The following is a 72,089-nucleotide window of genomic DNA, read 5'->3' on the forward strand; positions in this document are numbered from 1 at the left end:
TTCTGTTACCCAGAATCCTTTTCAAACCTCAGAACTTGGCCAAAAAACAACCTTTCCTCACATTTCGGTAACAGAAAGTTCTGGAATCTGAGAGGAGCCACAAATGTCCTTCCACCCAGCGTTCCCCCAGGTCTCCAGAGAAAAATGGTACCTCACTTGTATGGGTAGGCCATGTACCTCGACAGCAAATGCCCCACAACACAAGATGGACACATCATTTTTTCCCAAAGAAAACAGACCTGTTTTTGGAAAGTGCCTAGTTGTGGATTTTAGCCTCTTATCTCCGCTGGCACCTAGGGAAACCTAACAAACCTGTGCTTGTTTGAAAACTAGACACCTAGGGGAATCCAAGATGTGGTGACTTGTGGGGCTGTCACCAGGTTCTCTTATCCAGAATCCTTTGCAAACCTCAAAATTTTGCCAAAAAAACAACCTTTCTTCACATTTCGGTAATAGAAAGTTCTGGAATCTGATATGAGAGACAAATTTCCTTCCACAAAGTGTTGCCCCAAGTCTACCGATAAAAATGGTACCTCACTTGTGTGGGTAGGCCTAGTGCCCGCCACAGGAAATACCCCAAAACACAACTAGAACACATCACATTTTCCCATAGAAAACAGACCTGTTCTTTGCAAAGTGCATAGCTGTGGTTCTGGCCTCTAGCTCAGCCGGCACCTAGTGAAACCTACCAAACCTGTGTATATTTGAAAACTAGACACCTAGGGGAATCCAGGATGTGGTGACTTGTGGGGCTCTCACCAGGTTCTGTTACCCAGAATCCTTTGCAAACCTCAGAACTTGGCCAAAAAACAACCTTTCCTTACATTTCGGTAACAGAAAGTTCTAGAATCTGAGAGGAGCCACAAATGTCCTTCCACTCAGCGTTCCCCCAGGTCTCCAGAAAAAAATGGTACCTCACTTGTATGGTTAGGCCATGTACCCGCGACAGGAAATGCCCCACAACACAAGATGGACACATAATTTTTTCCCAAAGAAAACAGACCTGTTTTTTCGAAAGTGCCTAGCTGTGGATTTTGGCCTCTTATCTCAGCTGGCACCAGGGAAACCTACCAAACCTCCGCATGTTTGAAAACTAGACACCTGGGGGAATCCAAGATGTGGTGACTTGTGGGGCTCTCACCAGGTTCTGTTATTCAGAATCCTTTCCAAACCTTAAAATTCGGCCAAAAAAACAACCTTTCTTCACATTTCGGTAACAGAAAGTTCTGGAATCTGAGAGGAGACACAAATTTCCTTCTACAAAGCGTTCCCCCAAGTCTGCCGATAAAAATGGTACCTCACTTGTGTGGGTATAACTAGTGCCCGCCACAGGAAATACCCCAAAATGCAACAAGAACACATCACATTTAGCCAAAGAAATCAGACCTGTTCTTTGCAAAGTGCATAGCTGTGGTTTTGGCCTCTAGCTCAGCCGGCACCTAGGGAAACCTACCTAACCTATGAATTATTTAAAGCTAGACACCTAGGGGAATCCAAGATGGGGTGAGTTGTGGGGCTTTCACCAGGTTCTGTTAACCAGACTCCTTTCCAAACCTCAGAATTTGGCAATAAAATACTTTTTCATCACATTTCAGTGATAGAAAGTTCTGGAATCTAAGAGGAGCCACAAATTTCCTTCCACTCAGCATTCCCCCGAGTATCCTGATTAAAAAGGTACCTCACTTGTGTGGGTAGGCCTTGTGGCCGCGAACAGGAAATACCCCAAAACACAACAAGGACACATCACATTTTCCCAAAGAAAACAGAACTGTTCTTTGCAAAGTGCATAGCTGTAAATGTTGGCCTCTAGCTCAGCCGGCACCTAGGGAAACATACCAAACCTATGAATTTTTTTAAACTACACACCGAGGGGAATCCAGGATGGGGTGACTTGTGGAGCTCTCACCAGGTTCTTTTACCCAGAATCCTTTGAAAACCTTAAAATTTGGCCAAAAAACACACTTTTTCCTCACATTTCGGTGATGGAAAGTTCTGAGGGGAGCCAAAAACTTTCTTCCACCCAACACTCCCCCAAGTCTCCCGATAAAAATTGTACCTCACTTGTGTGGATAGGCCTAGTTACTGTGACAGGAAATGACCCAAAACACAACGTGAATACATCAAATTTTTCCAAGGAAACCTGACCTGTTATTTGCAAAGTGCCTAGCTGTAGATTTTGGCTTCAACCTCAACTGGGACCTAGGGAAAGCTAGCAAACCTGCTCATTTTCATAAACTAGACACCTAGGGAAACACAGGATGGAATGAGTTGTAGGGCTCTCACCAGGTTCTGTTACCCAGAATCGTTTGCAAACCTCAAAATTTGCCCAAAAAACACTTTCCCCTCAACTTTCGGTGTCAGAAAGTCCTGGAATCTGAGAGGAGCTGCAAATTTTCATCCACCCAGCATTCCCCCAAATCTGTCGATAAAAATGGTACCTCTCTTGTGTGGGTAGGCCTAGTACCCGCGACAGGAAATGCCCCACAACACAACATGGACACATCATTTTTTCCGAAAGAAAACAGACCTGTTTTTTGGAAATTGTCAAGGTGTGGATTTTGGCCTCATATCTCCGCTGGCACCTAGGGAAACCTAAAAAACCTGTGCACGTTTGAAAACTAGACACCTAGGGGAATCCAAGATGTGGTGACTTGTGGGGCTCTCACCAGGGTCTCTTATCCAGAATCCTTTGCAAACCTCAAAATTTGGCCAAAAAAACAACCTTTCTTCACATTTCGGTAACAGAAAGTTCTGGAATCTGAGAGGAGACAAAATTTCCTTCCACAAAGCGTTCCCCCAAGTCTGCCGATAAAAATGGTACCTCACTTGTGTGGGAAGGCCTAGTGCCCGCGACAGGAAATACCCCAAAACACAACTAGAACACATCACATTTTCCCATAGAAAACAGACCTGTTCTTTGCAAAGTGCATAGCTGTGGTTTTGGCTTCTAGCTCAGCCGGCACCTAGGGAAAACTACCAAACCTGTGTATATTTGAAAACTAGACACCTAGGGGAATCCAAGATGGGGTGAGTTGTGGGGCTTTCACCAGGTTCTGTTACCCAGAATCCTTTTCAAACCTCAGAACTTGGCCAAAAAACAACCTTTCCTCACATTTCGGTAACAGAAAGTTCTGGAATCTGAGAGGAGCCACAAATTTCCTTCCACTCAGCGTTCCAACAGGTCTCCAGAGAAAAATGGTACCTCACTTGTATGGGTAGGCCATGTACCCGCGGCAGGAAATGCCCCACAACACAAGATGGACACATCATTTTTTCCCAAACAAAACAGACCTGTTTTTTCGAAAGTGCCTAGCTGTGGATTTTGGCCTCTTATCTCAGCTGCACCCAGGGAAACCTACCAAACCTCTGCATGTTTGAAAACTAGACACCTAGGGGAATCCAAGATGTGGTGACTTGTGGGGCTCTCACCAGGTTCTGTTATTCAGAATCCTTTGCAAACCTCAAAATTTGGCTCAAAAAACAACCTTTCTTCACATTTCGGTAACAGAAAGTTCTGGAATCTGAGAGAAGACACAAATTTCCTTCCACAAAGCGTTCCCCCAAGTCTGCCGATAAAAATGGTACCTCACTTGTGTGGGTATTCCCAGTGCCCGCCACAGGAAATACCCCACAATACAACAAGAACACATCACATTTTCCCAAAGAAAACAGACCTGTTCTTTGCAAAGTGCATAGCTGTGGTTTTGGCCTCTAGCTCAGTCGGCACCTAGGGAAACCTACCAAACCTATGATTTTTTTAAAAGCTAGACACCTAGGGGAATCCAAGATGGGGTGAGTTGTGGGGCTTTCACCAGCCAGGTTCTGTTACCCAGACTCCTTTCCAAACCTCAGAATTTGGCAAAAAAATACTTTTTAATCACATTTCAGTGATAGAAAGTTCTGGAATCTAAGAGGAGCCACAAATTTCCTTCCACTCAGCATTCCCCCGAGTCTCCCGATTAAAAAGGTACCTCACTTGTGTGGGTAGGCCTTGTGGGCGCGAACAGGAAATACCCCAAAACACAACATGGACACATCATTTTTTCCCAAAGAAAACAGACCTGTTTTTTGGAAAGTGCCAAGGTGTGGATTTTGGCCTCTTATCTCCGCTGGCACCTAGGGAAACCTAACAAACCTGTGCATGTTTGAAAACTAGACACCTAGGGGAATCCAAGATGTGGTGACTTGTGGGGCTCTCACCAGGTTCTCTTATCCAGAATCCTTTGCAAACCTCAAAATTTGGCCAAAAAAACAACCTTTATTCACATTTCGGTAATAGAAAGTTCTGGAATCTGAGAGGAGACACAAATTTCTTCCACAAAGCGTTCCCCCAAGTCTGCCGATAAAAATTGCACCTCACTTGTGTGGGTAGGCCTAGTGCCCGCGACAGGAAATACCCCAAAACACAACAGGAACACATCACATTTTCCCATAGAAAACAGACTTGTTCTTTGCAAAGTGCAAAGCTGTGGTTTTGGCCTCTAGCTCAGCCGGCACCTAGGGAAACCTACCAAACCTGTGTATTTTTGAAAACTAGACACCTAGGGGAATCCAGGATGTGGTGTCTTGTGGGGCTCTCACCAGGTTCTGTTACCCAGAATCCTTTTCAAACTTCAGAACTTGGCCAAAAAACAACCTTCCCTCACATTTCGGTAACAGAAAGTTCTGGAATCTGAGAGGAGCCACAAATGTCCTTCCACTCAGTGTTCCCCCAGGTCTCCAGAGAAAAATGATACCTCACTTGTATGGGTAGGCCATGTACCCGCGACAGGAAATGCCCCACAACACAAGATGGACACATCATTTTTTCCCAAAGAAAACAGACCTGTTTTTTCGAAAGTGCCAAGGTGTGGATTTTGGCCTCTTATCTCCGCTGGCACCTTGGGAAACCTAACAAACCTGTGCATGTTTGAAAACTAGACACCTAGGGGAATCCAAGATGTGGTGACTTGTGGGGCTCTCACCAGGTTCTGTTACCCAGATTCCTTTGCAAACCTCACAATTTGGCAAAAAAAACACTTTTTCTTCACATTTCGGTGTTATAAAGTTCTGGAATCTGGGAGGAGCCACACATTTCCTTCCACAAAGCGTTCCCCTAAGTCTGCCGATAGAAATGGTACATCACTTGTGTGGGTATGCTTATTGCTCGCGACAGGAAATGCCTCAAAACACAACATTGACAGAGCACATTTTCCTAGAGAAAACTCACCTGTTTTTTGCAAAGTGCCTACCTGTGGATTTTGGCCTCTGGCTCAGCCGGCACCTAGGGAAACCTACCAAACCTGTACATTTTTGAAAACTAGACACCAGGGGAATCCAGGATGGGGGGACTTGTGAGGCTCTTACCAGGTTCTGTTATCCAGAATCCTTTGCAAACCTCAGAATTTGGCCAAAAAAGCAACCTTTCCTCACATAGCGGTAACAGAAAGTTCTGGAATCTGAGAGGAGCCACAAATGTCCTTCCAATCAGTGTTCCCCCAGGCCTCCCGAGAAAAATGGTACCTCACTTGTATGGGTAGGCCATGTACCCACGACAGGAAATGCCCCACAACACAACATGGACACATCATTTTTTCCCAAAGAAAACAGACCTGTTTTTGGAAAGTGCCTAGGTGTGGATTTTGTCCTCTTATCTCAGCTGGCATCTAGGGAAACCTAACAAACCTGTGCATGTTTGAAAACTAGACACCTAGGGGAATCCAAGATGTGGTGACTTGTAGTGCTCTCGCCAGATTCTGTTATCCAGAATCCTTTGCAAGCCTTAAAATTTGACAAAAAAACAACCGTTCTTCACATTTCGGTAACAGAAAGTTCTGGAATCTGAGAGGAGCCACAAATTTCTTTCCACAAAGCGTTTCCCCAGGTCTGCCGATAAACATGGTACCTCACTTGTGTGGGTAGGCTTAGTGCCCGCCACAGGAAATACCCCAAAATACAACAAGAACACGTCACATTTTTCCAAAGAAAACAGACCTGTTCTTTGCAAAGTGCATTGCTGTGGTTTTGGCCTCTAGCTCAGCCGGCACCTAGGGAAACCTACCAAACCTATGAATTTTTTAAAGCTAGACACCTAGGGGAATCCAAGATGGGGTGAGTTGTGGGGCTTTCACCAGGTTCTGTTACCCAGACTCCTTTCCAAACCTCAGAATTTGGCAAAAAAATACTTTTTCATCACATTTCAGTGATAGAAAGTTCTGGAATCTAAGAGGAGCCACAAATTGCCTTCCACTCAGCATTCCCCCGAGTCTCCCGATTAAAAAGGTACCTCACTTGTGTGGGTAGGCCTTGTGGGCGCGAACAGGAAATACCCCAAAACACAACATGGACACATCATTTTTTCCCAAAGAAAACAGACCTGTTTTTGGAAAGTGCCTAGGTTTAGATTTTAGCCTCTTATCTCCGCTGGCACCTAGGGAAACCTAACAAACCTGTGCATATTTGAAGACTAGACACCTAGGGGAATCCAATATGTGGTGACTTGTGGGGCTCTCACCAGGTTCTCTTATCCAGAATCCTTTGCAAACCTCAAAATTTGGCCAAAAAAACAACCTTTCTTCACATTTCGGTAACAGAAAGTTCTGGAATCTGAGAGGATACACAAATTTCCTTCCACAAAGCGTTCACCAGTGTTACCCAGAATCCTTTTCAAACCTCAGAACTTGGCCAAAAAACAACCTTTCCTCACATTTCGGTAACAGAAAGTTCTGGAATCTGAGAGGAGCCACACATGTCATTCCACTCAGCGTTCCCCCAGGTCTCCAGAGAAAAATGGTACCTCACTTGTATGGGTAGGCCATGTACCCGCGACAGGAAATGCCCCACAACACAAGATGGACACATCATTTTTTCCCAAAGAAAACAGACCTGTTTTTTCGAAAGTGCCTAGCTGTGGATTTTGGCCTCTTATCTCAGCTGGAAACCCAGGGAAACCTACCAAAACTCTGCATGTTTGAAAACTAGACACCTAGAGGAATCCAAGATGTGGTGACTTGTGGGGCTCTCGCCAGGTTCTGTTATTCAGAATCCTTTGCAAACCTCAAAATTTGGCCAAAAAAACAACCTTTCTTCACATTTCGGTAACAGAAAGTTCTGGAATCTGAGAGGAGACACAAATTTCCTTCCACAAAGTGTTCCCCCAAGTCTGCCGATAAAAATGGTACCTCACTTGTGTGGGTATTCCCAGTGCCCGCCACAGGAAATACCCCAAAATACAACAAGAACACATCACATTTTTCCAAAGAAAACAGACCTGTTCTTTGCAAAGTGCATAGCTGTGGTTTTGGCCTCTAGCTCAGCCGGCACCTAGGGAAACCTACCAAACCTATGAATTTTTTAAAGCTAGACACCTAGGGGAATCCAAGATTGGGTGAGTTGTGGGGCTCTCAACATGTTCTGTTACCCAGAATCCTTTTCAAACCTCAGAACTTGTCCAAAAAACAACCTTTCCTCACATTTCGGTAACAGAAAGTTCTGGAATCTGAGAGGAGACACAAATTTCCTTCCACAAAGCGTTCCCCAGTGTTACCCAGAATCCTATTCAAACCTCAGAACTTGGCCAAAAAACAACCTTTCCTCACATTTCGGTAACAGAAAGTTCTGGAATCTGAGAGGAGCCACACATGTCATTCCACTCAGTGTTCCCCCAGGTCTCCAGAGAAAAATGGTACCTCACTTGTATGGGTAGGCCATGTACCCACGACAGGAAATGCCCCACAACACAAGATGGACACATCATTTTTTCCCAAAGAAAACAGACCTGTTTTTTCGAAAGTGCCTAGCTGTGGATTTTGGCCTCTTATCTCAGCTGGCACCCAGGGAAACCTAACAAAACTCTGCATGTTTGAAAACTAGACACCTAGAGGAATCCAAGATGTGGTGACTTGTGGGGCTCTCGCCAGGTTCTGTTATTCAGAATCCTTTGCAAACCTCAAAATTTGGCCAAAAAAACAACCTTTCTTCACATTTCGGTAACAGAAAGTTCTGGAATCTGAGAGGAGACACAAATTTCCTTCCACAAAGCGTTCCCCCAAGTCTGCCGATAAAAATGGTACCTCACTTGTGTGGGTATTCCAAGTGCCCGCCACAGGAAATACCCCAAAATACAACAAGAACACATCACATTTTTCCAAAGAAAACAGACCTGTTCTTTGCAAAGTGCATAGCTGTGGTTTTGGCCTCTAGCTCAGCCGGCACCTAGGGAAACCTACCAGACCTATGAATTTTTTAAAGCTAGACACCTAGGGGAATCCAAGATTGGGTGAGTTGTGGGGATCTCAACATGTTCTGTTACCCAGAATCCTTTTCAAACCTCATAACTTGTCCAAAAAAACAACCTTTCCTGACATTTTAGTAACAGAAAGTTCTGGAATCTGAGAGAAGCCACAAATGTCCTTCCACTCAGCGTTCCCCCAGGTCTTCAGAGAAAAATGGTACCTCACTTGTATGGGTAGGCCATGTACCCGCAACAGAAAATGCCCCACAACACAAGATGGACACATCATTTTTTCCCAAAGAAAACAAACCTGTTTTTTCAAAAGTGCCTAGCTGTGGATTTTGGCCTCTTATCTCAGCTGGCACCCAGGGAAACCTACCAAACCACTGCATGTTTGAAAACTAGACACCTAGGGGAATCCAAGATGTGGTGACTTGTGGGGCTCTCACCAGGTTCTGTTATTCAGGATCCTTTGCAAACCTCAAAATTTGGCCAAAAAAACAAACTTTCTTCATATTTCGGTAACAGAAAGTTCTGGAATCTGAGAGGAGACACAAATTTCCTTCCACAAAGCGTTCCCCCAAGTCTGCCGATAAAAATGGTACCTCACTTGTGTGGGTATTCCTAGTGCCCGCCACAGGAAATACCCCAAAATACAACAAGAACACATCACATTTTCCAAAGAAAACAGACCTGTTCTTTGCAAAGTGCATAGCTGTGGTTTTGGCCTCTAGCTCAGCCGGCACCTAGGGAAACCTACCAAACCTATGAATTTTTTAAAGCTAGACACCTAGGGGAATCCAAGATGGGGTGAGTTGTGGGGCTTTCACCAGGTTCTGTTACCCAGACTCCTTTCCAAACCTCAGAATTTGGCAAAAAAATACTTTTTCATCACATTTTAGTGATAGAAAGTTCTGGAATCTAAGAGGAGCCACAATTTTCCTTCCACTCAGCATTCCCCTGAGTCTCCCGTTTAAAAAGGTACCTCACTTGTGTTGGTAGGCCTTGTGGCCGCGAACAGGAAATACCCCAAAACACAACATGGACACATCATTTTTTCCCAAAGAAAACAGACCTGTTTTTTAGAAAGTACCAAGGTGTGGATTTTGGCCTCTTATCTCCGCTGGCACCTAGGGAAACCTAACAAACCTGTGCATGTTTGAAAACTAGACACCTAGGGGAATCCAAGATGTGGTGACTTGTGGGGCTCTCACCAGGTTCTGTTACCCAGATTCCTTTGCAAACCTCACAATTTGGCAAAAAAAACACTTTTTCTTCACATTTCGGTGCTATAAAGTTCTGGAATCTGGGAGGAGCCACACATTTCCTTCCACAAAGCGTTCCCCTAAGTCTGCCAATAGAAATGGTACATCACTTGTGTGGGTATGCTTATTGCTCGCGACAGGAAATGTCTCAAAACACAACATTGACACAGCACATTTTCCTAGAGAAAACTCACCTGTTTTTTGCAAAGTGCCTACCTGTGGATTTTGGCCTCTGGCTCAGCCGGCACCTAGGGAAACCTACCAAACCTGTACATTTTTTAAAACTAGACACCAGGGGAATCCAGGATGGGGGGACTTGTGAGGCTCTTACCAGGTTCTGTTATCCAGAATCCTTTGCAAACCTCAGAATTTGGCCAAAAAAGCAACCTTTCCTCACATAGCGGTAACAGAAAGTTCTGGAATCTGAGAGGAGCCACAAATGTCCTTCCAATCAGTGTTCCCCCAGGCCTCCCGAGAAAAATGGTACCTCACTTGTATGGGTAGGCCATGTACCCACGACAGGAAATGCCCCACAACACAACATGGACACATCATTTTTTCCCAAAGAAAACAGACCTGTTTTTGGAAAGTGCCTAGGTGTGGATTTTGTCCTCTTATCTCAGCTGGCATCTAGGGAAACCTAACAAACCTGTGCATGTTTGAAAACTAGACACCTAGGGGAATCCAAGATGTGGTGACTTGTAGTGCTCTCGCCAGATTCTGTTATTCAGAATCCTTTGCAAGCCTTAAAATTTGACAAAAAAACAACCGTTCTTCACATTTCGGTAACAGAAAGTTCTGGAATCTGAGAGGAGCCACAAATTTCTTTCCACAAAGCGTTTCCCCAGGTCTGCCGATAAACATGGTACCTCACTTGTGTGGGTAGGCCTAGTGCCCGCCACAGGAAATACCCCAAAATACAACAAGAACACGTCACATTTTTCCAAAGAAAACAGACCTGTTCTTTGCAAAGTGCATTGCTGTGGTTTTGGCCTCTAGCTCAGCCGGCACCTAGGGAAACCTACCAAACCTATGAATTTTTTAAAGCTAGACACCTAGGGGAATCCAAGATGGGGTGAGTTGTGGGGCTTTCACCAGGTTCTGTTACCCAGACTCCTTTCCAAACCTCAGAATTTGGCAAAAAAATACTTTTTCATCACATTTCAGTGATAGAAAGTTCTGGAATCTAAGAGGAGCCACAAATTGCCTTCCACTCAGCATTCCCCCGAGTCTCCCGATTAAAATGGTACCTCACTTGTGTGGGTAGGCCTTGTGGGCGCGAACAGGAAATACCCCAAAACACAACATGGACACATCATTTTTTCCCAAAGAAAACAGACCTGTTTTTGGAAAGTGCCTAGGTTTAGATTTTAGCCTCTTATCTCCGCTGGCACCTAGGGAAACCTAACAAACCTGTGCATATTTGAAGACTAGACACCTAGGGGAATCCAAGATGTGGTGACTTGTGGGGCTCTCACCAGGTTCTCTTATCCAGAATCCTTTGCAAACCTCAAAATTTGGCCAAAAAAACAACCTTTCTTCACATTTCGGTAACAGAAAGTTCTGGAATCTGAGAGGAGACACAAATTTCCTTCCACAAAGCGTTCACCAGTGTTACCCAGAATCCTTTTCAAACCTCAGAACTTGGCCAAAAAACAACCTTTCCTCACATTTCGGTAACAGAAAGTTCTGGAATCTGAGAGGAGCCACACATGCCATTCCACTCAGCGTTCCCCCAGGTCTCCAGAGAAAAATGGTACCTCACTTGTATGCGTAGGCCATGTACCCGCGACAGGAAATGCCCCACAACACAAGATGGACACATCATTTTTTCCCAAAGAAAACAGACCTGTTTTTTCGAAAGTGCCTAGCTGTGGATTTTGGCCTCTTATCTCAGCTGGCACCCAGGGAAACCTACCAAAACTCTGCATGTTTGAAAACTAGACACCTAGAGGAATCCAAGATGTGGTGACTTGTGGGGCTCTCGCCAGGTTCTGTTATTCAGAATCCTTTGCAAACCTCAAAATTTGGCCAAAAAAACAACCTTTCTTCACATTTCGGTAACAGAAAGTTCTGGAATCTGAGAGGAGACACAAATTTCCTTCCACAAAGTGTTCCCCCAAGTCTGCCGATAAAAATGGTACCTCACTTGTGTGGGTATTCCCAGTGCCCGCCACAGAAAATACCCCAAAATACAACAAGAACACATCACATTTTTCCAAAGAAAACAGACCTGTTCTTTGCAAAGTGCATAGCTGTGGTTTTGGCCTCTAGCTCAGCCGGCACCTAGGGAAACCTACCAAACCTATGAATTTTTTAAAGCTAGACACCTAGGGGAATCCAAGATTGGGTGAGTTATGGGGCTCTCAACATGTTCTGTTACCCAGAATCCTTTTCAAACCTCAGAACTTGGCCAAAAAACAACCTTTCCTCACATTTCGGTAACAGAAAGTTCTGGAATCTGAGAGGAGCCACACATGTCATTCCACTCAGCGTTCCCCCAGGTCTCCAGAGAAAAATGGTACCTCACTTGTATGGGTAGGCCATGAACCCGCGACAGGAAATGCCCCACAACACAAGAAGGACACATCATTTTTTCCCAAAGAAAACAGACCTGTTTTTTCGAAAGTGCCTAGCTGTGGATTTTGGCCTCTTATCTCAGCTGGCACCCAGGGAAACCTACCAAAACTCTGCATGTTTGAAAACTAGACACCTAGGGGAATCCAAGATGTGGTGACTTGTGAGGCTCTCACCAGGTTCTGTTATTCAGGATCCTTTGCAAACCTCAAAATTTGGCCAAAAAAACAAACTTTCTTCATATTTCGGTAACAGAAAGTTCTGGAATCTGAGAGGAGACACAAATTTCCTTCCACAAAGCGTTCCCCAGTGTTACCCAGAATCCTATTCAAACCTCAGAACTTGGCCAAAAAACAACCTTTCCTCACATTTCGGTAACAGAAAGTTCTGGAATCTGAGAGGAGCCACACATGTCATTCCACTCAGTGTTCCCCCAGGTCTCCAGAGAAAAATGGTACCTCACTTGTATGGGTAGGCCATGTACCCACGACAGGAAATGCCCCACAACACAAGATGGACACATCATTTTTTCCCAAAGAAAACAGACCTGTTTTTTCGAAAGTGCCTAGCTGTGGATTTTGGCCTCTTATCTCAGCTGGCACCCAGGGAAACCTAACAAAACTCTGCATGTTTGAAAACTAGACACCTAGAGGAATCCAAGATGTGGTGACTTGTGGGGCTCTCGCCAGGTTCTGTTATTCAGAATCCTTTGCAAACCTCAAAATTTGGCCAAAAAAACAACCTTTCTTCACATTTCGGTAACAGAAAGTTCTGGAATCTGAGAGGAGACACAAATTTCCTTCCACAAAGCGTTCCCCCAAGTCTGCCGATAAAAATGGTACCTCACTTGTGTGGGTATTCCCAGTGCCCGTCACAGGAAATACCCCAAAATACAACAAGAACACATCACATTTTTCCAAAGAAAACAGACCTGTTCTTTGCAAAGTGCATAGCTGTGGTTTTGGCCTCTAGCTCAGCCGGCACCTAGGGAAACCTACCAAACCTATGAATTTTTTAAAGCTAGACACCTAGGGGAATCCAAGATTGGGTGAGTTGTGGGGCTCTCAACATGTTCTGTTACCCAGAATCCTTTTCAAACCTCATAACTTGTCCAAAAAAACAACCTTTCCTGACATTTTGGTAACAGAAAGTTCTGGAATCTGAGAGAAGCCACAAATGTCCTTCCACTCAGCGTTCCCCCAGGTCTTCAGAGAAAAATGGTACCTCACTTGTATGGGTAGGCCATGTACCCGCGACAGAAAATGCCCCACAACACAAGATGGACACATCATTTTTTCCCAAAGAAAACAAACCTGTTTTTTCAAAAGTGCCTAGCTGTGGATTTTGGCCTCTTATCTCAGCTGGCACCCAGGGAAACCTACCAAACCACTGCATGTTTGAAAACTAGACACCAAGGGGAATCCAAGATGTGGTGACTTGTGAGGCTCTCACCAGGTTCTGTTATTCAGGATCCTTTGCAAACCTCAAAATTTGGCCAAAAAAACAAACTTTCTTCATATTTCGGTAACAGAAAGTTCTGGAATCTGAGAGGAGACACAAATTTCCTTCCACAAAGCGTTCCCCAGTGTTACCCAGAATCCTATTCAAACCTCAGAACTTGGCCAAAAAACAACCTTTCCTCACATTTCGGTAACAGAAAGTTCTGGAATCTGAGAGGAGCCACACATGTCATTCCACTCAGTGTTCCCCCAGGTCTCCAGAGAAAAATGGTACCTCACTTGTATGGGTAGGCCATGTACCCACGACAGGAAATGCCCCACAACACAAGATGGACACATCATTTTTTCCCAAAGAAAACAGACCTGTTTTTTCGAAAGTGCCTAGCTGTGGATTTTGGCCTCTTATCTCAGCTGGCACCCAGGGAAACCTAACAAAACTCTGCATGTTTGAAAACTAGACACCTAGAGGAATCCAAGATGTGGTGACTTGTGGGGCTCTCGCCAGGTTCTGTTATTCAGAATCCTTTGCAAACCTCAAAATTTGGCCAAAAAAACAACCTTTCTTCACATTTCGGTAACAGAAAGTTCTGGAATCTGAGAGGAGACACAAATTTCCTTCCACAAAGCGTTCCCCCAAGTCTGCCGATAAAAATGGTACCTCACTTGTGTGGGTATTCCAAGTGCCCGCCACAGGAAATACCCCAAAATACAACAAGAACACATCACATTTTTCCAAAGAAAACAGACCTGTTCTTTGCAAAGTGCATAGCTGTGGTTTTGGCCTCTAGCTCAGCCGGCACCTAGGGAAACCTACCAGACCTATGAATTTTTTAAAGCTAGACACCTAGGGGAATCCAAGATTGGGTGAGTTGTGGGGATCTCAACATGTTCTGTTACCCAGAATCCTTTTCAAACCTCATAACTTGTCCAAAAAAACAACCTTTCCTGACATTTTAGTAACAGAAAGTTCTGGAATCTGAGAGAAGCCACAAATGTCCTTCCACTCAGCGTTCCCCCAGGTCTTCAGAGAAAAATGGTACCTCACTTGTATGGGTAGGCCATGTACCCGCAACAGAAAATGCCCCACAACACAAGATGGACACATCATTTTTTCCCAAAGAAAACAAACCTGTTTTTTCAAAAGTGCCTAGCTGTGGATTTTGGCCTCTTATCTCAGCTGGCACCCAGGGAAACCTACCAAACCACTGCATGTTTGAAAACTAGACACCTAGGGGAATCCAAGATGTGGTGACTTGTGGGGCTCTCACCAGGTTCTGTTATTCAGGATCCTTTGCAAACCTCAAAATTTGGCCAAAAAAACAAACTTTCTTCATATTTCGGTAACAGAAAGTTCTGGAATCTGAGAGGAGACACAAATTTCCTTCCACAAAGCGTTCCCCCAAGTCTGCCGATAAAAATGGTACCTCACTTGTGTGGGTATTCCTAGTGCCCGCCACAGGAAATACCCCAAAATACAACAAGAACACATCACATTTTCCAAAGAAAACAGACCTGTTCTTTGCAAAGTGCATAGCTGTGGTTTTGGCATCTAGCTCAGCCGGCACCTAGGGAAACCTACCAAACCTATGAATTTTTTAAAGCTAGACACCTAGGGGAATCCAAGATGGGGTGAGTTGTGGGGCTTTCACCAGGTTCTGTTACCCAGACTCCTTTCCAAACCTCAGAATTTGGCAAAAAAATACTTTTTCATCACATTTTAGTGATAGAAAGTTCTGGAATCTAAGAGGAGCCACAATTTTCCTTCCACTCAGCATTCCCCTGAGTCTCCCGTTTAAAAAGGTACCTCACTTGTGTTGGTAGGCCTTGTGGCCGCGAACAGGAAATACCCCAAAACACAACATGGACACATCATTTTTTCCCAAAGAAAACAGACCTGTTTTTTAGAAAGTACCAAGGTGTGGATTTTGGCCTCTTATCTCCGCTGGCACCTAGGGAAACCTAACAAACCTGTGCATGTTTGAAAACTAGACACCTAGGGGAATCCAAGATGTGGTGACTTGTGGGGCTCTCACCAGGTTCTGTTACCCAGATTCCTTTGCAAACCTCACAATTTGGCAAAAAAAACACTTTTTCTTCACATTTCGGTGCTATAAAGTTCTGGAATCTGGGAGGAGCCACACATTTCCTTCCACAAAGCGTTCCCCTAAGTCTGCCAATAGAAATGGTACATCACTTGTGTGGGTATGCTTATTGCTCGCGACAGGAAATGCCTCAAAACACAACATTGACACAGCACATTTTCCTAGAGAAAACTCACCTGTTTTTTGCAAAGTGCCTACCTGTGGATTTTGGCCTCTGGCTCAGCCGGCACCTAGGGAAACCTACCAAACCTGTACATTTTTGAAAACTAGACACCAGGGGAATCCAGGATGGGGGGACTTGTGAGGCTCTTACCAGGTTCTGTTATCCAGAATCCTTTGCAAACCTCAGAATTTGGCCAAAAAAGCAACCTTTCCTCACATAGCGGTAACAGAAAGTTCTGGAATCTGAGAGGAGCCACAAATGTCCTTCCAATCAGTGTTCCCCCAGGCCTCCCGAGAAAAATGGTACCTCACTTGTATGGGTAGGCCATGTACCCACGACAGGAAATGCCCCACAACACAACATGGACACATCATTTTTTCCCAAAGAAAACAGACCTGTTTTTGGAAAGTGCCTAGGTGTGGATTTTGTCCTCTTATCTCAGCTGGCATCTAGGGAAACCTAACAAACCTGTGCATGTTTGAAAACTAGACACCTAGGGGAATCCAAGATGTGGTGACTTGTAGTGCTCTCGCCAGATTCTGTTATTCAGAATCCTTTGCAAGCCTTAAAATTTGACAAAAAAACAACCGTTCTTCACATTTCGGTAACAGAAAGTTCTGGAATCTGAGAGGAGCCACAAATTTCTTTCCACAAAGCGTTTCCCCAGGTCTGCCGATAAACATGGTACCTCACTTGTGTGGGTAGGCCTAGTGCCCGCCACAGGAAATACCCCAAAATACAACAAGAACACGTCACATTTTTCCAAAGAAAACAGACCTGTTCTTTGCAAAGTGCATTGCTGTGGTTTTGGCCTCTAGCTCAGCCGGCACCTAGGGAAACCTACCAAACCTATGAATTTTTTAAAGCTAGACACCTAGGGGAATCCAAGATGGGGTGAGTTGTGGGGCTTTCACCAGGTTCTGTTACCCAGACTCCTTTCCAAACCTCAGAATTTGGCAAAAAAATACTTTTTCATCACATTTCAGTGATAGAAAGTTCTGGAATCTAAGAGGAGCCACAAATTGCCTTCCACTCAGCATTCCCCCGAGTCTCCCGTTTAAAAAGGTACCTCACTTGTGTTGGTAGGCCTTGTGGCCGCGAACAGGAAATACCCCAAAACACAACATGGACACATCATTTTTTCCCAAAGAAAACAGACCTGTTTTTTAGAAAGTACCAAGGTGTGGATTTTGGCCTCTTATCTCCGCTGGCACCTAGGGAAACCTAACAAACCTGTGCATGTTTGAAAACTAGACACCTAGGGGAATCCAAGATGTGGTGACTTGTGGGGCTCTCTCCAGGTTCTGTTACCCAGATTCCTTTGCAAACCTCACAATTTGGCAAAAAAAACACTTTTTCTTCACATTTCGGTGTTATAAAGTTCTGGAATCTGGGAGGAGCCACACATTTCCTTCCACAAAGCGTTCCCCTAAGTCTGCCAATAGAAATGGTACATCACTTGTGTGGGTATGCTTATTGCTCGCGACAGGAAATGCCTCAAAACACAACATTGACACAGCACATTTTCCTAGAGAAAACTCACCTGTTTTTTGCAAAGTGCCTACCTGTGGATTTTGGCCTCTGGCTCAGCCGGCACCTAGGGAAACCTACCAAACCTGTACATTTTTGAAAACTAGACACCAGGGGAATCCAGGATGGGGGGACTTGTGAGGCTCTTACCAGGTTCTGTTATCCAGAATCCTTTGCAAACCTCAGAATTTGGCCAAAAAAGCAACCTTTCCTCACATAGCGGTAACAGAAAGTTCTGGAATCTGAGAGGAGCCACAAATGTCCTTCCAATCAGTGTTCCCCCAGGCCTCCCGAGAAAAATGGTACCTCACTTGTATGGGTAGGCCATGTACCCACGACAGGAAATGCCCCACAACACAACATGGACACATCATTTTTTCCCAAAGAAAACAGACCTGTTTTTGGAAAGTGCCTAGGTGTGGATTTTGTCCTCTTATCTCAGCTGGCATCTAGGGAAACCTAACAAACCTGTGCATGTTTGAAAACTAGACACCTAGGGGAATCCAAGATGTGGTGACTTGTAGTGCTCTCGCCAGATTCTGTTATTCAGAATCCTTTGCAAGCCTTAAAATTTGACAAAAAAACAACCGTTCTTCACATTTCGGTAACAGAAAGTTCTGGAATCTGAGAGGAGCCACAAATTTCTTTCCACAAAGCGTTTCCCCAGGTCTGCCGATAAACATGGTACCTCACTTGTGTGGGTAGGCCTAGTGCCCGCCACAGGAAATACCCCAAAATACAACAAGAACACGTCACATTTTTCCAAAGAAAACAGACCTGTTCTTTGCAAAGTGCATTGCTGTGGTTTTGGCCTCTAGCTCAGCCGGCACCTAGGGAAACCTACCAAACCTATGAATTTTTTAAAGCTAGACACCTAGGGGAATCCAAGATGGGGTGAGTTGTGGGGCTTTCACCAGGTTCTGTTACCCAGACTCCTTTCCAAACCTCAGAATTTGGCAAAAAAATACTTTTTCATCACATTTCAGTGATAGAAAGTTCTGGAATCTAAGAGGAGCCACAAATTGCCTTCCACTCAGCATTCCCCCGAGTCTCCCGATTAAAATGGTACCTCACTTGTGTGGGTAGGCCTTGTGGGCGCGAACAGGAAATACCCCAAAACACAACATGGACACATCATTTTTTCCCAAAGAAAACAGACCTGTTTTTGGAAAGTGCCTAGGTTTAGATTTTAGCCTCTTATCTCCGCTGGCACCTAGGGAAACCTAACAAACCTGTGCATATTTGAAGACTAGACACCTAGGGGAATCCAAGATGTGGTGACTTGTGGGGCTCTCACCAGGTTCTCTTATCCAGAATCCTTTGCAAACCTCAAAATTTGGCCAAAAAAAAAACCTTTCTTCACATTTCGGTAACAGAAAGTTCTGAAATCTGAGAGGAGACACAAATTTCCTTCCACAAAGCGTTCACCAGTGTTACCCAGAATCCTTTTCAAACCTCAGAACTTGGCCAAAAAACAACCTTTCCTCACATTTCGGTAACAGAAAGTTCTGGAATCTGAGAGGAGCCACACATGCCATTCCACTCAGCGTTCCCCCAGGTCTCCAGAGAAAAATGGTACCTCACTTGTATGGGTAGGCCATGTACCCGCGACAGGAAATGCCCCACAACACAAGATGGACACATCATTTTTTCCCAAAGAAAACAGACCTGTTTTTTCGAAAGTGCCTAGCTGTGGATTTTGGCCTCTTATCTCAGCTGGCACCCAGGGAAACCTACCAAAACTCTGCATGTTTGAAAACTAGACACCTAGAGGAATCCAAGATGTGGTGACTTGTGGGGCTCTCGCCAGGTTCTGTTATTCAGAATCCTTTGCAAACCTCAAAATTTGGCCAAAAAAACAACCTTTCTTCACATTTCGGTAACAGAAAGTTCTGGAATCTGAGAGGAGACACAAATTTCCTTCCACAAAGTGTTCCCCCAAGTCTGCCGATAAAAATGGTACCTCACTTGTGTGGGTATTCCCAGTGCCCGCCACAGGAAATACCCCAAAATACAACAAGAACACATCACATTTTTCCAAAGAAAACAGACCTGTTCTTTGCAAAGTGCATAGCTGTGGTTTTGGCCTCTAGCTCAGCCGGCACCTAGGGAAACCTACCAAACCTATGAATTTTTTAAAGCTAGACACCTAGGGGAATCCAAGATTGGGTGAGTTGTGGGGCTCTCAACATGTTCTGTTACCCAGAATCCTTTTCAAACCTCAGAACTTGGCCAAAAAACAACCTTTCCTCACATTTCGGTAACAGAAAGTTTTGGAATCTGAGAGGAGCCACACATGTCATTCCACTCAGCGTTCCCCCAGGTCTCCAGAGAAAAATGGTACCTCACTTGTATGGGTAGGCCATGAACCCGCGACAGGAAATGCCCCACAACACAAGAAGGACACATCATTTTTTCCCAAAGAAAACAGACCTGTTTTTTCGAAAGTGCCTAGCTGTGGATTTTGGCCTCTTATCTCAGCTGGCACCCAGGGAAACCTACCAAAACTCTGCATGTTTGAAAACTAGACACCTAGGGGAATCCAAGATGTGGTGACTTGTGAGGCTCTCACCAGGTTCTGTTATTCAGGATCCTTTGCAAACCTCAAAATTTGGCCAAAAAAACAAACTTTCTTCATATTTCGGTAACAGAAAGTTCTGGAATCTGAGAGGAGACACAAATTTCCTTCCACAAAGCGTTCCCCAGTGTTACCCAGAATCCTATTCAAACCTCAGAACTTGGCCAAAAAACAACCTTTCCTCACATTTCGGTAACAGAAAGTTCTGGAATCTGAGAGGAGCCACACATGTCATTCCACTCAGTGTTCCCCCAGGTCTCCAGAGAAAAATGGTACCTCACTTGTATGGGTAGGCCATGTACCCACGACAGGAAATGCCCCACAACACAAGATGGACACATCATTTTTTCCCAAAGAAAACAGACCTGTTTTTTCGAAAGTGCCTAGCTGTGGATTTTGGCCTCTTATCTCAGCTGGCACCCAGGGAAACCTAACAAAACTCTGCATGTTTGAAAACTAGACACCTAGAGGAATCCAAGATGTGGTGACTTGTGGGGCTCTCGCCAGGTTCTGTTATTCAGAATCCTTTGCAAACCTCAAAATTTGGCCAAAAAAACAACCTTTCTTCACATTTCGGTAACAGAAAGTTCTGGAATCTGAGAGGAGACACAAATTTCCTTCCACAAAGCGTTCCCCCAAGTCTGCCGATAAAAATGGTACCTCACTTGTGTGGGTATTCCAAGTGCCCGCCACAGGAAATACCCCAAAATACAACAAGAACACATCACATTTTTCCAAAGAAAACAGACCTGTTCTTTGCAAAGTGCATAGCTGTGGTTTTGGCCTCTAGCTCAGCCGGCACCTAGGGAAACCTACCAGACCTATGAATTTTTTAAAGCTAGACACCTAGGGGAATCCAAGATTGGGTGAGTTGTGGGGATCTCAACATGTTCTGTTACCCAGAATCCTTTTCAAACCTCATAACTTGTCCAAAAAAACAACCTTTCCTGACATTTTAGTAACAGAAAGTTCTGGAATCTGAGAGAAGCCACAAATGTCCTTCCACTCAGCGTTCCCCCAGGTCTTCAGAGAAAAATGGTACCTCACTTGTATGGGTAGGCCATGTACCCGCAACAGAAAATGCCCCACAACACAAGATGGACACATCATTTTTTCCCAAAGAAAACAAACCTGTTTTTTCAAAAGTGCCTAGCTGTGGATTTTGGCCTCTTATCTCAGCTGGCACCCAGGGAAACCTACCAAACCACTGCATGTTTGAAAACTAGACACCTAGGGGAATCCAAGATGTGGTGACTTGTGGGGCTCTCACCAGGTTCTGTTATTCAGGATCCTTTGCAAACCTCAAAATTTGGCCAAAAAAACAAACTTTCTTCATATTTCGGTAACAGAAAGTTCTGGAATCTGAGAGGAGACACAAATTTCCTTCCACAAAGCGTTCCCCCAAGTCTGCCGATAAAAATGGTACCTCACTTGTGTGGGTATTCCTAGTGCCCGCCACAGGAAATACCCTAAAATACAACAAGAACACATCACATTTTCCATAGAAAACAGACCTGTTCTTTGCAAAGTGCATAGCTGTGGTTTTGGCCTCTAGCTCAGCCGGCACCTAGGGAAACCTACCAAACCTATGAATTTTTTAAAGCTAGACACCTAGGGGAATCCAAGATGGGGTGAGTTGTGGGGCTTTCACCAGGTTCTGTTACCCAGACTCCTTTCCAAACCTCAGAATTTGGCAAAAAAATACTTTTTCATCACATTTTAGTGATAGAAAGTTCTGGAATCTAAGAGGAGCCACAATTTTCCTTCCACTCAGCATTCCCCTGAGTCTCCCGTTTAAAAAGGTACCTCACTTGTGTTGGTAGGCCTTGTGGCCGCGAACAGGAAATACCCCAAAACACAACATGGACACATCATTTTTTCCCAAAGAAAACAGACCTGTTTTTTAGAAAGTACCAAGGTGTGGATTTTGGCCTCTTATCTCCGCTGGCACCTGGGGAAACCTAACAAACCTGTGCATGTTTGAAAACTAGACACCTAGGGGAATCCAAGATGTGGTGACTTGTGGGGCTCTCACCAGGTTCTGTTACCCAGATTCCTTTGCAAACCTCACAATTTGGCCAAAAAAACACATTTTCTTTTTTCCATTTTGGTGTTATAAAGTTCTGGAATCTGGGAGGAGCCACACATTTCCTTCCACAAAGCGTTCCCCTAAGTCTGCCGATAGAAATGGTACATCACTTGTGTGGGTATGCTTATTGCTCGCGACAGGAAATGCCTCAAAACACAACATTGACACAGCACATTTTCCTAGAGAAAACTCACCTGTTTTTTGCAAAGTGCCTACCTGTGGATTTTGGCCTCTGGCTCAGCCGGCATCTAGGGAAACCTACCAAACCTGTACATTTTTGAAAACTAGACACCAGGGGAATCCAGGATGGGGGGACTTGTGAGGCTCTTACCAGGTTCTGTTATCCAGAATCCTTTGCAAACCTCAGAATTTGGTCAAAAAAGCAACCTTTCCTCACATAGCGGTAACAGAAAGTTCTGGAATCTGAGAGGAGCCACAAATGTCCTTCCAATCAGTGTTCCCCCAGGCCTCCCGAGAAAAATGGTACCTCACTTGTATGGGTAGGCCATGTACCCACGACAGGAAATGCCCCACAACACAACATGGACACATCATTTTTTCCCAAAGAAAACAGACCTGTTTTTGGAAAGTGCCTAGGTGTGGATTTTGTCCTCTTATCTCAGCTGGCATCTAGGGAAACCTAACAAACCTGTGCATGTTTGAAAACTAGACACCTACGGGAATCCAAGATGTGGTGACTTGTAGTGCTCTCGCCAGATTCTGTTATCCAGAATCCTTTGCAAGCCTTAAAATTTGACAAAAAAACAACCGTTCTTCACATTTCGGTAACAGAAAGTTCTGGAATCTGAGAGGAGCCACAAATTTCTTTCCACAAAGCGTTTCCCCAGGTCTGCCGATAAACATGGTACCTCACTTGTGTGGGTAGGCCTAGTGCCCACCACAGGAAATACCCCAAAATACAACAAGAACACGTCACATTTTTCCAAAGAAAACAGACCTGTTCTTTGCAAAGTGCATTGCTGTGGTTTTGGCCTCTAGCTCAGCCGGCACCTAGGGAAACCTACCAAACCTATGAATTTTTTAAAGCTAGACACCTAGGGGAATCCAAGATGGGGTGAGTTGTGGGGCTTTCACCAGGTTCTGTTACCCAGACTCCTTTCCAAATCTCAGAATTTGGCAAAAAAATACTTTTTCATCACATTTCAGTGATAGAAAGTTCTGGAATCTAAGAGGAGCCACAAATTGCCTTCCACTCAGCATTCCCCCGAGTCTCCCGATTAAAAAGGTACCTCACTTGTGTGGGTAGGCCTTGTGGGCGCGAACAGGAAATACCCCAAAACACAACATGGACACATCATTTTTTCCCAAAGAAAACAGACCTGTTTTTTGAAAGTGCCTAGGTTTAGATTTTAGCCTCTTATCTCCGCTGGCACCTAGGGAAACCTAACAAACCTGTGCATATTTGAAGACTAGACACCTAGGGGAATCCAAGATGTGGTGACTTGTGGGGCTCTCACCAGGTTCTCTTATCCAGAATCCTTTGCAAACCTCAAAATTTGGCCAAAAAAACAACCTTTCTTCACATTTCGGTAACAGAAAGTTCTGGAATCTGAGAGGAGACACAAATTTCCTTCCACAAAGCGTTCACCAGTGTTACCCAGAATCCTTTTCAAACCTCAGAACTTGGCCAAAAAACAACCTTTCCTCACATTTCGGTAACAGAAAGTTCTGGAATCTGAGAGGAGCCACACATGTCATTCCACTCAGCGTTCCCCCAGGTCTCCAGAGAAAAATGGTACCTCACTTGTATGGGAAGGCCATGTACCCGCGACAGGAAATGCCCCACAACACAAGATGGACACATCATTTTTTCCCAAAGAAAACAGACCTGTTTTTTCGAAAGTGCCTAGCTGTGGATTTTGGCCTCTTATCTCAGCTGGCACCCAGGGAAACCTACCAAAACTCTGCATGTTTGAAAACTAGACACCTAGAGGAATCCAAGATGTGGTGACTTGTGGGGCTCTCGCCAGGTTCTGTTATTCAGAATCCTTTGCAAACCTCAAAATTTGGCCAAAAAAACAACCTTTCTTCACATTTCGGTAACAGAAAGTTCTGGAATCTGAGAGGAGACACAAATTTCCTTCCACAAAGTGTTCCCCCAAGTCTGCCGATAAAAATGGTACCTCACTTGTGTGGGTATTCCCAGTGCCCGCCACAGAAAATACCCCAAAATACAACAAGAACACATCACATTTTTCCAAAGAAAACAGACCTGTTCTTTGCAAAGTGCATAGCTGTGGTTTTGGCCTCTAGCTCAGCCGGCACCTAGGGAAACCTACCAAACCTATGAATTTTTTAAAGCTAGACACCTAGGGGAATCCAAGATTGGGTGAGTTGTGGGGCTCTCAACATGTTCTGTTACCCAGAATCCTTTTCAAACCTCAGAACTTGGCCAAAAAACAACCTTTCCTCACATTTCGGTAACAGAAAGTTCTGGAATCTGAGAGGAGCCACACATGTCATTCCACTCAGCGTTCCCCCAGGTCTCCAGAGAAAAATGGTACCTCACTTGTATGGGTAGGCCATGAACCCGCGACAGGAAATGCCCCACAACACAAGAAGGACACATCATTTTTTCCCAAAGAAAACAGACCTGTTTTTTCGAAAGTGCCTAGCTGTGGATTTTGGCCTCTTATCTCAGCTGGCACCCAGGGAAACCTACCAAAACTCTGCATGTTTGAAAACTAGACACCTAGAGGAATCCAAGATGTGGTGACTTGTGGGGCTCTCGCCAGGTTCTGTTATTCAGAATCCTTTGCAAACCTCAAAATTTGGCCAAAAAAACAACCTTTCTTCACATTTCGGTAACAGAAAGTTCTGGAATCTGAGAGGAGACACAAATTTCCTTCCACAAAGCGTTCCCCCAAGTCTGCCGATAAAAATGGTACCTCACTTGTGTGGGTATTCCCAGTGCCCGCCACAGGAAATACCCCAAAATACAACAAGAACACATCACATTTTTCCAAAGAAAACAGACCTGTTCTTTGCAAAGTGCATAGCTGTGGTTTTGGCCTCTAGCTCAGCCGGCACCTAGGGAAACCTACCAAACCTATGAATTTTTTAAAGCTAGACACCTAGGGGAATCCAAGATTGGGTGAGTTGTGGGGCTCTCAACATGTTCTGTTACCCAGAATCCTTTTCAAACCTCATAACTTGTCCAAAAAAACAACCTTTCCTGACATTTTGGTAACAGAAAGTTCTGGAATCTGAGAGAAGCCACAAATGTCCTTCCACTCAGCGTTCCCCCAGGTCTTCAGAGAAAAATGGTACCTCACTTGTATGGGTAGGCCATGTACCCGCGACAGAAAATGCCCCACAACACAAGATGGACACATCATTTTTTCCCAAAGAAAACAAACCTGTTTTTTCAAAAGTGCCTAGCTGTGGATTTTGGCCTCTTATCTCAGCTGGCACCCAGGGAAACCTACCAAACCACTGCATGTTTGAAAACTAGACACCTAGGGGAATCCAAGATGTGGTGACTTGTGAGGCTCTCACCAGGTTCTGTTATTCAGGATCCTTTGCAAACCTCAAAATTTGGCCAAAAAAACAAACTTTCTTCATATTTCGGTAACAGAAAGTTCTGGAATCTGAGAGGAGACACAAATTTCCTTCCACAAAGCGTTCCCCAGTGTTACCCAGAATCCTATTCAAACCTCAGAACTTGGCCAAAAAACAACCTTTCCTCACATTTCGGTAACAGAAAGTTCTGGAATCTGAGAGGAGCCACACATGTCATTCCACTCAGTGTTCCCCCAGGTCTCCAGAGAAAAATGGTACCTCACTTGTATGGGTAGGCCATGTACCCACGACAGGAAATGCCCCACAACACAAGATGGACGCATCATTTTTTCCCAAAGAAAACAGACCTGTTTTTTCGAAAGTGCCTAGCTGTGGATTTTGGCCTCTTATCTCAGCTGGCACCCAGGGAAACCTAACAAAACTCTGCATGTTTGAAAACTAGACACCTAGAGGAATCCAAGATGTGGTGACTTGTGGGGCTCTCGCCAGGTTCTGTTATTCAGAATCCTTTGCAAACCTCAAAATTTGGCCAAAAAAACAACCTTTCTTCACATTTCGGTAACAGAAAGTTCTGGAATCTGAGAGGAGACACAAATTTCCTTCCACAAAGCGTTCCCCCAAGTCTGCCGATAAAAATGGTACCTCACTTGTGTGGGTATTCCAAGTGCCCGCCACAGGAAATACCCCAAAATACAACAAGAACACATCACATTTTTCCAAAGAAAACAGACCTGTTCTTTGCAAAGTGCATAGCTGTGGTTTTGGCCTCTAGCTCAGCCGGCACCTAGGGAAACCTACCAGACCTATGAATTTTTTAAAGCTAGACACCTAGGGGAATCCAAGATTGGGTGAGTTGTGGGGATCTCAACATGTTCTGTTACCCAGAATCCTTTTCAAACCTCATAACTTGTCCAAAAAAACAACCTTTCCTGACATTTTAGTAACAGAAAGTTCTGGAATCTGAGAGAAGCCACAAATGTCCTTCCACTCAGCGTTCCCCCAGGTCTTCAGAGAAAAATGGTACCTCACTTGTATGGGTAGGCCATGTACCCGCAACAGAAAATGCCCCACAACACAAGATGGACACATCATTTTTTCCCAAAGAAAACAAACCTGTTTTTTCAAAAGTGCCTAGCTGTGGATTTTGGCCTCTTATCTCAGCTGGCACCCAGGGAAACCTACCAAACCACTGCATGTTTGAAAACTAGACACCTAGGGGAATCCAAGATGTGGTGACTTGTGGGGCTCTCACCAGGTTCTGTTATTCAGGATCCTTTGCAAACCTCAAAATTTGGCCAAAAAAACAAACTTTCTTCATATTTCGGTAACAGAAAGTTCTGGAATCTGAGAGGAGACACAAATTTCCTTCCACAAAGCGTTCCCCCAAGTCTGCCGATAAAAATGGTACCTCACTTGTGTGGGTATTCCTAGTGCCCGCCACAGGAAATACCCCAAAATACAACAAGAACACATCACATTTTCCAAAGAAAACAGACCTGTTCTTTGCAAAGTGCATAGCTGTGGTTTTGGCCTCTAGCTCAGCCGGCACCTAGGGAAACCTACCAAACCTATGAATTTTTTAAAGCTAGACACCTAGGGGAATCCAAGATGGGGTGAGTTGTGGGGCTTTCACCAGGTTCTGTTACCCAGACTCCTTTCCAAACCTCAGAATTTGGCAAAAAAATACTTTTTCATCACATTTTAGTGATAGAAAGTTCTGGAATCTAAGAGGAGCCACAATTTTCCTTCCACTCAGCATTCCCCTGAGTCTCCCGTTTAAAAAGGTACCTCACTTGTGTTGGTAGGCCTTGTGGCCGCGAACAGGAAATACCCCAAAACACAACATGGACACATCATTTTTTCCCAAAGAAAACAGACCTGTTTTTTAGAAAGTACCAAGGTGTGGATTTTGGCCTCTTATCTCCGCTGGCACCTAGGGAAACCTAACAAACCTGTGCATGTTTGAAAACTAGACACCTAGGGGAATCCAAGATGTGGTGACTTGTGGGGCTCTCACCAGGTTCTGTTACCCAGATTCCTTTGCAAACCTCACAATTTGGCAAAAAAAACACTTTTTCTTCACATTTCGGTGCTATAAAGTTCTGGAATCTGGGAGGAGCCACACATTTCCTTCCACAAAGCGTTCCCCTAAGTCTGCCAATAGAAATGGTGCATCACTTGTGTGGGTATGCTTATTGCTCGCGACAGGAAATGCCTCAAAACACAACATTGACACAGCACATTTTCCTAGAGAAAACTCACCTGTTTTTTGCAAAGTGCCTACCTGTGGATTTTGGCCTCTGGCTCAGCCGGCACCTAGGGAAACCTACCAAACCTGTACATTTTTGAAAACTAGACACCAGGGGAATCCAGGATGGGGGGACTTGTGAGGCTCTTACCAGGTTCTGTTATCCAGAATCCTTTGCAAACCTCAGAATTTGGCCAAAAAAGCAACCTTTCCTCACATAGCGGTAACAGAAAGTTCTGGAATCTGAGAGGAGCCACAAATGTCCTTCCAATCAGTGTTCCCCCAGGCCTCCCGAGAAAAATGGTACCTCACTTGTATGGGTAGGCCATGTACCCACGACAGGAAATGCCCCACAACACAACATGGACACATCATTTTTTCCCAAAGAAAACAGACCTGTTTTTGGAAAGTGCCTAGGTGTGGATTTTGTCCTCTTATCTCAGCTGGCATCTAGGGAAACCTAACAAACCTGTGCATGTTTGAAAACTAGACACCTAGGGGAATCCAAGATGTGGTGACTTGTAGTGCTCTCGCCAGATTCTGTTATTCAGAATCCTTTGCAAGCCTTAAAATTTGACAAAAAAACAACCGTTCTTCACATTTCGGTAACAGAAAGTTCTGGAATCTGAGAGGAGCCACAAATTTCTTTCCACAAAGCGTTTCCCCAGGTCTGCCGATAAACATGGTACCTCACTTGTGTGGGTAGGCCTAGTGCCCGCCACAGGAAATACCCCAAAATACAACAAGAACACGTCACATTTTTCCAAAGAAAACAGACCTGTTCTTTGCAAAGTGCATTGCTGTGGTTTTGGCCTCTAGCTCAGCCGGCACCTAGGGAAACCTACCAAACCTATGAATTGTTTAAAGCTAGGCACCTAGGGGAATCCAAGATGGGGTGAGTTGTGGGGCTTTCACCAGGTTCTGTTACCCAGACTCCTTTCCAAACCTCAGAATTTGGCAAAAAAATTCTTTTTCATCACATTTCAGTGATAGAAAGTTCTGGAATCTAAGAGGAGCCACAAATTGCCTTCCACTCAGCATTCCCCCGAGTCTCCCGTTTAAAAAGGTACCTCACTTGTGTTGGTAGGCCTTGTGGCCGCGAACAGGAAATACCCCAAAACACAACATGGACACATCATTTTTTCCCAAAGAAAACAGACCTGTTTTTTAGAAAGTACCAAGGTGTGGATTTTGGCCTCTTATCTCCGCTGGCACCTAGGGAAACCTAACAAACCTGTGCATGTTTGAAAACTAGACACCTAGGGGAATCCAAGATGTGGTGACTTGTGGGGCTCTCACCAGGTTCTGTTACCCAGATTCCTTTGCAAACCTCACAATTTGGCAAAAAAAACACTTTTTCTTCACATTTCGGTGTTATAAAGTTCTGGAATCTGGGAGGAGCCACACATTTCCTTCCACAAAGCGTTCCCCTAAGTCTGCCAATAGAAATGGTACATCACTTGTGTGGGTATGCTTATTGCTCGCGACAGGAAATGCCTCAAAACACAACATTGACACAGCACATTTTCCTAGAGAAAACTCACCTGTTTTTTGCAAAGTGCCTACCTGTGGATTTTGGCCTCTGGCTCAGCCGGCACCTAGGGAAACCTACCAAACCTGTACATTTTTTAAAACTAGACACCAGGGGAATCCAGGATGGGGGGACTTGTGAGGCTCTTACCAGGTTCTGTTATCCAGAATCCTTTGCAAACCTCAGAATTTGGCCAAAAAAGCAACCTTTCCTCACATAGCGGTAACAGAAAGTTCTGGAATCTGAGAGGAGCCACAAATGTCCTTCCAATCAGTGTTCCCCCAGGCCTCCCGAGAAAAATGGTACCTCACTTGTATGGGTAGGCCATGTACCCACGACAGGAAATGCCCCACAACACAACATGGACACATCATTTTTTCCCAAAGAAAACAGACCTGTTTTTGGAAAGTGCCTAGGTGTGGATTTTGTCCTCTTATCTCAGCTGGCATCTAGGGAAACCTAACAAACCTGTGCATGTTTGAAAACTAGACACCTAGGGGAATCCAAGATGTGGTGACTTGTAGTGCTCTCGCCAGATTCTGTTATTCAGAATCCTTTGCAAGCCTTAAAATTTGACAAAAAAACAACCGTTCTTCACATTTCGGTAACAGAAAGTTCTGGAATCTGAGAGGAGCCACAAATTTCTTTCCACAAAGCGTTTCCCCAGGTCTGCTGATAAACATGGTACCTCACTTGTGTGGGTAGGCCTAGTGCCCGCCACAGGAAATACCCCAAAATACAACAAGAACACGTCACATTTTTCCAAAGAAAACAGACCTGTTCTTTGCAAAGTGCATTGCTGTGGTTTTGGCCTCTAGCTCAGCCGGCACCTAGGGAAACCTACCAAACCTATGAATTTTTTAAAGCTAGACACCTAGGGGAATCCAAGATGGGGTGAGTTGTGGGGCTTTCACCAGGTTCTGTTACCCAGACTCCTTTCCAAACCTCAGAATTTGGCAAAAAAATACTTTTTCATCACATTTCAGTGATAGAAAGTTCTGGAATCTAAGAGGAGCCACAAATTGCCTTCCACTCAGCATTCCCCCGAGTCTCCCGATTAAAATGGTACCTCACTTGTGTGGGTAGGCCTTGTGGGCGCGAACAGGAAATACCCCAAAACACAACATGGACACATCATTTTTTCCCAAAGAAAACAGACCTGTTTTTGGAAAGTGCCTAGGTTTAGATTTTAGCCTCTTATCTCCGCTGGCACCTAGGGAAACCTAACAAACCTGTGCATATTTGAAGACTAGACACCTAGGGGAATCCAAGATGTGGTGACTTGTGGGGCTCTCACCAGGTTCTCTTATCCAGAATCCTTTGCAAACCTCAAAATTTGGCCAAAAAAACAACCTTTCTTCACATTTCGGTAACAGAAAGTTCTGGAATCTGAGAGGAGACACAAATTTCCTTCCACAAAGCGTTCACCAGTGTTACCCAGAATCCTTTTCAAACCTCAGAACTTGGCCAAAAAACAACCTTTCCTCACATTTCGGTAACAGAAAGTTCTGGAATCTGAGAGGAGCCACACATGCCATTCCACTCAGCGTTCCCCCAGGTCTCCAGAGAAAAATGGTACCTCACTTGTATGCGTAGGCCATGTACCCGCGACAGGAAATGCCCCACAACACAAGATGGACACATCATTTTTTCCCAAAGAAAACAGACCTGTTTTTTCGAAAGTGCCTAGCTGTGGATTTTGGCCTCTTATCTCAGCTGGCACCCAGGGAAACCAACCAAAACTCTGCATGTTTGAAAACTAGACACCTAGAGGAATCCAAGATGTGGTGACTTGTGGGGCTCTCGCCAGGTTCTGTTATTCAGAATCCTTTGCAAACCTCAAAATTTGGCCAAAAAAACAACCTTTCTTCACATTTCGGTAACAGAAAGTTCTGGAATCTGAGAGGAGACACAAATTTCCTTCCACAAAGCGTTCCCCCAAGTCTGCCGATAAAAATGGTACCTCACTTGTGTGGGTATTCCCAGTGCCCGTCACAGGAAATACCCCAAAATACAACAAGAACACATCACATTTTTCCAAAGAAAACAGACCTGTTCTTTGCAAAGTGCATAGCTGTGGTTTTGGCCTCTAGCTCAGCCGGCACCTAGGGAAACCTACCAAACCTATGAATTTTTTAAAGCTAGACACCTAGGGGAATCCAAGATTGGGTGAGTTGTGGGGCTCTCAACATGTTCTGTTACCCAGAATCCTTTTCAAACCTCATAACTTGTCCAAAAAAACAACCTTTCCTGACATTTTGGTAACAGAAAGTTCTGGAATCTGAGAGAAGCCACAAATGTCCTTCCACTCAGCGTTCCCCCAGGTCTTCAGAGAAAAATGGTACCTCACTTGTATGGGTAGGCCATGTACCCGCGACAGAAAATGCCCCACAACACAAGATGGACACATCATTTTTTCCCAAAGAAAACAAACCTGTTTTTTCAAAAGTGCCTAGCTGTGGATTTTGGCCTCTTATCTCAGCTGGCACCCAGGGAAACCTACCAAACCACTGCATGTTTGAAAACTAGACACCAAGGGGAATCCAAGATGTGGTGACTTGTGAGGCTCTCACCAGGTTCTGTTATTCAGGATCCTTTGCAAACCTCAAAATTTGGCCAAAAAAACAAACTTTCTTCATATTTCGGTAACAGAAAGTTCTGGAATCTGAGAGGAGACACAAATTTCCTTCCACAAAGCGTTCCCCAGTGTTACCCAGAATCCTATTCAAACCTCAGAACTTGGCCAAAAAACAACCTTTCCTCACATTTCGGTAACAGAAAGTTCTGGAATCTGAGAGGAGCCACACATGTCATTCCACTCAGTGTTCCCCCAGGTCTCCAGAGAAAAATGGTACCTCACTTGTATGGGTAGGCCATGTACCCACGACAGGAAATGCCCCACAACACAAGATGGACACATCATTTTTTCCCAAAGAAAACAGACCTGTTTTTTCGAAAGTGCCTAGCTGTGGATTTTGGCCTCTTATCTCAGCTGGCACCCAGGGAAACCTAACAAAACTCTGCATGTTTGAAAACTAGACACCTAGAGGAATCCAAGATGTGGTGACTTGTGGGGCTCTCGCCAGGTTCTGTTATTCAGAATCCTTTGCAAACCTCAAAATTTGGCCAAAAAAACAACCTTTCTTCACATTTCGGTAACAGAAAGTTCTGGAATCTGAGAGGAGACACAAATTTCCTTCCACAAAGCGTTCCCCCAAGTCTGCCGATAAAAATGGTACCTCACTTGTGTGGGTATTCCAAGTGCCCGCCACAGGAAATACCCCAAAATACAACAAGAACACATCACATTTTTCCAAAGAAAACAGACCTGTTCTTTGCAAAGTGCATAGCTGTGGTTTTGGCCTCTAGCTCAGCCGGCACCTAGGGAAACCTACCAGACCTATGAATTTTTTAAAGCTAGACACCTAGGGGAATCCAAGATTGGGTGAGTTGTGGGGATCTCAACATGTTCTGTTACCCAGAATCCTTTTCAAACCTCATAACTTGTCCAAAAAAACAACCTTTCCTGACATTTTAGTAACAGAAAGTTCTGGAATCTGAGAGAAGCCACAAATGTCCTTCCACTCAGCGTTCCCCCAGGTCTTCAGAGAAAAATGGTACCTCACTTGTATGGGTAGGCCATGTACCCGCAACAGAAAATGCCCCACAACACAAGATGGACACATCATTTTTTCCCAAAGAAAACAAACCTGTTTTTTCAAAAGTGCCTAGCTGTGGATTTTGGCCTCTTATCTCAGCTGGCACCCAGGGAAACCTACCAAACCACTGCATGTTTGAAAACTAGACACCTAGGGGAATCCAAGATGTGGTGACTTGTGGGGCTCTCACCAGGTTCTGTTATTCAGGATCCTTTGCAAACCTCAAAATTTGGCCAAAAAAACAAACTTTCTTCATATTTCGGTAACAGAAAGTTCTGGAATCTGAGAGGAGACACAAATTTCCTTCCACAAAGCGTTCCCCCAAGTCTGCCGATAAAAATGGTACCTCACTTGTGTGGGTATTCCTAGTGCCCGCCACAGGAAATACCCCAAAATACAACAAGAACACATCACATTTTCCAAAGAAAACAGACCTGTTCTTTGCAAAGTGCATAGCTGTGGTTTTGGCATCTAGCTCAGCCGGCACCTAGGGAAACCTACCAAACCTATGAATTTTTTAAAGCTAGACACCTAGGGGAATCCAAGATGGGGTGAGTTGTGGGGCTTTCACCAGGTTCTGTTACCCAGACTCCTTTCCAAACCTCAGAATTTGGCAAAAAAATACTTTTTCATCACATTTTAGTGATAGAAAGTTCTGGAATCTAAGAGGAGCCACAATTTTCCTTCCACTCAGCATTCCCCTGAGTCTCCCGTTTAAAAAGGTACCTCACTTGTGTTGGTAGGCCTTGTGGCCGCGAACAGGAAATACCCCAAAACACAACATGGACACATCATTTTTTCCCAAAGAAAACAGACCTGTTTTTTAGAAAGTACCAAGGTGTGGATTTTGGCCTCTTATCTCCGCTGGCACCTAGGGAAACCTAACAAACCTGTGCATGTTTGAAAACTAGACACCTAGGGGAATCCAAGATGTGGTGACTTGTGGGGCTCTCACCAGGTTCTGTTACCCAGATTCCTTTGCAAACCTCACAATTTGGCAAAAAAAAACACTTTTTCTTCACATTTCGGTGCTATAAAGTTCTGGAATCTGGGAGGAGCCACACATTTCCTTCCACAAAGCGTTCCCCTAAGTCTGCCAATAGAAATGGTACATCACTTGTGTGGGTATGCTTATTGCTCGCGACAGGAAATGCCTCAAAACACAACATTGACACAGCACATTTTCCTAGAGAAAACTCACCTGTTTTTTGCAAAGTGCCTACCTGTGGATTTTGGCCTCTGGCTCAGCCGGCACCTAGGGAAACCTACCAAACCTGTACATTTTTGAAAACTAGACACCAGGGGAATCCAGGATGGGGGGACTTGTGAGGCTCTTACCAGGTTCTGTTATCCAGAATCCTTTGCAAACCTCAGAATTTGGCCAAAAAAGCAACCTTTCCTCACATAGCGGTAACAGAAAGTTCTGGAATCTGAGAGGAGCCACAAATGTCCTTCCAATCAGTGTTCCCCCAGGCCTCCCGAGAAAAATGGTACCTCACTTGTATGGGTAGGCCATGTACCCACGACAGGAAATGCCCCACAACACAACATGGACACATCATTTTTTCCCAAAGAAAACAGACCTGTTTTTGGAAAGTGCCTAGGTGTGGATTTTGTCCTCTTATCTCAGCTGGCATCTAGGGAAACCTAACAAACCTGTGCATGTTTGAAAACTAGACACCTAGGGGAATCCAAGATGTGGTGACTTGTAGTGCTCTCGCCAGATTCTGTTATTCAGAATCCTTTGCAAGCCTTAAAATTTGACAAAAAAACAACCGTTCTTCACATTTCGGTAACAGAAAGTTCTGGAATCTGAGAGGAGCCACAAATTTCTTTCCACAAAGCGTTTCCCCAGGTCTGCCGATAAACATGGTACCTCACTTGTGTGGGTAGGCCTAGTGCCCGCCACAGGAAATACCCCAAAATACAACAAGAACACGTCACATTTTTCCAAAGAAAACAGACCTGTTCTTTGCAAAGTGCATTGCTGTGGTTTTGGCCTCTAGCTCAGCCGGCACCTAGGGAAACCTACCAAACCTATGAATTTTTTAAAGCTAGACACCTAGGGGAATCCAAGATGGGGTGAGTTGTGGGGCTTTCACCAGGTTCTGTTACCCAGACTCCTTTCCAAACCTCAGAATTTGGCAAAAAAATACTTTTTCATCACATTTCAGTGATAGAAAGTTCTGGAATCTAAGAGGAGCCACAAATTGCCTTCCACTCAGCATTCCCCCGAGTCTCCCGTTTAAAAAGGTACCTCACTTGTGTTGGTAGGCCTTGTGGCCGCGAACAGGAAATACCCCAAAACACAACATGGACACATCATTTTTTCCCAAAGAAAACAGACCTGTTTTTTAGAAAGTACCAAGGTGTGGATTTTGGCCTCTTATCTCCGCTGGCACCTAGGGAAACCTAACAAACCTGTGCATGTTTGAAAACTAGACACCTATTGGAATCCAAGATGTGGTGACTTGTGGGGCTCTCTCCAGGTTCTGTTACCCAGATTCCTTTGCAAACCTCACAATTTGGCAAAAAAAACACTTTTTCTTCACATTTCGGTGTTATAAAGTTCTGGAATCTGGGAGGAGCCACACATTTCCTTCCACAAAGCGTTCCCCTAAGTCTGCCAATAGAAATGGTACATCACTTGTGTGGGTATGCTTATTGCTCGCGACAGGAAATGCCTCAAAACACAACATTGACACAGCACATTTTCCTAGAGAAAACTCACCTGTTTTTTGCAAAGTGCCTACCTGTGGATTTTGGCCTCTGGCTCAGCCGGCACCTAGGGAAACCTACCAAACCTGTACATTTTTGAAAACTAGACACCAGGGGAATCCAGGATGGGGGGACTTGTGAGGCTCTTACCAGGTTCTGTTATCCAGAATCCTTTGCAAACCTCAGAATTTGGCCAAAAAAGCAACCTTTCCTCACATAGCGGTAACAGAAAGTTCTGGAATCTGAGAGGAGCCACAAATGTCCTTCCAATCAGTGTTCCCCCAGGCCTCCCGAGAAAAATGGTACCTCACTTGTATGGGTAGGCCATGTACTCACGACAGGAAATGCCCCACAACACAACATGGACACATCATTTTTTCCCAAAGAAAACAGACCTGTTTTTGGAAAGTGCCTAGGTGTGGATTTTGTCCTCTTATCTCAGCTGGCATCTAGGGAAACCTAACAAACCTGTGCATGTTTGAAAACTAGACACCTAGGGGAATCCAAGATGTGGTGACTTGTAGTGCTCTCGCCAGATTCTGTTATTCAGAATCCTTTGCAAGCCTTAAAATTTGACAAAAAAACAACCGTTCTTCACATTTCGGTAACAGAAAGTTCTGGAATCTGAGAGGAGCCACAAATTTCTTTCCACAAAGCGTTTCCCCAGGTCTGCCGATAAACATGGTACCTCACTTGTGTGGGTAGGCCTAGTGCCCGCCACAGGAAATACCCCAAAATACAACAAGAACACGTCACATTTTTCCAAAGAAAACAGACCTGTTCTTTGCAAAGTGCATTGCTGTGGTTTTGGCCTCTAGCTCAGCCGGCACCTAGGGAAACCTACCAAACCTATGAATTTTTTAAAGCTAGACACCTAGGGGAATCCAAGATGGGGTGAGTTGTGGGGCTTTCACCAGGTTCTGTTACCCAGACTCCTTTCCAAACCTCAGAATTTGGCAAAAAAATACTTTTTCATCACATTTCAGTGATAGAAAGTTCTGGAATCTAAGAGGAGCCACAAATTGCCTTCCACTCAGCATTCCCCCGAGTCTCCCGATTAAAATGGTACCTCACTTGTGTGGGTAGGCCTTGTGGGCGCGAACAGGAAATACCCCAAAACACAACATGGACACATCATTTTTTCCCAAAGAAAACAGACCTGTTTTTGGAAAGTGCCTAGGTTTAGATTTTAGCCTCTTATCTCCGCTGGCACCTAGGGAAACCTAACAAACCTGTGCATATTTGAAGACTAGACACCTAGGGGAATCCAAGATGTGGTGACTTGTGGGGCTCTCACCAGGTTCTCTTATCCAGAATCCTTTGCAAACCTCAAAATTTGGCCAAAAAAACAACCTTTCTTCACATTTCGGTAACAGAAAGTTCTGAAATCTGAGAGGAGACACAAATTTCCTTCCACAAAGCGTTCACCAGTGTTACCCAGAATCCTTTTCAAACCTCAGAACTTGGCCAAAAAACAACCTTTCCTCACATTTCGGTAACAGAAAGTTCTGGAATCTGAGAGGAGCCACACATGCCATTCCACTCAGCGTTCCCCCAGGTCTCCAGAGAAAAATGGTACCTCACTTGTATGGGTAGGCCATGTACCCGCGACAGGAAATGCCCCACAACACAAGATGGACACATCATTTTTTCCCAAAGAAAACAGACCTGTTTTTTCGAAAGTGCCTAGCTGTGGATTTTGGCCTCTTATCTCAGCTGGCACCCAGGGAAACCTACCAAAACTCTGCATGTTTGAAAACTAGACACCTAGAGGAATCCAAGATGTGGTGACTTGTGGGGCTCTCGCCAGGTTCTGTTATTCAGAATCCTTTGCAAACCTCAAAATTTGGCCAAAAAAACAACCTTTCTTCACATTTCGGTAACAGAAAGTTCTGGAATCTGAGAGGAGACACAAATTTCCTTCCACAAAGTGTTCCCCCAAGTCTGCCGATAAAAATGGTACCTCACTTGTGTGGGTATTCCCAGTGCCCGCCACAGGAAATACCCCAAAATACAACAAGAACACATCACATTTTTCCAAAGAAAACAGACCTGTTCTTTGCAAAGTGCATAGCTGTGGTTTTGGCCTCTAGCTCAGCCGGCACCTAGGGAAACCTACCAAACCTATGAATTTTTTAAAGCTAGACACCTAGGGGAATCCAAGATTGGGTGAGTTGTGGGGCTCTCAACATGTTCTGTTACCCAGAATCCTTTTCAAACCTCAGAACTTGGCCAAAAAACAACCTTTCCTCACATTTCGGTAACAGAAAGTTTTGGAATCTGAGAGGAGCCACACATGTCATTCCACTCAGCGTTCCCCCAGGTCTCCAGAGAAAAATGGTACCTCACTTGTATGGGTAGGCCATGAACCCGCGACAGGAAATGCCCCACAACACAAGAAGGACACATCATTTTTTCCCAAAGAAAACAGACCTGTTTTTTCGAAAGTGCCTAGCTGTGGATTTTGGCCTCTTATCTCAGCTGGCACCCAGGGAAACCTACCAAAACTCTGCATGTTTGAAAACTAGACACCTAGGGGAATCCAAGATGTGGTGACTTGTGAGGCTCTCACCAGGTTCTGTTATTCAGGATCCTTTGCAAACCTCAAAATTTGGCCAAAAAAACAAACTTTCTTCATATTTCGGTAACAGAAAGTTCTGGAATCTGAGAGGAGACACAAATTTCCTTCCACAAAGCGTTCCCCAGTGTTACCCAGAATCCTATTCAAACCTCAGAACTTGGCCAAAAAACAACCTTTCCTCACATTTCGGTAACAGAAAGTTCTGGAATCTGAGAGGAGCCACACATGTCATTCCACTCAGTGTTCCCCCAGGTCTCCAGAGAAAAATGGTACCTCACTTGTATGGGTAGGCCATGTACCCACGACAGGAAATGCCCCACAACACAAGATGGACACATCATTTTTTCCCAAAGAAAACAGACCTGTTTTTTCGAAAGTGCCTAGCTGTGGATTTTGGCCTCTTATCTCAGCTGGCACCCAGGGAAACCTAACAAAACTCTGCATGTTTGAAAACTAGACACCTAGAGGAATCCAAGATGTGGTGACTTGTGGGGCTCTCGCCAGGTTCTGTTATTCAGAATCCTTTGCAAACCTCAAAATTTGGCCAAAAAAACAACCTTTCTTCACATTTCGGTAACAGAAAGTTCTGGAATCTGAGAGGAGACACAAATTTCCTTCCACAAAGCGTTCCCCCAAGTCTGCCGATAAAAATGGTACCTCACTTGTGTGGGTATTCCAAGTGCCCGCCACAGGAAATACCCCAAAATACAACAAGAACACATCACATTTTTCCAAAGAAAACAGACCTGTTCTTTGCAAAGTGCATAGCTGTGGTTTTGGCCTCTAGCTCAGCCGGCACCTAGGGAAACCTACCAGACCTATGAATTTTTTAAAGCTAGACACCTAGGGGAATCCAAGATTGGGTGAGTTGTGGGGATCTCAACATGTTCTGTTACCCAGAATCCTTTTCAAACCTCATAACTTGTCCAAAAAAACAACCTTTCCTGACATTTTAGTAACAGAAAGTTCTGGAATCTGAGAGAAGCCACAAATGTCCTTCCACTCAGCGTTCCCCCAGGTCTTCAGAGAAAAATGGTACCTCACTTGTATGGGTAGGCCATGTACCCGCAACAGAAAATGCCCCACAACACAAGATGGACACATCATTTTTTCCCAAAGAAAACAAACCTGTTTTTTCAAAAGTGCCTAGCTGTGGATTTTGGCCTCTTATCTCAGCTGGCACCCAGGGAAACCTACCAAACCACTGCATGTTTGAAAACTAGACACCTAGGGGAATCCAAGATGTGGTGACTTGTGGGGCTCTCACCAGGTTCTGTTATTCAGGATCCTTTGCAAACCTCAAAATTTGGCCAAAAAAACAAACTTTCTTCATATTTCGGTAACAGAAAGTTCTGGAATCTGAGAGGAGACACAAATTTCCTTCCACAAAGCGTTCCCCCAAGTCTGCCGATAAAAATGGTACCTCACTTGTGTGGGTATTCCTAGTGCCCGCCACAGGAAATACCCTAAAATACAACAAGAACACATCACATTTTCCATAGAAAACAGACCTGTTCTTTGCAAAGTGCATAGCTGTGGTTTTGGCCTCTAGCTCAGCCGGCACCTAGGGAAACCTACCAAACCTATGAATTTTTTAAAGCTAGACACCTAGGGGAATCCAAGATGGGGTGAGTTGTGGGGCTTTCACCAGGTTCTGTTACCCAGACTCCTTTCCAAACCTCAGAATTTGGCAAAAAAATACTTTTTCATCACATTTTAGTGATAGAAAGTTCTGGAATCTAAGAGGAGCCACAATTTTCCTTCCACTCAGCATTCCCCTGAGTCTCCCGTTTAAAAAGGTACCTCACTTGTGTTGGTAGGCCTTGTGGCCGCGAACAGGAAATACCCCAAAACACAACATGGACACATCATTTTTTCCCAAAGAAAACAGACCTGTTTTTTAGAAAGTACCAAGGTGTGGATTTTGGCCTCTTATCTCCGCTGGCACCTGGGGAAACCTAACAAACCTGTGCATGTTTGAAAACTAGACACCTAGGGGAATCCAAGATGTGGTGACTTGTGGGGCTCTCACCAGGTTCTGTTACCCAGATTCCTTTGCAAACCTCACAATTTGGCAAAAAAAACACTTTTTCTTCACATTTTGGTGTTATAAAGTTCTGGAATCTGGGAGGAGCCACACATTTCCTTCCACAAAGCGTTCCCCTAAGTCTGCCGATAGAAATGGTACATCACTTGTGTGGGTATGCTTATTGCTCGCGACAGGAAATGCCTCAAAACACAACATTGACACAGCACATTTTCCTAGAGAAAACTCACCTGTTTTTTGCAAAGTGCCTACCTGTGGATTTTGGCCTCTGGCTCAGCCGGCATCTAGGGAAACCTACCAAACCTGTACATTTTTGAAAACTAGACACCAGGGGAATCCAGGATGGGGGGACTTGTGAGGCTCTTACCAGGTTCTGTTATCCAGAATCCTTTGCAAACCTCAGAATTTGGTCAAAAAAGCAACCTTTCCTCACATAGCGGTAACAGAAAGTTCTGGAATCTGAGAGGAGCCACAAATGTCCTTCCAATCAGTGTTCCCCCAGGCCTCCCGAGAAAAATGGTACCTCACTTGTATGGGTAGGCCATGTACCCACGACAGGAAATGCCCCACAACACAACATGGACACATCATTTTTTCCCAAAGAAAACAGACCTGTTTTTGGAAAGTGCCTAGGTGTGGATTTTGTCCTCTTATCTCAGCTGGCATCTAGGGAAACCTAACAAACCTGTGCATGTTTGAAAACTAGACACCTACGGGAATCCAAGATGTGGTGACTTGTAGTGCTCTCGCCAGATTCTGTTATCCAGAATCCTTTGCAAGCCTTAAAATTTGACAAAAAAACAACCGTTCTTCACATTTCGGTAACAGAAAGTTCTGGAATCTGAGAGGAGCCACAAATTTCTTTCCACAAAGCGTTTCCCCAGGTCTGCCGATAAACATGGTACCTCACTTGTGTGGGTAGGCCTAGTGCCCGCCACAGGAAATACCCCAAAATACAACAAGAACACGTCACATTTTTCCAAAGAAAACAGACCTGTTCTTTGCAAAGTGCATTGCTGTGGTTTTGGCCTCTAGCTCAGCCGGCACCTAGGGAAACCTACCAAACCTATGAATTTTTTAAAGCTAGACACCTAGGGGAATCCAAGATGGGGTGAGTTGTGGGGCTTTCACCAGGTTCTGTTACCCAGACTCCTTTCCAAATCTCAGAATTTGGCAAAAAAATACTTTTTCATCACATTTCAGTGATAGAAAGTTCTGGAATCTAAGAGGAGCCACAAATTGCCTTCCACTCAGCATTCCCCCGAGTCTCCCGATTAAAAAGGTACCTCACTTGTGTGGGTAGGCCTTGTGGGCGCGAACAGGAAATACCCCAAAACACAACATGGACACATCATTTTTTCCCAAAGAAAACAGACCTGTTTTTTGAAAGTGCCTAGGTTTAGATTTTAGCCTCTTATCTCCGCTGGCACCTAGGGAAACCTAACAAACCTGTGCATATTTGAAGACTAGACACCTAGGGGAATCCAAGATGTGGTGACTTGTGGGGCTCTCACCAGGTTCTCTTATCCAGAATCCTTTGCAAACCTCAAAATTTGGCCAAAAAAACAACCTTTCTTCACATTTCGGTAACAGAAAGTTCTGGAATCTGAGAGGAGACACAAATTTCCTTCCACAAAGCGTTCACCAGTGTTACCCAGAATCCTTTTCAAACCTCAGAACTTGGCCAAAAAACAACCTTTCCTCACATTTCGGTAACAGAAAGTTCTGGAATCTGAGAGGAGAAACACATGTCATTCCACTCAGCGTTCCCCCAGGTCTCCAGAGAAAAATGGTACCTCACTTGTATGGGAAGGCCATGTACCCGCGACAGGAAATGCCCCACAACACAAGATGGACACATCATTTTTTCCCAAAGAAAACAGACCTGTTTTTTCGAAAGTGCCTAGCTGTGGATTTTGGCCTCTTATCTCAGCTGGCACCCAGGGAAACCTACCAAAACTCTGCATGTTTGAAAACTAGACACCTAGAGGAATCCAAGATGTGGTGACTTGTGGGGCTCTCGCCAGGTTCTGTTATTCAGAATCCTTTGCAAACCTCAAAATTTGGCCAAAAAAACAACCTTTCTTCACATTTCGGTAACAGAAAGTTCTGGAATCTGAGAGGAGACACAAATTTCCTTCCACAAAGTGTTCCCCCAAGTCTGCCGATAAAAATGGTACCTCACTTGTGTGGGTATTCCCAGTGCCCGCCACAGAAAATACCCCAAAATACAACAAGAACACATCACATTTTTCCAAAGAAAACAGACCTGTTCTTTGCAAAGTGCATAGCTGTGGTTTTGGCCTCTAGCTCAGCCGGCACCTAGGGAAACCTACCAAACCTATGAATTTTTTAAAGCTAGACACCTAGGGGAATCCAAGATTGGGTGAGTTGTGGGGCTCTCAACATGTTCTGTTACCCAGAATCCTTTTCAAACCTCAGAACTTGGCCAAAAAACAACCTTTCCTCACATTTCGGTAACAGAAAGTTCTGGAATCTGAGAGGAGCCACACATGTCATTCCACTCAGCGTTCCCCCAGGTCTCCAGAGAAAAATGGTACCTCACTTGTATGGGTAGGCCATGAACCCGCGACAGGAAATGCCCCACAACACAAGAAGGACACATCATTTTTTCCCAAAGAAAACAGACCTGTTTTTTCGAAAGTGCCTAGCTGTGGATTTTGGCCTCTTATCTCAGCTGGCACCCAGGGAAACCTACCAAAACTCTGCATGTTTGAAAACTAGACACCTAGAGGAATCCAAGATGTGGTGACTTGTGGGGCTCTCGCCAGGTTCTGTTATTCAGAATCCTTTGCAAACCTCAAAATTTGGCCAAAAAAACAACCTTTCTTCACATTTCGGTAACAGAAAGTTCTGGAATCTGAGAGGAGACACAAATTTCCTTCCACAAAGCGTTCCCCCAAGTCTGCCGATAACAATGGTACCTCACTTGTGTGGGTATTCCCAGTGCCCGCCACAGGAAATACCCCAAAATACAACAAGAACACATCACATTTTTCCAAAGAAAACAGACCTGTTCTTTGCAAAGTGCATAGCTGTGGTTTTGGCCTCTAGCTCAACCGGCACCTAGGGAAACCTACCAAACCTATGAATTTTTTAAAGCTAGACACCTAGGGGAATCCAAGATTGGGTGAGTTGTGGGGCTCTCAACATGTTCTGTTACCCAGAATCCTTTTCAAACCTCATAACTTGTCCAAAAAAACAACCTTTCCTGACATTTTGGTAACAGAAAGTTCTGGAATCTGAGAGAAGCCACAAATGTCCTTCCACTCAGCGTTCCCCCAGGTCTTCAGAGAAAAATGGTACCTCACTTGTATGGGTAGGCCATGTACCCGCGACAGAAAATGCCCCACAACACAAGATGGACACATCATTTTTTCCCAAAGAAAACAAACCTGTTTTTTCAAAAGTGCCTAGCTGTGGATTTTGGCCTCTTATCTCAGCTGGCACCCAGGGAAACCTTCCAAACCACTGCATGTTTGAAAACTAGACACCTAGGGGAATCCAAGAGGTGGTGACTTGTGGGGCTCTCACCAGGTTCTGTTATTCAGGATCCTTTGCAAACCTCAAAATTTGGCCAAAAAAACAAACTTTCTTCATATTTCGGTAACAGAAAGTTCTGGAATCTGAGAGGAGACACAAATTTCCTTCCACAAAGCGTTCCCCCAAGTCTGCCGATAACAATGGTACCTCACTTGTGTGGGTATTCCTAGTGCCCGCCACAGGAAATACCCCAAAATACAACAAGAACACATCACATTTTCCGAAGAAAACAGACCTGTTCTTTGCAAAGTGCATAGCTGTGGTTTTGGCCTCTAGCTCAGCAGGCACCTAGGGAAACCTACCAAACCTATGAATTTTTTAAAGCTAGACAGCTAGGGGAATCCAAGATGGGGTGAGTTGTGGGGCTTTCACCAGGTTCTGTTACCCAGACTCCTTTCCAAACCTCAGAATTTGGCAAAAAAATACTTTTTCATCACATTTCAGTGATAGAAAGTTCTGGAATCTAAGAGGAGCCACAAATTGCCTTCCACTCAGCATTCCCCCGAGTCTCCCGATTAAAATGGTACCTCACTTGTGTGGGTAGGCCTTGTGGGCGCGAACAGGAAATACCCCAAAACACAACATGGACACATCATTTTTTCCCAAAGAAAACAGACCTGTTTTTGGAAAGTGCCTAGGTTTAGATTTTAGCCTCTTATCTCCGCTGGCACCTAGGGAAACCTAACAAACCTGTGCATATTTGAAGACTAGACACCTAGGGGAATCCAAGATGTGGTGACTTGTGGGGCTCTCACCAGGTTCTCTTATCCAGAATCCTTTGCAAACCTCAAAATTTGGCCAAAAAAACAACCTTTCTTCACATTTCGGTAACAGAAAGTTCTGAAATCTGAGAGGAGACACAAATTTCCTTCCACAAAGCGTTCACCAGTGTTACCCAGAATCCTTTTCAAACCTCAGAACTTGGCCAAAAAACAACCTTTCCTCACATTTCGGTAACAGAAAGTTCTGGAATCTGAGAGGAGCCACACATGCCATTCCACTCAGCGTTCCCCCAGGTCTCCAGAGAAAAATGGTACCTCACTTGTATGGGTAGGCCATGTACCCGCGACAGGAAATGCCCCACAACACAAGATGGACACATCATTTTTTCCCAAAGAAAACAGACCTGTTTTTTCGAAAGTGCCTAGCTGTGGATTTTGGCCTCTTATCTCAGCTGGCACCCAGGGAAACCTACCAAAACTCTGCATGTTTGAAAACTAGACACCTAGAGGAATCCAAGATGTGGTGACTTGTGGGGCTCTCGCCAGGTTCTGTTATTCAGAATCCTTTGCAAACCTCAAAATTTGGCCAAAAAAACAACCTTTCTTCACATTTCGGTAACAGAAAGTTCTGGAATCTGAGAGGAGACACAAATTTCCTTCCACAAAGCGTTCCCCCAAGTCTGCCGATAAAAATGGTACCTCACTTGTGTGGGTATTCCCAGTGCCCGCCACAGGAAATACCCCAAAATACAACAAGAACACATCACATTTTTCCAAAGAAAACAGACCTGTTCTTTGCAAAGTGCATAGCTGTGGTTTTGGCCTCTAGCTCAGCCGGCACCTAGGGAAACCTACCAAACCTATGAATTTTTTAAAGCTAGACACCTAGGGGAATCCAAGATTGGGTGAGTTGTGGGGCTCTCAACATGTTCTGTTACCCAGAATCCTTTTCAAACCTCAGAACTTGGCCAAAAAACAACCTTTCCTCACATTTCGGTAACAGAAAGTTCTGGAATCTGAGAGGAGCCACACATGTCATTCCACTCAGCGTTCCCCCAGGTCTCCACAGAAAAATGGTACCTCACTTGTATGGGTAGGCCATGAACCCGCGACAGGAAATGCCCCACAACACAAGAAGGACACATCATTTTTTCCCAAAGAAAACAGACCTGTTTTTTCGAAAGTGCCTAGCTGTGGATTTTGGCCTCTTATCTCAGCTGGCACCCAGGGAAACCTACCAAAACTCTGCATGTTTGAAAACTAGACACCTAGGGGAATCCAAGATGTGGTGACTTGTGAGGCTCTCACCAGGTTCTGTTATTCAGGATCCTTTGCAAACCTCAAAATTTGGCCAAAAAAACAAACTTTCTTCATATTTCGGTAACAGAAAGTTCTGGAATCTGAGAGGAGACACAAATTTCCTTCCACAAAGCGTTCCCCAGTGTTACCCAGAATCCTATTCAAACCTTAGAACTTGGCCAAAAAACAACCTTTCCTCACATTTCGGTAACAGAAAGTTCTGGAATCTGAGAGGAGCCACACATGTCATTCCACTCAGTGTTCCCCCAGGTCTCCAGAGAAAAATGGTACCTCACTTGTATGGGTAGGCCATGTACCCACGACAGGAAATGCCCCACAACACAAGATGGACACATCATTTTTTCCCAAAGAAAACAGACCTGTTTTTTCGAAAGTGCCTAGCTGTGGATTTTGGCCTCTTATCTCAGCTGGCACCCAGGGAAACCTAACAAAACTCTGCATGTTTGAAAACTAGACACCTAGAGGAATCCAAGATGTGGTGACTTGTGGGGCTCTCGCCAGGTTCTGTTATTCAGAATCCTTTGCAAACCTCAAAATTTGGCCAAAAAAACAACCTTTCTTCACATTTCGGTAACAGAAAGTTCTGGAATCTGAGAGGAGACACAAATTTCCTTCCACAAAGCGTTCCCCCAAGTCTGCCGATAAAAATGGTACCTCACTTGTGTGGGTATTCCAAGTGCCCGCCACAGGAAATACCCCAAAATACAACAAGAACACATCACATTTTTCCAAAGAAAACAGACCTGTTCTTTGCAAAGTGCATAGCTGTGGTTTTGGCCTCTAGCTCAGCCGGCACCTAGGGAAACCTACCAGACCTATGAATTTTTTAAAGCTAGACACCTAGGGGAATCCAAGATTGGGTGAGTTGTGGGGATCTCAACATGTTCTGTTACCCAGAATCCTTTTCAAACCTCATAACTTGTCCAAAAAAACAACCTTTCCTGACATTTTAGTAACAGAAAGTTCTGGAATCTGAGAGAAGCCACAAATGTCCTTCCACTCAGCGTTCCCCCAGGTCTTCAGAGAAAAATGGTACCTCACTTGTATGGGTAGGCCATGTACCCGCAACAGAAAATGCCCCACAACACAAGATGGACACATCATTTTTTCCCAAAGAAAACAAACCTGTTTTTTCAAAAGTGCCTAGCTGTGGATTTTGGCCTCTTATCTCAGCTGGCACCCAGGGAAACCTACCAAACCACTACATGTTTGAAAACTAGACACCTAGGGGAATCCAAGATGTGGTGACTTGTGGGGCTCTCACCAGGTTCTGTTATTCAGGATCCTTTGCAAACCTCAAAATTTGGCCAAAAAAACAAACTTTCTTCATATTTCGGTAACAGAAAGTTCTGGAATCTGAGAGGAGACACAAATTTCCTTCCACAAAGCGTTCCCCCAAGTCTGCCGATAAAAATGGTACCTCACTTGTGTGGGTATTCCTAGTGCCCGCCACAGGAAATACCCTAAAATACAACAAGAACACATCACATTTTCCAAAGAAAACAGACCTGTTCTTTGCAAAGTGCATAGCTGTGGTTTTGGCCTCTAGCTCAGCCGGCACCTAGGGAAACCTACCAAACCTATGAATTTTTTAAAGCTAGACACCTAGGGGAATCCAAGATGGGGTGAGTTGTGGGGCTTTCACCAGGTTCTGTTACCCAGACTCCTTTCCAAACCTCAGAATTTGGCAAAAAAATACTTTTTCATCACATTTTAGTGATAGAAAGTTCTGGAATCTAAGAGGAGCCACAATTTTCCTTCCACTCAGCATTCCCCTGAGTCTCCCGTTTAAAAAGGTACCTCACTTGTGTTGGTAGGCCTTGTGGCCGCGAACAGGAAATACCCCAAAACACAACATGGACACATCATTTTTTCCCAAAGAAAACAGACCTGTTTTTTAGAAAGTACCAAGGTGTGGATTTTGGCCTCTTATCTCCGCTGGCACCTGGGGAAACCTAACAAACCTGTGCATGTTTGAAAACTAGACACCTAGGGGAATCCAAGATGTGGTGACTTGTGGGGCTCTCACCAGGTTCTGTTACCCAGATTCCTTTGCAAACCTCACAATTTGGCAAAAAAAACACTTTTTCTTCACATTTTGGTGTTATAAAGTTCTGGAATCTGGGAGGAGCCACACATTTCCTTCCACAAAGCGTTCCCCTAAGTCTGCCGATAGAAATGGTACATCACTTGTGTGGGTATGCTTATTGCTCGCGACAGGAAATGCCTCAAAACACAACATTGACACAGCACATTTTCCTAGAGAAAACTCACCTGTTTTTTGCAAAGTGCCTACCTGTGGATTTTGGCCTCTGGCTCAGCCGGCATCTAGGGAAACCTACCAAACCTGTACATTTTTGAAAACTAGACACCAGGGGAATCCAGGATGGGGGGACTTGTGAGGCTCTTACCAGGTTCTGTTATCCAGAATCCTTTGCAAACCTCAGAATTTGGTCAAAAAAGCAACCTTTCCTCACATAGCGGTAACAGAAAGTTCTGGAATCTGAGAGGAGCCACAAATGTCCTTCCAATCAGTGTTCCCCCAGGCCTCCCGAGAAAAATGGTACCTCACTTGTATGGGTAGGCCATGTACCCACGACAGGAAATGCCCCACAACACAACATGGACACATCATTTTTTCCCAAAGAAAACAGACCTGTTTTTGGAAAGTGCCTAGGTGTGGATTTTGTCCTCTTATCTCAGCTGGCATCTAGGGAAACCTAACAAACCTGTGCATGTTTGAAAACTAGACACCTAGGGGAATCCAAGATGTGGTGACTTGTAGTGCTCTCGCCAGATTCTGTTATCCAGAATCCTTTGCAAGCCTTAAAATTTGACAAAAAAACAACCGTTCTTCACATTTCGGTAACAGAAAGTTCTGGAATCTGAGAGGAGCCACAAATTTCTTTCCACAAAGCGTTTCCCCAGGTCTGCCGATAAACATGGTACCTCACTTGTGTGGGTAGGCCTAGTGCCCGCCACAGGAAATACCCCAAAATACAACAAGAACACGTCACATTTTTCCAAAGAAAACAGACCTGTTCTTTGCAAAGTGCATTGCTGTGGTTTTGGCCTCTAGCTCAGCCGGCACCTAGGGAAACCTACCAAACCTATGAATTTTTTAAAGCTAGACACCTAGGGGAATCCAAGATGGGGTGAGTTGTGGGGCTTTCACCAGGTTCTGTTACCCAGACTCCTTTCCAAATCTCAGAATTTGGCAAAAAAATACTTTTTCATCACATTTCAGTGATAGAAAGTTCTGGAATCTAAGAGGAGCCACAAATTGCCTTCCACTCAGCATTCCCCCGAGTCTCCCGATTAAAAAGGTACCTCACTTGTGTGGGTAGGCCTTGTGGGCGCGAACAGGAAATACCCCAAAACACAACATGGACACATCATTTTTTCCCAAAGAAAACAGACCTGTTTTTGGAAAGTGCCTAGGTTTAGATTTTAGCCTCTTATCTCCGCTGGCACCTAGGGAAACCTAACAAACCTGTGCATATTTGAAGACTAGACACCTAGGGGAATCCAAGATGTGGTGACTTGTGGGGCTCTCACCAGGTTCTCTTATCCAGAATCCTTTGCAAACCTCAAAATTTGGCCAAAAAAACAACCTTTCTTCACATTTCGGTAACAGAAAGTTCTGGAATCTGAGAGGAGACACAAATTTCCTTCCACAAAGCGTTCACCAGTGTTACCCAGAATCCTTTTCAAACCTCAGAACTTGGCCAAAAAACAACCTTTCCTCACATTTCGGTAACAGAAAGTTCTGGAATCTGAGAGGAGCCACACATGTCATTCCACTCAGCGTTCCCCCAGGTCTCCAGAGAAAAATGGTACCTCACTTGTATGGGAAGGCCATGTACCCGCGACAGGAAATGCCCCACAACACAAGATGGACACATCATTTTTTCCCAAAGAAAACAGACCTGTTTTTTCGAAAGTGCCTAGCTGTGGATTTTGGCCTCTTATCTCAGCTGGCACCCAGGGAAACCTACCAAAACTCTGCATGTTTGAAAACTAGACACCTAGAGGAATCCAAGATGTGGTGACTTGTGGGGCTCTCGCCAGGTTCTGTTATTCAGAATCCTTTGCAAACCTCAAAATTTGGCCAAAAAAACAACCTTTCTTCACATTTCGGTAACAGAAAGTTCTGGAATCTGAGAGGAGACACAAATTTCCTTCCACAAAGTGTTCCCCCAAGTCTGCCGATAAAAATGGTACCTCACTTGTGTGGGTATTCCCAGTGCCCGCCACAGAAAATACCCCAAAATACAACAAGAACACATCACATTTTTCCAAAGAAAACAGACCTGTTCTTTGCAAAGTGCATAGCTGTGGTTTTGGCCTCTAGCTCAGCCGGCACCTAGGGAAACCTACCAAACCTATGAATTTTTTAAAGCTAGACACCTAGGGGAATCCAAGATTGGGTGAGTTGTGGGGCTCTCAACATGTTCTGTTACCCAGAATCCTTTTCAAACCTCAGAACTTGGCCAAAAAACAACCTTTCCTCACATTTCGGTAACAGAAAGTTCTGGAATCTGAGAGGAGCCACACATGTCATTCCACTCAGCGTTCCCCCAGGTCTCCAGAGAAAAATGGTACCTCACTTGTATGGGTAGGCCATGAACCCGCGACAGGAAATGCCCCACAACACAAGAAGGACACATCATTTTTTCCCAAAGAAAACAGACCTGTTTTTTCGAAAGTGCCTAGCTGTGGATTTTGGCCTCTTATCTCAGCTGGCACCCAGGGAAACCTACCAAAACTCTGCATGTTTGAAAACTAGACACCTAGGGGAATCCAAGATGTGGTGACTTGTGAGGCTCTCACCAGGTTCTGTTATTCAGGATCCTTTGCAAACCTCAAAATTTGGCCAAAAAAACAAACTTTCTTCATATTTCGGTAACAGAAAGTTCTGGAATCTGAGAGGAGACACAAATTTCCTTCCACAAAGCGTTCCCCAGTGTTACCCAGAATCCTATTCAAACCTCAGAACTTGGCCAAAAAACAACCTTTCCTCACATTTCGGTAACAGAAAGTTCTGGAATCTGAGAGGAGCCACACATGTCATTCCACTCAGTGTTCCCCCAGGTCTCCAGAGAAAAATGGTACCTCACTTGTATGGGTAGGCCATGTACCCACGACAGGAAATGCCCCACAACACAAGATGGACACATCATTTTTTCCCAAAGAAAACAGACCTGTTTTTTCGAAAGTGCCTAGCTGTGGATTTTGGCCTCTTATCTCAGCTGGCACCCAGGGAAACCTAACAAAACTCTGCATGTTTGAAAACTAGACACCTAGAGGAATCCAAGATGTGGTGACTTGTGGGGCTCTCGCCAGGTTCTGTTATTCAGAATCCTTTGCAAACCTCAAAATTTGGCCAAAAAAACAACCTTTCTTCACATTTCGGTAACAGAAAGTTCTGGAATCTGAGAGGAGACACAAATTTCCTTCCACAAAGCGTTCCCCCAAGTCTGCCGATAACAATGGTACCTCACTTGTGTGGGTATTCCCAGTGCCCGCCACAGGAAATACCCCAAAATACAACAAGAACACATCACATTTTTCCAAAGAAAACAGACCTGTTCTTTGCAAAGTGCATAGCTGTGGTTTTGGCCTCTAGCTCAGCCGGCACCTAGGGAAACCTACCAAACCTATGAATTTTTTAAAGCTAGACACCTAGGGGAATCCAAGATTGGGTGAGTTGTGGGGCTCTCAACATGTTCTGTTACCCAGAATCCTTTTCAAACCTCATAACTTGTCCAAAAAAACAACCTTTCCTGACATTTTGGTAACAGAAAGTTCTGGAATCTGAGAGAAGCCACAAATGTCCTTCCACTCAGCGTTCCCCCAGGTCTTCAGAGAAAAATGGTACCTCACTTGTATGGGTAGGCCATGTACCCGCGACAGAAAATGCCCCACAACACAAGATGGACACATCATTTTTTCCCAAAGAAAACAAACCTGTTTTTTCAAAAGTGCCTAGCTGTGGATTTTGGCCTCTTATCTCAGCTGGCACCCAGGGAAACCTTCCAAACCACTGCATGTTTGAAAACTAGACACCTAGGGGAATCCAAGAGGTGGTGACTTGTGGGGCTCTCACCAGGTTCTGTTATTCAGGATCCTTTGCAAACCTCAAAATTTGGCCAAAAAAACAAACTTTCTTCATATTTCGGTAACAGAAAGTTCTGGAATCTGAGAGGAGACACAAATTTCCTTCCACAAAGCGTTCCCCCAAGTCTGCCGATAAAAATGGTACCTCACTTGTGTGGGTATTCCTAGTGCCCGCCACAGGAAATACCCCAAAATACAACAAGAACACATCACATTTTCCGAAGAAAACAGACCTGTTCTTTGCAAAGTGCATAGCTGTGGTTTTGGCCTCTAGCTCAGCAGGCACCTAGGGAAACCTACCAAACCTATGAATTTTTTAAAGCTAGACAGCTAGGGGAATCCAAGATGGGGTGAGTTGTGGGGCTTTCACCAGGTTCTGTTACCCAGACTCCTTTCCAAACCTCAGAATTTGGCAAAAAAATACTTTTTCATCACATTTTAGTGATAGAAAGTTCTGGAATCTAAGAGGAGCCACAATTTTCCTTCCACTCAGCATTCCCCTGAGTCTCCCGATTAAAAAGGTACCTCACTTTTGTTGGTAGGCCTTGTGGCCGCGAACAGGAAATACCCCAAAACACAACATGGACACATCATTTTTTCCCAAAGAAAACAGACCTGTTTTTTAGAAAGTGCCAAGGTGTGGATTTTGGCCTCTTATCTCCGCTGGCACCTAGGGAAACCTAACAAACCTGTGCATGTTTGAAAACTAGACACCTAGGGGAATCCAAGATGTGGTGACTTGTGGGACTCTCACCAGGTTCTGTTACCCAGATTCCTTTGCAAACCTCACAATTTGGCAAAAAAAACACTTTTTCTTCACATTTCGGTGTTATAAAGTTCTGGAATCTGAGAGGAGCCACACATTTCCTTCCACAAAGCGTTCCCCTAAGTCTGCCGATAGAAATGGTATATCACTTGTGTGGGTATGCTTATTGCTCGCGACAGGAAATGCCTCAAAACACAACATTGACACAGCACATTTTCCTAGAGAAAACTCACCTGTTTTTTGCAAAGTGGCTACCTGTGGATTTTGGCCTCTGGCTCAGCCGGCACCTAGGGAAACCTACCAAACCTGTACATTTTTGAAAACTAGACGCCAGGGGAATCCAGGATGGGGGGACTTGTGAGGCTCTTACCAGGTTCTGTTATCCAGAATCCTTTGCAAACCTCAGAATTTGGCCAAAAAAGCAACCTTTCCTCACATAGCGGTAACAGAAAGTTCTGGAATCTGAGAGGAGCCACAAATGTCCTTCCAATCAGTGTTCCCCCAGGCCTCCCGAGAAAAATGGTACCTCACTTGTATGGGTAGGCCATGTACCCGCGACAGGAAATGCCCCACAACACAACATGGACACATCATTTTTTCCCAAAGAAAACAGACCTGTTTTTGGAAAGTGCCTAGGTGTGGATTTTGGCCTCTTATCTCAGCTGGCATCTAGGGAAACCTAACAAACCTGTGCATGTTTGAAAACTAGACACCTAGGGGAATCCAAGATGTGGTGACTTGTAGTGCTCTCGCCAGATTCTGTTATCCAGAATCCTTTGCAAGCCTTAAAATTTGACAAAAAAACAACCGTTCTTCACATTTCGGTAACAGAAAGTTCTGGAATCTGAGAGGAGCCACAAATTTCTTTCCACAAAGCGTTTCCCCAGGTCTGCCAATAACCATGGTACCTCACTTGTGTGGGTAGGCCTAGTGCCCGCCACAGGAAATACCCCAAAATACAACAAGAACACGTCACTTTTTTCCAAAGAAAACAGACCTGTTCTTTGCAAAGTGCATTGCTGTGGTTTTGGCCTCTAGCTCAGCCGGCACCTAGGGAAACCTACCAAACCTATGAATTTTTTAAAGCTAGACACCTAGGGGAATCCAAGATGTGGTGAGTTGTGGGGCTTTCACCAGGTTCTGTTACCCAGACTCCTTTCCAAACCTCAGAATTTGGCAAAAAAATACTTTTTCATCACATTTCAGTGATAGAAAGTTCTGGAATCTAAGAGGAGCCACAAATTTCCTTCCACTCAGCATTCCCCCGAGTCTCCCGATTAAAAAGGAACCTCACTTGTGTGGGTAGACCTTGTGGGCGCGAACAGGAAATACCCCAAAACACAACATGGACACATCATTTTTTCCCAAAGAAAACAGACCTGTTTTTGGAAAGTGCCTAGGTTTGGATTTTAGCCTCTTATCTCCGCTGGCACCTAGGGAAACCTAACAAACCTGTGCATATTTGAAGACTAGACACCTAGGGGAATCCAAGATGTGGTGACTTGTGGGGCTCTCACCAGGTTCTCTTATCCAGAATCCTTTGCAAACCTCAAAATTTGGCCAAAAAAACAACCTTTCTTCACATTTCGGTAACAGAAAGTTCTGGAATCTGAGAGGAGATACAAATTTCCTTCCACAAAGCGTTCCCCAGTGTTACCCAGAATCCTTTTCAAACCTCAGAACTTGGCCAAAAAACAACCTTTCCTCACATTTCGGTAACAGAAAGTTCTGGAATCTGAGAGGAGCCACACATGTCATTCCACTCAGCGTTCCCCCAGGTCTCCAGAGAAAAATGGTACCTCACTTGTATGGGTAGGCCATGTACCCGCAACAGGAAATGCCCCACAACACAAGATGGACACATCATTTTTTCCCAAAGAAAACAGACCTGTTTTTTCGAAAGTGCCTAGCTGTGGATTTTGGCCTCTTATCTCAGCTGGCACCCAGGGAAACCTACCAAAACTCTGCATGTTTGAAAACTAGACACCTAGAGGAATCCAAGATGTGGTGACTTGTGGGGCTCTCGCCAGGTTCTGTTATTCAGAATCCTTTGCAAACCTCAAAATTTAGCCAATAAAACAACCTTTCTTCACATTTCGGTAACAGAAAGTTATGGAATCTGAGAGGAGACACAAATGTCCTTCCACAAAGCGTTCCCCCAAGTCTGCCGATAAAAATGGTACCTCACTTGTGTGGGTATTCCCAGTGCCCGCCACAGGAAATACCCCAAAATACAACAAGAACACATCACATTTTTCCAAAGAAAACAGACCTGTTCTTTGCAAAGTGCATAGCTGTGGTTTTGGCCTCTAGCTCAGCCGGCACCTAGGGAAACCTACCAAACCTATGAATTTTTTAAAGCTAGACACCTAGGGGAATCCAAGATTGGGTGAGTTGTGGGGCTCTCAACATGTTCTGTTACCCAGAATCCTTTTCAAACCTCATAACTTGTCCAAAAAAACAACCTTTCCTGATATTTTGGTAACAGAAAGTTCTGGAATCTGAGAGAAGCCACAAATGTCCTTCCACTCAGCGTTCCCCCAGGTCTTCAGAGAAAAATGGTACCTCACTTGTATGGGTAGGCCATGTACCTGCGACAGAAAATGCCCCACAACACAAGATGGACACATCATTTTTTCCCAAAGAAAACAAAACTGTTTTTTCAAAAGTGCCTAGCTGTGGATTTTGGCCTCTTATCTCAGCTGGCACCCAGGGAAACCTACCAAACCACTGCATGTTTGAAAACTAGACACCTAGGGGAATCCAAGATGTGGTGACTTGTGGGGCTCTCACCAGGTTCTGTTATTCAGGATCCTTTGCAAACCTCAAAATTTGGCCAAAAAAACAAACTTTCTTCATATTTCGGTAACAGAAAGTTCTGGAATCTGAGAGGAGACACAAATTTCCTTCCACAAAGCGTTCCCCAGTGTTACCCAGAATCCTATTCAAACCTCAGAACTTGGCCAAAAAAACAACCTTTCCTCACATTTCGGTAACAGAAAGTTCTGGAATCTGAGAGGAGCCACACATGTCATTCCACTCAGCATTCCCCCAGGTCTCCAGAGAAAACTGGTACCTCACTTGTATGGGTAGGCCATGTACCCACGACAGGAAATGCCCCACAACACAAGATGGACACATCATTTTTTCCAAAAGAAAACAGACCTGTTTTTTCGAAAGTGCCTAGCTGTGGATTTTGGCCTCTTATCTCAGCTGGCACCCAGGGAAACCTACCAAAACTCTGCATGTTTGAAAACTAGACACCTAGAGGAATCCAAGATGTGGTGACTTGTGGGGCTCTCGCCAGGTTCTGTTATTCAGAATCCTTTGCAAACCTCAAAATTTGGCCAAAAAAACAACCTTTCTTCACATTTCGGTAACAGAAAGTTCTGGAATCTGAGAGGAGACACAAATTTCCTTCCACAAAGCGTTCCCCCAAGTCTGCCGATAAAAATGGTACCTCACTTGTGTGGGTATTCCCAGTGCCCGCCACAGGAAATACCCAAAATACAACAAGAACACATCACATTTTTCCAAAGAAAACAGACCTGTTCTTTGCAAAGTGCATAGCTGTGGTTTTGGCCTCTAGCTCAGCCGGCACCTAGGGAAACCTACCAAACCTATGAATTTTTTAAAGCTAGACACCTAGGGGAATCCAAGATTGGGTGAGTTGTGGGGCTCTCAACATGTTCTGTTACCCAGAATCCTTTTCAAACCTCATAACTTGTCCAAAAAAACAACCTTTCCTGACATTTTGGTAACAGAAAGTTCTGGAATCTGAGAGAAGCCACAAATGTCCTTCCAATCAGCGTTCCCCCAGGTCTTCAGAGAAAAATGGTACCTCACTTGTATGGGTAGGCCATGTACCCGCGACAGAAAATGCCCCACAACACAAGATGGACACATCATTTTTTCCCAAAGAAAACAAACCTGTTTTTTCAAAAGTGCCTAGCTTTGGATTTTGGCCTCTTATCTCAGCTGGCACCCAGGGAAACCTTCCAAACCACTGCATGTTTGAAAACTAGACACCTAGGGGAATCCAAGATGTGGTGACTTGTGGAGCTCTCACCAGGTTCTGTTATTCAGGATCCTTTGCAAACCTCAAAATTTGGCCAAAAAAACAAACTTTCTTCATATTTCGGTAACAGAAAGTTCTGGAATCTGAGAGGAGACACAAATTTCCTTCCACAAAGCGTTCCCCCAAGTGTGCCGATAAAATGGTACCTCACTTGTGTGGGTATTCCTAGTGCCCGCCACAGGAAATACCCCAAAATACAACAAGAACACATCACATTTTCCAAAGAAAACAGACCTGTTCTTTGCAAAGTGCATAGCTGTGGTTTTGGCCTCTAGCTCAGCCGGCACCTAGGGAAACCTACCAAACCTATGAATTTTTTAAAGCTAGACACCTAGGGGAATCCAAGATGGGGTGAGTTGTGGGGCTTTCACCAGGTTCTGTTACCCAGACTCCTTTCCAAACCTCAGAATTTGGCAAAAAAATACTTTTTCATCACATTTTAGTGATAGAAAGTTCTGGAATCTAAGAGGAGCCACAATTTTCCTTCCACTCAGCATTCCCCTGAGTCTCCTGATTAAAAAGGTACCTCACTTTTGTTGGTAGGCCTTGTGGCCGTGAACAGGAAATACCCCAAAACACAACATGGACACATCATTTTTTCCCAAAGAAAACAGACCTGTTTTTTAGAAAGTGCCAAGGTGTGGATTTTGGCCTCTTATCTCCGCTGGCACCTAGGGAAACCTAACAAACCTGTGCATGTTTGAAAACTAGACACCTAGGGGAATCCAAGATGTGGTGACTTGTGGGGCTCTCACCAGGTTCTGTTACCCAGATTCCTTTGCAAACCTCACAATTTGGCAAAAAAAAACACTTTTTCTTCACATTTCGGTGTTATAAAGTTCTGGAATCTGAGAGGAGCCACACATTTCCTTCCACAAAGCGTTCCCCTAAGTCTGCCGATAGAAATGGTACATCACTTGTGTGGGTATGCTTATTGCTCGCGACAGGAAATGCCTCAAAACACAACATTGACACAGCACATTTTCCTAGAGAAAACTCACCTGTTTTTTGCAAAGTGGCTACCTGTGGATTTTGGCCTCTGGCTCAGCCGGCACCTAGGGAAACCTACCAAACCTGTACATTTTTGAAAACTAGACACCAGGGGAATCCAGGATGGGGGGACTTGTGAGGCTCTTACCAGGTTCTGTTATCCAGAATCCTTTGCAAACCTCAGAATTTTGCCAAAAAAGCAACCTTTCCTCACATAGCGGTAACAGAAAGTTCTGGAATCTGAGAGGAGCCACAAATGTCCTTCCAATCAGTGTTCCCCCAGGCCTCCCGAGAAAAATGGTACCTCACTTGTATGGGTAGGCCATGTACCCGCGACAGGAAATGCCCCACAACACAACATGGACACATCATTTTTTCCCAAAGAAAACAGACCTGTTTTTGGAAAGTGCCTAGGTGTGGATTTTGGCCTCTTATCTCAGCTGGCATCTAGGGAAACCTAACAAACCTGTGCATGTTTGAAAACTAGACACATAGGGGAATCCAAGATGTGGTGACTTGTAGTGCTCTCGCCAGATTCTGTTATCCAGAATCCTTTGCAAGCCTTAAAATTTGACAAAAAAACAACCGTTCTTCACATTTCGGTAACAGAAAGTTCTGGAATCTGAGAGGAGCCACAAATTTCTTTCCACAAAGCGTTTCCCCAGGTCTGCCAATAAACATGGTACCTCACTTGTGTGGGTAGGCCTAGTGCCCGCCACAGGAAATACCCCAAAATACAACAAGAACACGTCACATTTTTCCAAAGAAAACAGACCTGTTCTTTGCAAAGTGCATTGCTGTGGTTTTGGCCTCTAGCTCAGCCGGCACCTAGGGAAACCTACCAAACCTATGAATTTTTTAAAGCTAGACACCGAGGGGAATCCAAGATGGGGTGAGTTGTGGGGCTTTCACCAGGTTCTGTTACCCAGACTCCTTTCCAAACCTCAGAATTTGGCAAAAAAATACTTTTTCATCACATTTCAGTGATAGAAAGTTCTGGAATCTAAGAGGAGCCACAAATTTCCTTCCACTCAGCATTCCCCCGAGTCTCCCGATTAAAAAGGAACCTCACTTGTGTGGGTAGACCTTGTGGGCGCGAACAGGAAATACCCCAAAACACAACATGGACACATCATTTTTTCCCAAAGAAAACAGACCTGTTTTTGGAAAGTGCCTAGGTTTGGATTTTAGCCTCTTATCTCCGCTGGCACCTAGGGAAACCTAACAAACCTGTGCATATTTGAAGACTAGACACCTAGGGGAATCCAAGATGTGGTGACTTGTGGGGCTCTCACCAGGTTCTCTTATCCAGAATCCTTTGCAAACCTCAAAATTTGGCCAAAAAAACAACCTTTCTTCACATTTCGGTAACAGAAAGTTCTGGAATCTGAGAGGAGATACAAATTTCCTTCCACAAAGCGTTCCCCAGTGTTACCCAGAATCCTTTTCAAACCTCAGAACTTGGCCAAAAAACAACCTTTCCTCACATTTCGGTAACAGAAAGTTCTGGAATCTGAGAGGAGCCACACATGTCATTCCACTCAGCGTTCCCCCAGGTCTCCAGAGAAAAATGGTACCTCACTTGTATGGGTAGGCCATGTACCCGCAACAGGAAATGCCCCACAACACAAGATGGACACATCATTTTTTCCCAAAGAAAACAGACCTGTTTTTTCGAAAGTGCCTAGCTGTGGATTTTGGCCTCTTATTTCAGCTGGCACCCAGGGAAACCTACCAAAACTCTGCATGTTTGAAAACTAGACACCTAGAGGAATCCAAGATGTGGTGACTTGTGGGGCTCTCGCCAGGTTCTGTTATTCAGAATCCTTTGCAAACCTCAAAATTTGGCCGAAAAAACAACCTTTCTTCACATTTCGGTAACAGAAAGTTCTGGAATCTGAGAGGAGACACAAATGTCCTTCCACAAAGCGTTCCCCCAAGTCTGCCGATAAAAATGGTACCTCACTTGTGTGGGTATTCCCAGTGCCCGCCACAGGAAATACCCCAAAATACAACAAGAACACATCACATTTTTCCAAAGAAAACAGACCTGTTCTTTGCAAAGTTCATAGCTGTGGTTTTGGCCTCTAGCTCAGCCGGCACCTAGGGAAACCTACCAAACCTATGAATTTTTAAAAGCTAGACACCTAGGGGAATCCAAGATTGGGTGAGTTGTGGGGCTCTCAACATGTTCTGTTACCCAGAATCCTTTTCAAACCTCATAACTTGTCCAAAAAACAACCTTTCCTCACATTTTGGTAACAGAAAGTTCTGGAATCTGAGAGAAGCCACAAATGTCCTTCCACTCAGCGTTCCCCCAGGTCTTCAGAGAAAAATGGCACCTTACTTGTATGGGTAGGCCATGTACCCGCGACAGAAAATGCCCCACAAAACAAGATGGACACATCATTTTTTCCCAAAGAAAACAAACCTGTTTTTTCAAAAGTGCCTAGCTGTGGATTTTGGCCTCTTATCTCAGCTGGCACCCAGTGAAACCTACCAAACCTCTGCATGTTTGAAAACTAGACACCTAGAGGAATCCAAGATGTGGTGACTTGTGGGGCTCTCGCCAGGTTCTGTTATTCAGAATCCTTTGCAAACCTCAAAATTTGGCCAAAAAAACAACCTTTCTTCCCATTTCGGTAACAGAAAGTTCTGGAATCTGAGAGGAGACACAAATTTCCTTCCACAAAGCGTTCCCCCAAGTCTGCCGGTAAAAATGGTACATCACTTGTGTGGGTTTTCCCAGTGCCCGCCACAGGAAATACCCCAAAATACAAGAACACATCACATTTTTCCAAAGAAAACAGACCTGTTCTTTGCAAAGTGCATAGCTGTGGTTTTGGCCTCTAGCTCAGCCGGCACCTAGGGAAACCTACCAAACCTATGAATTTTTTAAAGCTAGACACCTAGGGGAATCCAAGATGGGGTGAGTTGTGGGGCTTTCACCAGGTTCTGTTACCCAGACTCCTTTCCAAACCTCAGAATTTGGCAAAAAAATACTTTTTCATCACATTTCAGTGATAGAAAATTCTGGAATCTAAGAGGAGCCACAATTTTCCTTCCACTCAGCATTCCCCTGAGTCTCCCGATTAAAAAGGTACCTCACTTGTGTGGGTAGGCCTTGTGGCCGCGAACAGGAAATACCCCAAAACACAACATGGACACATCATTTTTTCCCAAAGAAAACAGACCTGTTTTTTAGAAAGTGCCAAGGTGTGGATTTTGGCCTCTTATCTCCGCTGGCACCTAGGGAAACCTAACAAACCTGTGCATGTTTGAAAACTAGACACCTAGGGGAATCCAAGATGTGGTGACTTGTGGGGCTCTCACCAGGTTCTGTTACCCAGATTCCTTTGCAAACCTCACAATTTGGCAAAAAAAACACTTTTTCTTCACATTTCGGTGTTATAAAGTTCTGGAATCTGAGAGGAGCCACACATTTCCTTCCACAAAGCGTTCCCCTAAGTCTGCCGATAGAAATGGTACATCACTTGTGTGGGTATGCTTATTGCTCGCGACAGGAAATGCCTCAAAACACAACATTGACACAGCACATTTTCCTAGAGAAAACTCACCTGTTTTTTGCAAAGTGCCTACATGTGGATTTTGGCCTCTGGCTCAGCCGGCACCTAGGGAAACCTACCAAACCTGTACATTTTTTAAAACTAGACACCAGGGGAATCCAGGATGGGGGGACTTGTGAGGCTCTTACCAGGTTCTGTTATCCAGAATCCTTTGCAAACCTCAGAATTTGGCCAAAAAAGCAACCTTTCCTCACATAGCGGTAACAGAAAGTTCTGGAATCTTAGAGGAGCCACAAATGTCCTTCCAATCAGTGTTCCCCCAGGCCTCCCGAGAAAAATGGTACCTCACTTGTATGGGTAGGCCATGTACCCGCGAAAGGAAATGCCCCACAACACAACATGGACACATCATTTTTTCCCAAAGAAAACAGACCTGTTTTTGGAAAGTGCCTAGGTGTGGATTTTGGCCTCTTATCTCAGCTGGCATCTAGGGAAACCTAACAAACCTGTGCATGTTTGAAAACTAGACACCTAGGGGAATCCAAGATGTGGTGACTTGTAGTGCTCTCGCCAGATTCTGTTATCCAGAATCCTTTGCAAGCCTTAAAATTTGACAAAAAAACAACGTTCTTCACATTTCGGTAACAGAAAGTTCTGGAATCTGAGAGGAGCCACAAATTTCTTTCCACAAAGCGTTTCCCCAGGTCTGCCGATAAACGTGGTACCTCACTTGTGTGGGTAGGCCTAGTGCCCGCCACAGGAAATACCCCAAAATACAACAAGAACACGTCACATTTTTCCAAAGAAAACAGACCTGTTCTTTGCAAAGTGCATTGCTGTGGTTTTGGCCTCTAGCTCAGCCGGCACCTAGGGAAACCTACCAAACCTATGAATGTTTTAAAGCTAGACACCTATGGGAATCCAAGATGGGGTGAGTTGTGGGGCTTTCACCAGGTTCTGTTACCCAGACTCCTTTCCAAACCTCAGAATTTGGCAAAAAAATACTTTTTCATCACATTTCAGTGATAGAAAGTTCTGGAATCTAGGAGGAGCCACAAATTTCCTTCCACTCAGCCTTCCCCCGAGTCTCCAGATTAAAAAGGTACCTCACTTGTATGGGTAGGCCTTGTGGGCGCGAACAGGAAATACCCCAAAACACAACATGGACACATCATTTTTTCCCAAAGAAAACAGACCTGTTTTTGGAAAGTGCCTAGGTTTGGATTTTAGCCTCTTATCTCCGCTGGCACCTAGGGAAACCTAACAAACCTGTGCATATTTGTAGACTAGACACCTAGGGGAATCCAAGATGTGGTGACTTGTGGGGCTCTCACCAGGTTCTCTTATCCAGAATCCTTTGCAAACCTCAAAATTTGGCCAAATAAACAACCTTTCTTCACATTTCGGTAACAGAAAGTTCTGGAATCTGAGAGGAGACACAAATTTCCTTCCACAAAGCGTTCCCCAGTGTTACCCAGAATCCTTTTCAAACCTCAGAACTTGGCCAAAAAACAACCTTTTCTCACATTTCGGTAACAGAAAGTTCTGGAATCTGAGAGGAGCCACACATGTCATTCCACTCAGCGTTCCCCCAGGTCTCCAGAGAAAAATGGTACCTCACTTGTATGGGTAGGCCATGTACCCGCGACAGGAAATGCCCCACAACACAAGATGGACACATCATTTTTTCCCAAAGAAAGCAGACCTGTTTTTTCGAAAGTGCCTAGCTGTGAATTTTGGCCTCTTATCTCAGCTGGCACCCAGGGAAACCTACCAAAACTCTGCATGTTTGAAAACTAGACACCTAGAGGAATCCAAGATTGGTGACTTGTGGGGCTCTCGCCAGGTTCTGTTATTCAGAATCCTTTGCAAACCTCAAAATTTGGCCAAAAAAACAACCTTTCTTCCCATTTCGGTAACAGAAAGTTCTGGAGTCTGAGAGGAGACACAAATTTCCTTCCACAAAGCGTTCCCCCAAGTGTGCCGATAAAAATGGTACCTCACTTGTGTGGGTATTCCCAGTGCCCGCCACAGGAAATACCCCAAAATACAACAAGAACACATCACATTTTTCCAAAGAAAACAGACCTGTTCTTTGCAAAGTGCATAGCTGTGGTTTTGGCCTCTAGCTCAGCCGGCACCTAGGGAAACCTACCAAACCTATGAATTTTTTAAAGCTAGACACCTAGGGGAATCCAAGATTGGGTGAGTTGTGGGGCTCTCAACATGTTCTGTTACCCAGAATCCTTTTCAAACCTCATAACTTGTCCAAAAAAACAACCTTTCCTGACATTTTGGTAACAGAAAGTTCTGGAATCTGAGAGAAGCCACAAATGTCCTTCCACTCAGCGTTCCCCCAGGTCTCCAGAGAAAAATGGTACCTCACTTGTATGGGTAGGCCATGTACCCGCGACAGGAAATGCCCCACAACACAAGATGGACACATCATTTTTTCCCAAAGAAAACAGACCTGTTTTTTCGAAAGTGCCTAGCTGTGGATTTTGGCCTCTTATCTCAGCTGGCACCCAGGGAAACCTACCAAAACTCTGCATGTTTGAAAACTAGACACCTAGAGGAATCCAAGATGTGGTGACTTGTGGGGCTCTCGCCAGGTTCTGTTATTCAGAATCCTTTGCAAACCTCAAAATTTGGCCAAAAAAACAACCTTTCTTCCCATTTCGGTAACAGCAAGTTCTGGAATCTGAGAGGAGACACAAATTTCCTTCCACAAAGCGTTCCCCCAAGTGTGCCGATAAAAATGGTACCTCACTTGTGTGGGTATTCCCAGTGCCCGCCACAGGAAATACCCCAAAATACAACAAGAACACATCACATTTTTCCAAAGAAAACAGACCTGTTCTTTGCAAAGTGCATAGCTGTGGTTTTGGCCTCTAGCTCAGCTGGCACCTAGGGAAACCTACCAAACCTATGAATTTTTTAAAGCTAGACACCTAGGGGAATCCAAGATTGGGTGAGTTGTGGGGCTCTCAACATGTTCTGTTACCCAGAATCCTTTTCAAACCTCATAACTTGTCCAAAAATCAACCTTTCCTCACATTTTGGTAACAGAAAGTTCTGGAATCTGAGAGAAGCCACAAATGTCCTTCCACTCAGCGTTCCCCCAGGTCTTCAGAGAAAAACGGTACCTCACTTGTATAGGTAGGCCATGTACCCGCGACAGAAAATGCCCCACAACACAAGATGGACACATCATTTTTTCCCAAAGAAAACAAACCTGTTTTTTCAAAAGTGCCTAGCTGTGGATTTTGGCCTCTTATCTCAGCTGGCACCCAGGGAAACCTACCAAACCACTGCATGTTTGAAAACTAGACACCTAGGGGAATCCAAGATGTGGTGACTTGTGGGGCTCTCACCAGGTTCTGTTATTCAGGATCCTTTGCAAACCTCAAAATTTGGCGAAAAAAAGAAACTTTCTTCATATTTCGGTAACAGAAAGTTCTGGAATCTGAGAGGAGACACAAATTTCCTTCCACAAAGCGTTCCCCCAAGTCTGCCGATAAAAATGGTACCTCACTTGTGTGGGTATTCCTAGTGCCCGCCACAGGAAATACCCCAAAATACAACAAGAACACATCACATTTTCCCAAAGAAAACAGACCTGTTCTTTGCAAAGTGCATAGCTGTGGTTTTGGCCTCTAGCTCAGCCGGCACCTAGGGAAACCTACCAAACCTATGAATTTTTTAAAGCTAGACACCTACGGGAATCCAAGATGGGGTGAGTTGTGGGGCTTTTACCAGGTTCTGTTACCCAGACTCCTTTCCAAACCTCAGAATTTGGTAAAAAAATACTTTTTAATCACATTTCAGTGATAGAAAGTTCTGGAATCTAAGAGGAGCCACAAATTTCCTTCCACTCAGCATTCCCCCGAGTCTCCCGATTTAAAAGGTACCTCACTTGTGTGGGTAGGCCTTGTGGCCGCGAACAGGAAATACCCCAAAACACAACATGGACACATCATTTTTTCCCAAAGAAAACAGACCTGTTTTTTAGAAAGTGCCAAGGTGTGGATTTTGGCCTCTTATCTCCGCTGGCACCTAGGGAAACCTAACAAACCTGTGCATGTTTGAAAACTAGACACCTAGGGGAATCCAAGATGTGGTGACTTGTGGGGCTCTCACCAGGTTCTGTTACCCAGAATCCTTTTCAAACCTCAGAACTTGGCCAAAAAACAACCTTTCCTCACATTTCAGTAACAGAAAGTTCTGGAATCTGATAGGAGCCACAAATTTCCTTCCACAAAGCGTTCCCCCAGGTCTCCAGAGAAAAATGGTACCTCACTTGTATGGGTAAGCCATGTACCGCGACAGGAAATGCCCCACAACACAAGATGGACACATCATTTTTTCCCCAAAGAAAACAGACCTGTTTTTTCAAAGTGCCTAGCTGTGGATTTTGGCCTCTTATCTCAGCTGGCACCCAGGGAAACCTACCAAACCTATGCATGTTTGAATACTAGACACCTAGAGGAATCCAAGATGTGGTGACTTGTGGGGCTCTCACCAGGTTCTGTTATTCAGAATCCTTTGCAAACCTCAAAATTTGGCCAAAAAAACAACCTTTCTTCACATTTCGGTAACAGAAAGTTCTGGAATCTGAGAGGAGACACAAATTTCCTTCCACAAAGCGTTCCCCCAAGTCTGCCAATAAAAATGGTACCTCTATGTGTGGGTATTCCCAGTGCCCGCCACAGGAAATACCCCAAAATACAACAAGAACACATCACATTTTTCCAAAGAAAAGAGACCTGTTCTTTGCAAAGTGCATAGCTGTGGTTTTGACCTCTAGCTCAGCCGGCACCTAGGGAAACCTATGAATTTTTTAAAGCTAGACACATAGGGGAATCCAAGATGGGGTGAGTTGTGGGGCTCTCACCAGGTTCTGTTACCCATAATCCTTTTCAAACCTCTGAACTTGGCCAAAAAACAACCTTTCCTCAAATTTCGGTAACAGAAAGTTCTGGAATCTGAGAGAAGCCACAAATGTCCTTCCACTCAGCGTTCCCCCAGGTCTCCAGAGAAAAATGGTACCTCACTTGTATGGGTAGGCCATGTACCCGCGACAGGAAATGCCCCACAACACAAGACGGACACATCATTTTTTCCCAAAGAAAACAGACTTGTTTTTTCAAAAGTGCCTAGCTGTGGATTTTGGCCTCTTATCTCAGCTGGCACCCAGGGAAACCTACCAAACCTCTGCATGTTTGAAAACTAGACACCTAGAGGAATCCAAGATGTGGTGACTTGTGGGGCTCTCGCCAGGTTCTGTTATTCAGAATCCTTTGCAAACCTCAAAATTTGGCCCAAAAAAATCCTTTCTTCACATTTCGGTAACAGAAAGTTCTGGAATCTGAGAGGAGACACAAATTTCCTTCCACAGAGCGTTCCCACAAGTCTGCCGATAAAAATGGTACCTCACTTGTGTGGGTATTCCCAGTGCCCGCCACAGGAAATACCCTAAAATACAACAAGAACACATCACATTTCCCATAGAAAACAGACCTGTTCTTTGCAAAGTGCATAGCTGTGGTTTTGGCCTCTAGCTCAGCCGGCACCTAGGGAAACCTACCAAACCTGTGCATGTTTGAAAACTAGACACCTAGGGGAATCCAGGATGTGGTGACTTGTGGGGCTCTCATCAGGTTCTGTTACCCAGAATCCTTTCCAAACCTCAGAACTTGGCCAAAAAACAACCTTTCCTCACATTTCGGTAACAGAAAGTTCTGGAATCTGAGAGGAGCCACAAATATCCTTCCACTCAGCGTTCCCCCAGGTCTCCAGAGAAAAATGGTACCTCACTTGTATGGGTAGGCCATGTACCCGCGACAGGAAATGCCCCACAACACAAGATGGACACATCATTTTTTCCCAAAGAAAACAGACCTGTTTTTTCGAAAGTGCCTAGCTGTGGATTTTGGCCTCTTATCTCAGCTGGCACCCAGGGAAACCTACCAAACATCTGCATGTTTGAAAACTAGACACCTAGGGGAATCCAAGATGTGGTGACTTGTTGGGCTCTCGCCAGGTTCTGTTATTCAGAATCCTTTGCAAACCTCAAAATTTGGCCAAAAAAACAAACTTTCTTCACATTTCGGTAACAGAAAGTTCTGGAATCTGAGAGGAGACACAAATTTCCTTCCACAAAGCGTTCCCCCAAGTCTGCCGATAAAAATGGTACCTCACTTGTGTGGGTATTCCTAGTGCCCGCCACAGGAAATACCCCAAAATACAACAAGAACACATCACATTTTCCCAAAGAAAACAGACCTGTTCTTTGCAAAGTGCATAGCTGTGGTTTTGGCCTCTAGCTCAGCCGGCACCTAGGGAAACCTACCAAACCTATGAATTTTTTAAAGCTAGACACCTAGGGGAATCCAAGATGGGGTGAGTTGTGGGGCTTTCACCAGGTTCTGTTACCCAGACTCCTTTCCAAACCTCAGAATTTGGCAAAAAAAAACTTTTTAATCACATTTCAGTGATAGAAAGTTCTGGAATCTAAGAGGAGCCACAAATTTCCTTCCACTCAGCATTCCCCCGAGTCTCCCGATTAAAAAGGTACCTCACTTGTGTGGGTAGGCCTAGTGCCCGCCACAGGAAATACCCCAAAATACAACAAGAACACGTCACATTTTTCCAAAGAAAACAGACCTGTTCTTTGCAAAGTGCATAGCTGTGGTTTTGGCCTCTAGCTCAGCCGGCACCTAGGGAAACCTACCAAACCTATGAATTTTTTAAAGCTAGACACCTAGGGGAATCCAAGATGGGGTGAGTTGTGGGGCTTTCACCAGGTTCTGTTACCCAGACTCCTTTCCAAACCTCAGAATTTGGCAAAAAAATACTTTTTCATCACATTTTAGTGATAGAAAGTTCTGGAATCTAAGAGGAGCCACAATTTTCCTTCCACTCAGCATTCCCCTGAGTCTCCTGATTAAAAAGGTACCTCACTTTTGTTGGTAGGCCTTGTGGCCGCGAACAGGAAATACCCCAAAACACAACATGGACACATCATTTTTTCCCAAAGAAAACAGACCTGTTTTTTAGAAAGTGCCAAGGTGTGGATTTTGGCCTCTTATCTCCGCTGGCACCTAGGGAAACCTAACAAACCTGTGCATGTTTGAAAACTAGACACCTAGGAGAATCCAAGATGTGGTGACTTGTGGGGCTCTCACCAGGTTCTGTTACCCAGATTCCTTTGCAAACCTCACAATTTGGCAAAAAAAAACACTTTTTCTTCACATTTCGGTGTTATAAAGTTCTGGAATCTGAGAGGAGCCACGCATTTCCTTCCACAAAGCGTTCCCCTAAGTCTGCCGATAGAAATGGTACATCACTTGTGTGGGTATGCTTATTGCTCGCGACAGGAAATGCCTCAAAACACAACATTGACACAGCACATTTTCCTAGAGAAAACTCACCTGTTTTTTGCAAAGTGGCTACCTGTGGATTTTGGCCTCTGGCTCAGCCGGCACCTAGGGAAACCTACCAAACCTGTACATTTTTGAAAACTAGACACCAGGGGAATCCAGGATGGGGGGACTTGTGAGGCTCTTACCAGGTTCTGTTATCCAGAATCCTTTGCAAACCTCAGAATTTGGCCAAAAAAGCAACCTTTCCTCACATAGCGGTAACAGAAAGTTCTGGAATCTGAGAGGAGCCACAAATGTCCTTCCAATCAGTGTTCCCCCAGGCCTCCCGAGAAAAATGGTACCTCACTTGTATGGGTAGGCCATGTACCCGCGACAGGAAATGCCCCACAACACAACATGGACACATCATTTTTTCCCAAAGAAAACAGACCTGTTTTTGGAAAGTGCCTAGGTGTGGATTTTGGCCTCTTATCTCAGCTGGCATCTAGGGAAACCTAACAAACCTGTGCATGTTTGAAAACTAGACACATAGGGGAATCCAAGATGTGGTGACTTGTAGTGCTCTCGCCAGATTCTGTTATCCAGAATCCTTTGCAAGCCTTAAAATTTGACAAAAAAACAACCGTTCTTCACATTTCGGTAACAGAAAGTTCTGGAATCTGAGAGGAGCCACAAATTTCTTTCCACAAAGCGTTTCCCCAGGTCTGCCAATAAACATGGTACCTCACTTGTGTGGGTAGGCCTAGTGCCCGCCACAGGAAATACCCCAAAATACAACAAGAACACGTCACATTTTTCCAAAGAAAACAGACCTGTTCTTTGCAAAGTGCATTGCTGTGGTTTTGGCCTCTAGCTCAGCCGGCACCTAGGGAAACCTACCAAACCTATGAATTTTTTAAAGCTAGACACCGAGGGGAATCCAAGATGGGGTGAGTTGTGGGGCTTTCACCAGGTTCTGTTACCCAGACTCCTTTCCAAACCTCAGAATTTGGCAAAAAAATACTTTTTCATCACATTTCAGTGATAGAAAGTTCTGGAATCTAAGAGGAGCCACAAATTTCCTTCCACTCAGCATTCCCCCGAGTCTCCCGATTAAAAAGGAACCTCACTTGTGTGGGTAGACCTTGTGGGCGCGAACAGGAAATACCCCAAAACACAACATGGACACATCATTTTTTCCCAAAGAAAACAGACCTGTTTTTGGAAAGTGCCTAGGTTTGGATTTTAGCCTCTTATCTCCGCTGGCACCTAGGGAAACCTAACAAACCTGTGCATATTTGAAGACTAGACACCTAGGGGAATCCAAGATGTGGTGACTTGTGGGGCTCTCACCAAGTTCTCTTATCCAGAATCCTTTGCAAACCTCAAAATTTGGCCAAAAAAACAACCTTTCTTCTCATTTCGGTAACAGAAAGTTCTGGAATCTGAGAGGAGATACAAATTTCCTTCCACAAAGCGTTCCCCAGTGTTACCCAGAATCCTTTTCAAACCTCAGAACTTGGCCAAAAAACAACCTTTCCTCACATTTCGGTAACAGAAAGTTCTGGAATCTGAGAGGAGCCAGACATGTCATTCCACTCAGCGTTCCCCCAGGTCTCCAGAGAAAAATGGTACCTCACTTGTATGGGTAGGCCATGTACCCGCAACAGGAAATGCCCCACAACACAAGATGGACACATAATTTTTTCCCAAAGAAAACAGACCTGTTTTTTCGAAAGTGTCTAGCTGTGGATTTTGGCCTCTTATCTCAGCTGGCACCCAGGGAAACCTACCAAAACTCTGCATGTTTGAAAACTAGACACCTAGAGGAATCCAAGATGTGGTGACTTGTGGGGCTCTCGCCAGGTTCTGTTATTCAGAATCCTTTGCAAACCTCAAAATTTGGCCAAAAAAACAACCTTTCTTCCCATTTCGGTAACAGAAAGTTCTGGAATCTGAGAGGAGACACAAATGTCCTTCCACAAAGCGTTCCCCCAAGTCTGCCGATAAAAATGGTACCTCACTTGTGTGGGTATTCCCAGTGCCCGCCACAGGAAATACCCCAAAATACAACAAGAACATATCACATTTTTCCAAAGAAAACAGACCTGTTTTTTGCAAAGTTCATAGCTGTGGTTTTGGCCTCTAGCTCAGCCGGCACCTAGGGAAACCTACCAAACCTATGAATTTTTAAAAGCTAGACACCTAGGGGAATCCAAGATTGGGTGAGTTGTGGGGCTCTCAACATGTTCTGTTACCCAGAATCCTTTTCAAACCTCATAACTTGTCCAAAAAACAACCTTTCCTCACATTTTGGTAACAGAAAGTTCTGGAATCTGAGAGAAGCCACAAATGTCCTTCCACTCAGCGTTCCCCCAGGTCTTCAGAGAAAAATGGCACCTTACTTGTATGGGTAGACCATGTACCCGCGACAGAAAATGCCCCACAAAACAAGATGGACACATCATTTTTTCCCAAAGAAAACAAACCTGTTTTTTCAAAAGTGCCTAGCTGTGGATTTTGGCCTCTTATCTCAGCTGGCACCCAGTGAAACCTACCAAACCTCTGCATGTTTGAAAACTAGACACCTAGAGGAATCCAAGATGTGGTGACTTGTGGGGCTCTCGCCAGGTTCTGTTATTCAGAATCCTTTGCAAACCTCAAAATTTGGCCAAAAAAACAACCTTTCTTCCCATTTCGGTAACAGAAAGTTCTGGAATCTGAGAGGAGACACAAATTTCCTTCCACAAAGCGTTCCCCCAAGTCTGCCGGTAAAAATGGTACATCACTTGTGTGGGTTTTCCCAGTGCCCGCCACAGGAAATACCCCAAAATACAAGAACACATCACATTTTTCCAAAGAAAACAGACCTGTTCTTTGCAAAGTGCATAGCTGTGGTTTTGGCCTCTAGCTCAGCCGGCACCTAGGGAAACCTACCAAACCCATGAATTTTTTAAAGCTAGACACCTAGGGGAATCCAAGATGGGGTGAGTTGTGGGGCTTTCACCAGGTTCTGTTACCCAGACTCCTTTCCAAACGTCAGAATTTGGCAAAAAAATACTTTTTCATCACATTTCAGTGATAGAAAATTCTGGAATCTAAGAGGAGCCACAATTTTCCTTCCACTCAGCATTCCCCTGAGTCTCCCGATTAAAAAGGTATCTCACTTGTGTGGGTAGGCCTTGTGGCCGCGAACAGGAAATACCCCAAAACACAACATGGACACATCATTTTTTCCCAAAGAAAACAGACCTGTTTTTTAGAAAGTGCCAAGGTGTGGATTTTGGCCTCTTATCTCCGCTGGCACCTAGGGAAACCTAACAAACCTGTGCATG

This window comes from Pleurodeles waltl, chromosome 9 (assembly GCF_031143425.1).
Source record: "Pleurodeles waltl isolate 20211129_DDA chromosome 9, aPleWal1.hap1.20221129, whole genome shotgun sequence".
Classification (NCBI taxonomy): Eukaryota; Metazoa; Chordata; class Amphibia; order Caudata; family Salamandridae; genus Pleurodeles; species Pleurodeles waltl.